The 70,346-nt window shown below is 45.8% G+C and overlaps 2 protein-coding genes across 6 annotated transcripts; one reads left to right on the top strand and one right to left on the bottom strand.

Annotated features, from left to right (window-relative positions):
* Positions 1-15,052: 15,052 nt before the first annotated feature.
* Positions 15,053-65,042, top strand: PLS3 (plastin 3). Of its 5 annotated transcripts, none has more exons than XM_077185979.1 (17): positions 15,053-15,148; positions 44,525-44,611; positions 51,236-51,399; positions 53,650-53,779; positions 54,211-54,343; positions 55,648-55,729; positions 56,365-56,530; positions 57,621-57,763; positions 58,997-59,023; positions 59,136-59,231; positions 59,770-59,965; positions 60,608-60,686; positions 60,858-60,972; positions 61,092-61,225; positions 62,046-62,169; positions 62,759-62,883; positions 63,726-65,042. In XM_077185979.1, the coding sequence occupies exons 2-17, from the start codon at positions 44,545-44,547 to the stop codon at positions 63,856-63,858; spliced, it is 1,914 nt and encodes a 637-aa protein (XP_077042094.1). In that variant the 5' UTR covers positions 15,053-15,148; positions 44,525-44,544; the 3' UTR covers positions 63,859-65,042. The 5 variants fall into 5 exon arrangements, with proteins under 5 accessions (XP_077042094.1, XP_077042098.1, XP_077042097.1 ...); XM_077185982.1 differs by lacking the exon at positions 15,053-15,148 and adding an exon at positions 21,527-21,549; XM_077185980.1 differs by lacking the exon at positions 15,053-15,148 and adding an exon at positions 33,694-33,845.
* Positions 65,043-68,371: 3,329 nt separating this feature from the next.
* LOC129126044 (uncharacterized) lies at positions 68,372-69,637 on the bottom strand. Its single transcript, XM_054641768.2, has one exon. It carries the CDS (start codon positions 69,635-69,637, stop codon positions 68,372-68,374), a length of 1,266 nt encoding a protein of 421 aa, XP_054497743.2.
* Between the last annotated feature and the right edge of the window lie 709 nt (positions 69,638-70,346).

Below are 70,346 nucleotides of genomic sequence, written 5' to 3'. Positions count from 1 at the left end.
TGGCAAGCCGGGGCACCTTCGATGATCAAATTGTCGGGAAGAGATTTCTCCATTCAGAGCCAGAGTTCACTGACTTCTTTCAACATTTTGCCTCTCACCAGAATATTCCTGGCAGCAAACTTGTTTGTTTGGATATTTGTATAAGGTGAATCATAACAAAGGAATCACAGACACAGCTGAAACAGGCTGCTGCTCAGTCCTTGCTCTGCAGCTCATTTTTAAAGAATGTCACTGATTTACTGTTTGGATTGACATCCAAAATCCTACAGATGAATCAGGCCTTTGCTTCTCAGGTACACGAGTTTGATTTTTCTGGTTATGCTGAGTAATGGGAAGATTATTATTTAAATGGAAACAGTAAGTACAAAGTAAAGAAAAGAAAGAAAAGGGGAGAGAGCATAATGATTGCTGTGAGACCTTCAGCAGTGGCAGCATGAAAGTTGTGTGGCCTTTCCTCAGAGTATTAGGCCAAGCAGTGCTGCTGGACTTCCAGCTTTCTCTGTGGTGCTGTGGAAGACCTTTGCAGGGTTAGAGAGGAGAAGGCAGCACTCACCAGCTCTCACCTCCAGCCCAGGGTGGTCCCTGTTGGGCTGTAAGACTGATGGCTGGTGGTGATGCTCTGAGTGGGCTCTGTGCAGGTTCTTGGTGCTGTGGCCCGTGCCTGGGCTGTGTCACAGGTTTGTGCATGTCCTGGGTGTTGGGGCCAGCTGTCCTGCAGCAGTACAGGGGTGTTGGAACTCCCCCCTGCATGGGAGCTGACCCATGGGTTGTGCTCCAGGATTGCTGTGTCAGACAGGGAGGAGAGACAGAGGTGATTTCTCCTCTCTGTCACCTCACTCTGGTGTGCAGGAGTTTGCCCTCTCATGGGATGGTGTTGTTGAAACTGAAGGATAATGGTTCAAGGAACTTCAGGCATTTAGCACATGGTAACTTAAAATCTTATCAGGATCAAAACGCCTCTGACATAAAAAGCCATTACAAAGTTGTTTTTAAGGTTTGACTTCCTTTGCCCTGCAGTGGATATAGTCCAAGGTAAAGTCCAAATTGAGACTAGTTGAGGGACACATTTTTCCTGACACTGCTTTTCTGACACACCTGAAGCTTTGCTGTGGGGGTAGATGCTATCTCTGAAAGCTGCCAGTGCAGGGTGGGACACCTTTCCTGAGTGCTCCCCACTAGGCACCATGGTCCTTAGGATGAATGGCTATCAGGGGTGCTGCCCCTGGGAAGGGAAAGAGAAAAAGCCTGTTTGTACCAGGATCTGCTGTGCTGGAGCTCTGTACACACTCATGCTTGCCCTTCTCATCCATACTCCACGTAATCAACTCATGAACCTAAAACTGCTCTCCAAAACTCTTAATAACCAAAGATCCCTCTTAATTCAGTTTGCTTCAGGCTTTAGTTGATGAAAAAATTTTATATTTTTTCAGAACAGGGGGCAAAGTACTATACAATGAGTTCCAAGTGCTCCCAGCAAGGGATCTGAGACACATTTCTACAAAGTCTGCAGGCTGGGGGGTGTCCTGCAGGGAGAAGGGAAGGAAAGGTGCCACATGTCACACCCTTTGTCCCTCACCAGCTCCCTCAGGCTGAGCTGCCCCTCGCTTTGCAAGTGCTAAAGGGCAAGTCCCACCTAAACACTCAAAGGGAGATTAGGCCCCAGGTGTGTCTGGCACCATTCTACCCTAAAAAACACAGAAACTAAAAACCCCAGGCTCCCTTGCTTGGCACATCCTTGGCTCCTCCTGGTACCAGGAGCCTCTGAGCTGCTGAGTCTCTCTTGCTCCATGGCAGAGGCTCTGCTTTCTCATCAGTGCCTCCAGCACTGGAAAGTCCAAAAGCTAAGCCAGAGGAGGTTATTGGGTATGAGCCCTTGCCAGATGCATGGGTTAATGAACTCTGGCACCCACTGCTATTTGCAGGTAGGGTGATTATATGTTCATAATAAATATGCCATTAGTTCAGGGCAGTCAGGCACCTGTTTCATTGTGTGCACACTCAGGCACAGGTACAGGCTTGAGCTGCCTCCTTCCTTTTAAAATCTTTAATGATTTTTTTCTTCTCCTGGATAGTCTCAGAGCTGCTGCCCATGGGTAGTTCTCACATGTCCCCTTCACAAAATGAGTGCACAAAGGCATTTGGGGAGAACAAAAAGTACTCATGATTTTGACAACAACTAGAGCTGAAAAACATGTTTGATTCAACATCTTCTGTTTTCCCCTTTGTTTCACCTGAGGACCTCTGTAACTATTTGAATTTCCAATGAAAGATCTTAAAATGCATTTTTTCCATTACAAGTAACCTTAAATGTAAGAGGAGTTAAATATAGAGTTAGGAAACACAGGAATGTTCAGGTTGAATGAAATGGTTCTGATTGCTCAAGATTAAATATTTTTCTCCTCTCTGTCCTGTTAACCCAGACATGTTCTCCTTCTGGTTTGTTTTGACCTCTGAGCTGACAAATGCTCCCTCCCCCGTGCCTGCTCGAGGGTACAGTAGGTGCACCTTTAGTAAGATTCTTGTTTTTCCCCAGGCATTCTCATTTGCCTTGAGCTCTTTGAATTTAAAACCTTTATCTCTGCTTTCCAGCACATTTTCTCCCCTGCCAGCTGAGAAAAGGCATGCTCAGCACTGTGATGGTGGAGACAGCCACGCTGATGGAGCTGTGGAAACCCATGGTCTCCCTGAGTGCCAGCACTGATGTTTCTTTTAGGACAAAAGGAGCACACTCATACTTTCCCTTCATGGATTTTTTTTTCCTTGTAAAAGAGCCAATTTGACCTTAGCAGATCTTCTTGCACCTTGGGCAGAGCCAAGGCCACGGACCTGCATTACCCTTTACACCTTTCTTGTAAGTACTCCCATGGCAGATGGGGTCACAGTCCTCCCTTATCATGAGTTCTATATATATCACCTACTAATTTGCTAGGTCAGAGAACCTCTCCTGTCAGCCTGCCTGGGTGGGCAGCAGAGGGAGAGACCCCATCCCCATGGCAGCAGCTTGGGAGCATGTCCAGCTCTCATCCCCAGTGAGTGGGTGCTGCCTTGCTGCACCAGTGGGGCCTGGCTGCATGGGTGTCCCTTGCCACACTGCAGATCAGCTCTCACTCCTGAAAGCATCCTCACTTGGAAAGACATCAAGATTCAGAGGATTCCGAGTTCAGCAAAGCATTTTGGAGATACATTGTGACACAATAAGGTTCCTTGCTGTGTGGTTCCTTCACTTTCTGCCCTTTGATGGATTCCTGACACTCCAGAATGGGTGGTTATCATACACTTATAGCCTCTTTCCAGATCATCAGGGACAGCCAAAAGTGGCAGCATAAAGATACAGGCCAGCAGACTGATGTGTGGGAGTTTCAACATCTACATTGGTGGCTTGTCTAATTCTTCCTCTCAATCCCTCCTCATGGAGTATTGCCATGCCTGATCCTCCTGCCATCCCTGATCCTCCTGCAATGTCATGGAGGAGTCCTGGTTGACAAAAAACCATGGGCATAAACACGGGCAGTTTTACAGGAGAGCTGGTTATCATTACATTCAGCAGATAATTGTGCTGCTAGGACAGAGATAGCACAGGCAATAAAAAGTAAACAGAGAGTGCTTGCCCAGCAGCCTGTGGACTCACAGGAGGCTGCTGGAGGAAGCAGGGAGCAGCTCAGATCAACTGCTTCATGGTCAAGGCCAGAGAAGCAGTAAAGGAGATCCAGGGGAGGATCTGCTGACAGCTGGGTAGATCTGTGTTTGTGTTTGTGGTCCTTTACAGACAGCTGCAGCCTCTGGGCTCAACCATCCTGCTAAAACAGGCTGTGGTCTGACCACGTGGGACTTCTCCCACTGCCTGTTTTCTTCCACGCTGTGTGAGGAAAAGGGGAGAGAAGACAAGCAGTATTATGGTCTGTCCTCAGATGAATAATGATTTTCACACAGCAAGTGAGGAAGTACTACACTCCTGCATGAATAAATTATGCTTTTAATAATAAATGAAAAATCATTTTTGCATACATGTGGGTGTGCAAGAGGGCTGAGAGGAGCAGCACCCCATGCAACAGGTGATTCTGTAGCCACCCTGGCTGGCCACACCACAGGCAGCTGCCTGTACCCAGGGTCATCCCACCCAGCTGCTGTCCCAACAGTTGTGACATCCTAATCCAGTACCACGTGTCAGCATTCCCTTGGCATGCCCAGAACTGCCAGCCATGGCTGCAGCTCTGCTTGGCCAGAGCAGCTGCGGAGGGGTGGCCTCCAAGAAGTCTTTATTTTCATGTTGATAAAGATCAAAGTTTTTCTCTCCAGCGTTTCTCAGCAGTTCCCACTGTGGAGGAGGGCTCACTGGGGAACTGAGTGGTCTGTCCTGGGCTGGGGCAGTGGCCACACTGATAGAACAGAGCTGCAGGTGATGGCAAGGGCAAATCTCAAAGGGCGGCTTGGGACAGGGGCACTGTCAGCCCCTGGCAAATCTGTGGCCAGAAGGAAAAGCTGTCATTAAAGGCCACCCAGATCACAGCACACCTGTCACCCAGGGCTTGTCTGCAGAAAACGCGGATTTGTGTTGCCATGACCCTTTCACAGCCCATCACCCTCCTGTGATGCCACCACTGCCTCCATATTCATGGTTCTGAGCATCCTCCTGTGTGGCTCAGCACCCACCCTGCTAGATGGCACATGGCCAGGGGACAGGATCATCATTGTCCCAAATGAAGAGTGAAAGGTGGCAGGCAGACACACAGTGCTGCATTCAAGGAGATGGCACTGTTCAAGAAGAGTCCAAATTTCTAAAAATCATGCAAAATATTGCAAGTCTTAACAAAAAATGTTGGGCTGTGCCAAGAAGGATTTCCAACCCAGAGGCTGTAAGGACTAAGAAGCTGGGTGGCTTTAGCTAGGGTGGGACTTGATAAGAGCAGAATTAATAATTCTGTTTTGCTCACTTGAAGATTACCATCATGATGAGAAGAAAATGCCAGGGTCTCAAGCTGGCATTTAAACCTGAGGAGCTGGGAATGCACCAGAAAGCTGCATGGATGTGGAAAAACCTTCCTCCCAGCTGGGGATGTAAAACCATTACAGGCTTGTTTGAACTGCAGGGCAAAGGTTTTATTTAGTGTGTGCTACACAGCACATCTTTCAGCTCCCAGGTCTGTGAGGCTGGTCCCCAGTGGGGAAGTTAGATTCTTTTTCCCAGTTACAAAATGGGAAAATCACAGTTCGGCTGGCAAAAAAAACCCAAAAACAAAAACCACAAAACAACAAAGCCACCAAAAAAACCCCAACAACAACAACAAAAAAACCCAAACCAAAACAGGAGAAGGATAAGTTGTAGCTGGAGTGAAAATAAATAACTCATTTTGCATCAACTTGAAGGTTTTCAACACCTGTGGCCTCTTTTAAGTGTTGAACCTCACATTCCAAAAGAAGTGATTGTGTTTTGAAATATTGCACTTGAATCTGGGGTTAGAATTTGTATTCCCCAGGATTTGGGGTGATTTGCTGAGTTTGACCTGACTCCACACTTTCTGTCATTCACCTGGAGCAGCCTCTTCCTGAAGGACCGACCCCATGGAAGGGGCCCATGAAGGAGCAGGTTTTGATGAACTGCAATCCATCAGGACCTCTCATAACATGTGATTTCCACCTCTCTTTTCTTTCAAGACAATCCTGAAGTAATTGCATTAATACAGAATTAAATCCCCAGGGAACACAGACCTTTACAATCACTTGTAAACAAGGTCAGGTTTTTCGAGCTGCCTTTGTGGCTAAGGCTGGCCTGACAAAGCCATCAGACAGTATTGATGTCATCACTGCCAAAAATGGTGTGTTTCAAAAGATAAAGCAAATATCAGCCACTTAGCAGCTATGTGACAGAGAAATCTACCTCAGGTTTTCTTCCAGTACCAATTTGATGGACCATTAGCATATAATGATTGGAAAAAACTCTTTTCACAGGTCAGGAGGGGATATTTAGTGGCTGAAAAATGTTTTTGTGTGTTAATGCCTTTGGCAGTGCTTCATTCTCAGATTTCTTATGAGATACATGTGTGAACACAAAAACTAAGTCAATTGTAAAAGTGTTTGGGATAAAATCAAAACTAAAGCCAAATGTTGCTTGCCCTACTTCTAGAAGAAAGCTTTTTATTCATAGTTGTCACAGCAGTTGCTGTTGGTCTGGATGGAACATCCAAAATATGAAAAGTGAGGACAGATAATGCTAAAACAACAACAACAAAAAGCAGGAAGAAATCAAAACTCTTCCCACTGCCAAGCCAAAAATGAAATGAGATCTCTGTGGGACAGCTACATGTTACTTTGTCCATCAGAGGAGTGCCCTGCTCTCTCTGGGCACTTGGTGCTGGCAGCTCTTAACCCTGCTTGTGCCCATGTGCAGCACAGGAGGTGATGAGGTTGGAGCTGGGCTGCACATGGCCACCTCTCCTGCAATGTGGCCCTTGGAGAAGGCTTGGACCACACAGCCCTTGTCAAAAAGCTGCGTTTCTAAAGAAACAGAGCTTTGGGCTCTTCTGCTGGAGTGGCTGCTGAGGCAGGAACCCAAAGTGGTCCCCTTAAACACCGAGGTGATAAAATGCCTGGGGCAGAGGGTTTGGGGAATATCCTTGGCTTGGTGTGGCTCAGAGCAGGGGCACAGTGCCCTTCTAAGAACCAGTCTGTCCTTTCTCTGCAGGCCAGGGCCTGGTCATTTCAGGTATCCTCCCCAATGGGAGTCGAGGATGCTCTCATCTGCCACTCTTACAAAGACTGTCACTACCTGCTGCAGAAGCAGGAGGACGTGGAATGCCCTTGCCTGAGGACAACACAGCCTGTTTTCTAATTCTGCCTGTTCCCAGCCCACTAGAGAGCCTTTTTTCCCCACCAGAGTATTATTTTCTTCTGTTTTTAAGCCATGTCGCAGCTCTGAATTCCCTTTGATCCAGCACGTCCCTTTCAGCTCTAACAAAGTGAGCAGGAGAAAAAGCTCCTGGGAGGAATTCCTGTCTGCAGCTGGTGCTGAGAAACTCTTTTTATAAGCTGTTTACTGTCCTTTCTCAGTAAATTACTTTTTTTTATAGAACATGTTGGTCAAAACCTGTGGACTGTTGTTGGGCTGGAATGTGAAATGCCAGGACAGTGTCCACTTAAAAGTCCTGGGATGCAAATTATGTGAATGCAGAAGAAGAAGTTTGTTCTCACCCATCTCATTTGGCACAAATGTCCTTCAATGCTGTGAAAGCAAATATCCACGCAAAACACATTTTTTTCAACTTCAGAAAAAATTATGTCCAAGTGAATTTTTAACTTTATGCATCTTCTTCATTGCTGAGCTCTCTCCCCTCAGCCAGGATGAGGTACAATGCTGCTCTGGCCAAAGAGGATTTTTGGGACACAGAAGGTTTCTGTGAGCCCCTTTTACAGACAGTCCCAAAGCTTCACACTCCTCAAAGGGGCTGAAGCACTCCCTGCAGGGCTGGGCTTGCTTTCAGAGGTGGGGACTGCTTTTGGAGAAAGGTTTTATGTTTTCTACAGTTGTAGTCATCACAGTGGAGCTGTTGGTTTGTCCTCATCTCCTCCTGCCTAGGAGACATTAAACACAAGCTACAGACTACTGGCTGAAGTGGAGGCATATGGGAAAGGCTTTCTGCACTACTGGAAATAAATGTGGCAATGATTCCAGAATGCAGAGCAGAGGGAAATTGAGCTGGGCTCTTGACACATGGAGGCCAATCATTTTACAACATGGAATTGCATTTTCTTGTTCTCTTTGAATAAAACACTCCTTGTTTTTAAAATGAAGCTAGCAGTAGTTTTGATGCTGGTTAGTCTTCAAAGGTGGGCATTTAGTGGGTTACCAGCCCACAGCCCAATGGAAATTATTTCAGCAGCTGACAGTCACAGACTGCAGTGACCCAGCTATCTAATAACCTTGCCTAGAGTCAGGCATCAAGAGAAAAATTAATTTTAACACGTCTAGATAAGCAAAAACTAGAACAGCAAGAGCTAAGCACAGGGAGTACAGTGGTGGGGTCAGGAAGGCGAAAGCATTGCTGCCAGCTGGATGTAACACTCCCCATGCTGCTGCCTGGAGGAATGATCCATGCTCCTGTGCCAGGGGGATGGAGCTGAGCACCACTTATGGGGCTGGAAATGAGGTTAACTCCATTGTACACCCAGCCTGCAGCTGCTCCATGCACTGTGGCTGCACCCCCTCTGCTGCCTGGGATGCTGCACAGATGGATGGGAAAGGAAAGAAATCCCAGTGTGACTAGCACTAAAATTTGTTTTCCTGCAACAAACAGGAGTGGCAATAGCAAGAGATAAGGTTGGAAGTGCCTTGGAGAGGGTAACTAGCCATATCCTAGAGCAGTAGACATGAACCTGACCCACCCTAGGCTGACTTTTGTTTGCCCTGTCTCTGTAATTCCTTATGTTCTTCTTTTCTATCACAAGGAGTTCCTTTCCTTTCTGCCCCATCCCACACACAATTACCACAGAAGTCACATTACTTTCAAGCAGTTCTCTCTTTCCTGCTGTGTCTTTGGCAATAAAGTTTAGGGAATGCAAAGCACAGATATATAAATGTGAGCACCATTGGTACCCTCCAGAGCCTTCTGGTTTGGATCAGCAGGATCAGCCCTGCCCCACAGCACTCAGCTACCTGGAGATGCAACTCAGGGCAAAGCAGCTTCCTTGGATCTGCTCAGATCAGGGCACCTGGCCTGATCCCTGCTCTGCAGAGCACAGGAGAAACAAACAAAGCCTTGCAGCCGCTGGACCTGTTAAAGAGGCTGCTCCACTGAGTTTGTCCCAGCCACTGCATTGGGTTTGTCCTGGGCCCAAGTGGAGGACATGGGGTGTTTGTTTGGTTTGGCAGGTGTGGTGCAGCCTGGCCCCAGAGCTGGGAACAGCCACAGCCTGGGCTGTGGGACTGCAGAGGAGCTTCTGTGCTAGGCAGGGCGAGAGGGAGCGAGTGTGTCACAGCCACACCTCCACACAGGGTCCTGCTCCTGCCACACAGGCACAGCTCCTGCACAAACACGCACACGGATGGAGAGAGAGCATTGCTTTAAAGGAAAACTTTCCTTTTTTCCCTGGGTAAATATCCTTATCCAAAATCAGCGTAAGAGAGCTCTGTGAGTCTTATCTTGTTCTGCAATTTTCCTGCCTTACACAGTCACTAATAGTTCCCTATTTATTAGCACTGGCACACATCCACACCATCTCCCAGGCCCTGGGCTTGCAGGAATGTCGACAGCCCTGCTTCACTTCCGCTCACCATAGATTTTGGAAGCTGTGGGATGACTGATTTTTGTAGGAGCTGAAGGAACTCAGTGCTAGCATGAGTAAAAGGAAGGAGGAGGCAAAAGTTAGAGCAGCAAAACAGTAAGAAAAATCAAGGAGAAAGTCCAGAGGAAATGAGAACAAATATTCACAGATATGTTACAGACTAGAAGGATTAAAAGCCCAAATTAGTTAGAATCACAGAATAATTTAGGTTGTAAAGGACTTTTAAGATCATCAGTGTTAACCCAGAGCTGCCAAGCCCACAACTAAAGCATGTCCCTCAGTGCTACATCTACAAGACTTAAATCTCTCCAGGGATAGTGACTCAACCATTTCCCTGGCCAGCCTGTTTGAATGCTTGACACCTCTCTTGGCGAAGATCTGAACAAATTAGTAAATATTAGGAACATAAGAAAAAGTGTCCTTGAGCAGCAAGAACACTTCCTCAGTTACCAAGAACAGCCTCCAGCTCTCAGCCTGCAGGTGAATATAATCCATCAGCTGCCATGCAGTCTCTGTGTACCTCATTTTGACTTGAGCCAAAGGGAGGCAGAGTGGAGAGAAAAACGAAAGCAAGGCCATTGCTGCAAGCCTGACCAGCACGAAGGTCAGCACTGTGCACTCAGGACTCTTCCTTGGAGGGCCTGTCCATGTCCCTGTTCATCCCATCCCAAGCTCTCTGTACCATGCAGAATTGCCTGCATAAGCAGTGTTGTGCTTCCTGCCTCCAGTCTTGCCCCAGTGCAAAACCAACTGCATGAAGGTGTGACCCCCAGTATTGGCCTATCTTGCCAAACCACCAGGCTTTTCCCCCTTCAAGCCCCTCCCAAAAACTTCATTCCAGGGTAAAGTTGTCCAGCTCTGAGCACATTGCCAGGATTTAATAATAAGAAGCTGCATGCAAAACATCAGGCCCAGGTAACAACCAGGTTACTGCACACTAGAGTGTCACCTGAGATAAAAATGACCAGCAGTGGCTACATGGCAGAGACTGTATTTTCCAAAATTTGCAGGTAACTCTGCTTGGTTCTTCTGCCCTAAACTACCTGCATCTGACCTTCTGCATCTCATGTTCTCTGGAAACATGATTTTCTTTGTAAGCAGCTGCTTCTACCTTAGCTACAAGAAAGGAAATGTGGATTCAGTAACTCCTCGGGATCTGATCTTGATGATATAAAATCTGATCTAAATCAAGTAAAGAGAAAAGACAAAACCATTTTTTCATTGTCATGCTTTTTTTTTGGTTTTTGGTCCACAATGGTGAAGGAGGGGTGTTCACCCTGTTGATGTGAACTGCAAATAAAATCTTAAGTCACACATTCTCCCATGTGCTTCGAAGGTCAGTGAGTCCTCTATAAGCTCAGCCCACAAAAAGAACTGTAATTGAGGGCTGTACAAAGGCATCACATGTGTAACTGGCTTGCCACTGATGAGTTGGAACTGAAGAGCTCTTGTAATGCTTCATGGGCAATCCCTGAAAAACTCCCCTTGACAAGAAAGAATACAATTTTAAACAAATAAAACATGCACTGCTGGATAGAGACAACACGAGAGTCTGGAAAGCTCCTTTGCCAAAGCAAGAGCAGATTAAATATGAGGCACTGGTGGTTTCACAACACAATCTAGAATCCATGAGGTGATATGCTATCTGGCAGCCAGGACAGGGAGAGGGAAGGCAGCCTGCCCACAGCCTGGCAGGCTGTTAACTTTGCTGGGTAATCTGCACTCATGTGAGGAGTCTCAGAGACTTCTGCAGATTTTGAATATGGGTCCCCTGTGCTGGACAAACTTAATGGATAAACTTACTGATACTTATCTCACAAAAGTTGTTTTTAAGTAAAGAAGTGCCCAGAATTATTTGAATAAATGTTTCTAGTGGGAGGTAAATTCAATTTTCTGTAGTTCAAAATATTATGCAGATTCCCATCTGCTTTCTTGCAATGGAAAAAAATAGTTCCAGATTATTAATCTATTCACAGTACCACTCAGTTGTTCTCTTTGCTTGATGACAAGTGTTTTTGACATTAATATCCTAGTTCTTATATTCTGTTAATGTTGTGGGTAAGTATTTGTAGACAACAAAACAAAAGTCTAGTTGAGAACAGATGCCCTAATTCTAATGGAAGAATTTCACACCAACTCCTTAAAGGCCTCCTCTGAACCCACATGAACTCCTACAATGTGTTTTGCAGTTTCTCCCTCTCCCTGGCATACTGCACATCACAACACAAGTTTTTAGTTGCCCTGCCAGGCTTCCTTTCCCCCCTCCTGATTGCCACCACTCCTCACTTACAGCCTGTGATGATCTTTATCCTTAGGGCAGCTATCTTAGCCATGGCATATCTGCATTGTTCAATAACCAGCCAAGAGCAAGGAATTAACTTTTATACAATGGAAAAGCAGTACAGGAGAAGCATTGCTAAGCTGCCAGATAAGAAGCTTACATTTCAACAGAGATAGTAAAAATTCATTTCAGTTCTCCAAGCACGGAGTCACACTAACATTAACCTGGCAGTGGCAAATTCTCTTAAGGGCCCATCCAGCTTCCACTGGAATCAGTAACAAAGTCATACTGGACACAGGGCTAACCCTCCATCTGCCTTGCTGATGATTATGACAATAAATTGCATTTATAGAAATCTATATCCTTACAAATTAAAAAAATTCAACTGGCAGTCTCCTTCCATTGTGGCTCTGTAGCCAGGACATTTTCTAACACCTGTTAAATTCACTGTACTCTGCTGAAGAAGAGAATTAATGTTAAACTGTTGAACTGTTGAAACAGTTTAAACAAGACTTCCAAAAGTATGGCCTATTGCCTTCCTCCTAAGTTCCTATGTGTTAGTAGTTGGTGAAGTCAGAATCCTCTGTCTGCATATTTTCTACAAGAATATGTCACTATAACTTCATTTAAAAGTCATTATAAATAACACTAGTCCTGTTGTAAGTCAGGTTGGAAATACCTGTCTCCTTTCTGGCCCCAAGTCCTCTGTTCTCATGGCACTGTTTGGAAAGTCCCCCTGTGCAAACAGTGCTCTTTGTCATTGTCTAAATATTTAATTTTTATTTAAAATTTCTAACTCTTCAATTTTTAAAAATGTCCCAAATACAATTTTAGGAATTGGCCAACACCAATATTCCAGATCCACCTTGTGCTTCAGTCTCTGTTTAAAATCTCCATGGGACATTTCTTAAGGGGGCTGGTTTTCCCCTGTGACCTTTGGAAAAATTTCACCTTTCACCAGTTACATCACCTGTGGATGCAGTGAAATATGAATCCAATTCCCTGCTGTCAGGTGATCTTGAAAAAGTCTGTCCACTCTTTCACAAAGCCCTGAGAAAGGGAAACCAATATCTGTGTCAGAGTGTTTTTAACCAGAAATAATCACCCAAGAACAGTTGTGTGCTTTTGCAAACAAAGTGTTCACTAATTTTGTGTAAATGAAACTCCACATTTTGACATTTCACTCAGAATATGGTATTTACATTGAGTACATAATAAAAATATTAAACCAAGCTTGATGACTTTATCAGGGTACTTATCAGTGGTAGCTGAATGAATGGATGTGTCTACTATAGCTCAACTTTCTTGGTGCAAGGAGACATGGGGAAATCCTAATAAAGAGGCAACTTGTAAATGTTCAATATGTTTAATACTTCCTCATTTAGAGAACAAAGAGTTGCCTGTTTCACACTACTGGTTTGGACAAAAGCAGGGCATGGAAATGTGTAATCTGTATTTTCTGAATAGTCAAGATTCACAAAGATGATTTCATGCCTCCTGTTGTTTTATGTTGGCATGCTAGCAGAAGGGGACAAGAAGAAAACCAGTGTATATTTTTTTTGCTAAAATCCAGAGTCAGAATCAGAAATATTCCCAGCTCTGTTGTGTTTGAAATGCACTGTGAAGCACTGGTCTAATCTAAACACAGGACTACCACCACAGAGCGTAAAATTGAACTAATCTTTTAAATCAGTCTAAAATTACCACTCCTATCTCCAAGGCCCAGCCTAACAAACTGATGAATATGTAAGAGTTTCTGATATCCAATGAGAAATCCAACTGTATAAAAAGAAAAAAAAAAGATGGGAAGACAGTCTGATTTTTCTCAGGAAGCTGCTCCTGCTAATGTGATGAGGAAACTCCCACTGTGAGCCATGTAGCTTCTATCATGTGGGACAACTTTATGAGACCCTGTCACTTTGTAGCTTTGGAAAAAACACTGCAAAATGAATTTTCCTGGCAGTTTTGACAATAAAATGTGTTTTGCCTTATGTTATAATGATCAGACTGACAGCCTTTCTGTAAATAATTCATATAAAAATTCATAACATAGGACTAGGCAATACAGATCCAGAAATGTGCACCTGTAACATTGCCAACACAGAGAGCTAAGTACTCATTGCAATCAATTTCACTGGGCAGTTCTAGTTAAATATGTCCTACATTTATTTAAGTTTGAAAGAGAAGAGAAAAAAATGATCTAATGCTGGTGTGTGCCTTATCTATTAATAGTCTGTTAGGTAACTGTCACATTTTAGCAAGCTTAATTTTTCTGACACTGGTGGAAATAGTTAAACAGCAAAATATGAGATGTGCTTTTACATTATACAAGAACTGACATCTTCCATTAGTGTTCCTGGTTGTTATAGAATTTATTACTTTGTGTGCTGTTCTCACATCCAGGCATGGGAATGTCTCATCTTTCTGGCCAGGAAAGGGTTTTTTGTGCCTGAATGCATATTTATTTTTCTCCTAAAACGAGAAGAAGACATTAATATACAAATCCATGTTTTCTCCTGGTCCTGGTGGACGTGCCAGTGTCAGCCAAGAGTGTGGGGACACAACTTCCCCCTTTTCTGGCCCAGGTCTGAAGTGCAGGTCTGGCCCCATCTCCTTCTCCCTGCTCACCTCCCTCTTCCCACAGCAGGTGTTTGCCTTTTCTTTCTCTGTTCAAGGCCTATTTGGATTAACTTCTGTTCTCCACCACTTTTACGCAAAAGCGTCCCCAAGGCCCTTGATTTCCTGAACCCTTCTAGCAATGTTCAGTGTGAATATCTGTGTAGCAAATGTAGAAATTAGGACAGTTATGAGGTCACCTATCCCAAATTGGACAGCTGGAAGCTGCGTGGGGAAAGGCCATGGCAAGGCTGTCTGTCCAGGAGCACAGAATAACAGGGTGCAAGGGACAGGCACCTGCACTCCACTGAGCCCTGGCTCTGCTCTGGCTCTGCTCTGTGCGAAGCTCCTTGCCCGATGTGCCCACCAGCGCCAGCCCTCCCTGGACATCCTCAGCAGCATCAGCCCGCAGGGTTATCCCTGGGGGGACAAGGGGAATTTGCAAGAGAAGCCCAGAGCTGCTCTGTCTGCGTGGCAGGGCTGAGGCAGCCGGGGCTGCCTGTGCATGGGAGACAGGACACAGGGAGGAGGGACAGCACAGAGGGAGGGGATGCCTGTAGAGAAGAAAGGACTGCTTGGAGGAGAGTTGCACACAGGAGAAGAATGCGGGATGCTCGCCGGGCAGGAGTGAGGCGTGCGCGGGACTGGGGATACTCGCAGGGGATGAGGATGGATGGATGCAAGGGGGATGAAGGCAGGGAACGGCGAGGGGCAGACACGGCAGAACCGCCCGACGGCGGCAGGACGAGGACGGGGCGTGCCCTCGCCGGAGCTCAGCTCTGCCCGGCCCTGAGTGACTCCGCGGCCGCCCACTCGCAGCGCGGGGCCCGTGATGTGCGGGCGGGCGGCCCAATGGGGCCGGGGCGGCGGGGCCGGGGCGCGCCGAGCGCGGGCAGCGGGCGGGGCTGCAGCGGCGGGACGGCTCGGGGCGGCACGGCACGGCACGGCTTGGCTCGGCACGGCTCGGCACGGACGGTGAGTGCTCTCGGGCTCCTCCAGCGCGCCTCCAACTCGGGCAAACTTGCGGCGCTCGCCCCGCCGCTGGACGGGCGCCAGCCCGCGCGGAGCAGCATCCCACCCGCGGCGGCGAGGGGGGGACACCGACCGGCCCCGGCGGCTCCACCGGGCCCGGCCCGGCCCTGCTCTCCGCTGCAGGAGTGTCCCCGGGGCTCCCGGGGCCGTGGGGCGGCGGGGCGGGCGCGGAGCCGGGCGGGCGCGGAGCCCGGAGCGCTCGGTGCCGGCGGGACGCGGGGGACGTGTCCGCCGGGCGCGCTGCTGCCGCCGCTCCCAGCTCCCCGCGGCGATGAAAAGGCACTTGTCTGATTCATCCCCCTGGAAAAGTTCAGCCCCGGGCGGGCCCGGCCCGTGGGATGCGCTGGGATGGAGCCCCGGCTGCGGCAGACGCGGGGCTTTGTGCGAGTTGGTAGAAGCAGAACCCGGCCGAGGGGCGGGGAGGTGCCGCTTCCCGCTGTGGGTTCCCGCAGAGCGGCACTGAAAAGGGGTTCGGTTTGTATTTCACTTTTATCTTTTGTGCAGGGTAGTATTCCCAAAGCAGGGAGTGTGAGGAAATGGGAACGAATTCACTTTATTTCACCCCGCTTCAATTAGATGAGAAGTCGTGGGACAGCTGTGTGGGTTTATTTTTATACATCTCTAATTTGTACTGGGAGAGGAAGTGTCACCCTACTCCCCCTAACAATGGCTTCTTGTTGGGAGCCTGGGAAGGGAAAAGGAAGAGCAGGGAATTTTTCAGGACTTAAATCTTCAAAGTTTCCTTTGCTGGGGCACCCTGATGCTGTCTGGAAATATTGTAATGGATAACATCAAGTCCCAGTGCTCACAGAGGTAACAGCTCTGCAGGCATGACTGTGCTCCAGTTGTAAGTTTCTGAGTAGAAACAGTGGTGACACATGTGCATGGGAACCGAGCTCCAGTTAATGCTTGGCCTTGGGACAGGCCGCATGTGCCTGCTCTGTAAGAGCATCCGTGCCTTCAAGCAGGGCATCCCTTGGACTCGCTGATTTCTTAGGAGAGCTGCGGGTATAGATCTGAGCAAATGCCATTGAATCAGCCTTTGAGGTTGTTATTGCTGTTACACAATTCCAGTGGAATGTGAGAGCTGGGCTTCCTGTTTTTGGTCAATCTGTAGAAGCGACTATAAAAGATAATAGATATCTCAAGTAAATTGCTTTTGCATGACAGCTTGAAGCCATTGTTCAGCCGGTAGCACTTGTGACTTCTCCAGTGAGCATGGTAACCTGAGAAGCAAAACTCCTTAATGCTGGGAGACTCGCTCAGAGTAACTTTAAAGACAACAGCTGGAACCTGGATATAAAGAGGGAATAGTTACCGAGATCAGCATGTGCTAGTGCTGTGCATAATGATGTATAGAAATTCAATCTGTTTTGAAAAGAAATCTTGTGCAAAGAGGAGCTGCTGGTAGTTTGTGAGTGGAGAGCAGTGATTCAGGGGGATTAGTGGACACAAGGCAAGTCCCCTGGGTGCGATATTCTGCAGCTGATTCTGCCCTGGGGGTGTTTGATGGCCTTATGTGGAGTGTGTGCACACACAGAGACTTAAAATTCCAGATCTGTTTGTTTGCATCTAAATAACTCTTAAAAAAGAAACTAATAAAATAATTTGTTAAATGAAACCTTTCCCAAACGTTGTTGTTATCATAGCCTGTTAATCTTGCCAACAGTTTAACAATTTGAGGATGTTGCTTGGTTGTAACCAAGCTCCTTTGAAGGAATTTTCTGCTTGTGAAAGATGAATTACTCATTCTTTGTCTGAGCTAAGAGATCATTATGTGATTATTAAACTCAGTTATTCAGTGCTAGATGTAAAGAATTGTGTTTCATCAGGGTCTTTGTTCTCTTATCAAAGTTAATCTGATGAAGTTTCCCCTCCTGTAAAATACGCAAACGTCTCCCCAGGTTAAGAATGCCCCAAACTCCAGAAACCTATTTACCACTTTTGGCTAGATGAGCTTTACAGTGGACAGGGCTCTGGGGACTGATGACTTCATTAGGTATTTGGATAAATGCAGAGGAAGCCCTTCCCCTGGGGCTCTCTTGCTGACTTCTCTGCTCCGGGTTTCAATTGTTGTGAGATTAAGATGGTGAGTGAAGGAATTGCAGTCTGGTTAAATGAGTTTGTGCTGAATCCACTCATGCGGGATCTTCTAGTAACTCTAGTAACTCTTTCCTGTGTTTACTTGGCTTTCTAGTGCAGTGACTTCAGTGGCTTTGGAGAAATGGAAACACAACTTTTCTGACTCTGGGGAAGCAAAGGAGAGCACAGCTCAGTGATTGACTGGAAGGGATGCTAGGGACAGTTAAATCAGTAGCTGTGCTTAAGCAGCTGCTGGTGATCTGAGTGATCTGTGTGCCTTGTGAACCACTTTATCTGCACTTTTTGTGTGGTAAAACTGCAAATGCTCCACTTGGAGCTTCAGTATGGCAGTTGCATTATTGATAACATATAGTGCTTTGGGAGAAGATAAATACTTTTCTTTTACATGATTGGCAGTGCGTTTAGGGAGGGTGTGCCCGTCATAGATACTGTAATGTGCTTCCTTATCTAATTAGATGATGTGATCAGTAGCTCATTTCACACCTGAGGTTGTCTTGGTGGTGATATTTTAAGTAGTGCTAATTTATTTGGTGACGCGTCCCAACACACAGATAATGTTCTTGGTAATCTTATTTTACACAGCATTAAATAATAGGTGGTGAAACACAAAGGGGCCATGTTTTCAGCAGAGCCAAAGACCAAGTAAGTTCAGCTTTATATCGGTACGGGGTATTTCTTGTTTGTGGTTGGGGTTTGTTTGTTTTTTTTAAGCTACAATGTTTTGCATCTCTTTGCTTCATAAAACTGAGAGATGTGGATTGGAATTCTCTGAGGACATTAGTCCCTTTTTAGATACAGGCCTGTTAGCTTGATTTTCTTGAATTGCCTGTGGCAGAGGAGGTGATGGAAAAGCAGCACCAAGCCTGCCTGTGTTATTCCAGCACAGGATTTGTACAGATCCATCAGCGCCCTGCAAAGCACAGTCCTGGCTCTCCTAATGGTGCTCACAAGGGCAGCTCTTGACCTGCCACGTTGGGAGGCAGTTTAACCCTGTGCAGGGATATGGAGGTGCTTCTGATCACAGAGAGTGGGAAAGGAAGGAGGGAGATGCCAGCTGCTACAGTGTTGCTGTGCAGTTTGCAGAGGCTTGGGCAGGTGAAATTTATCCTGCTGCTACTTGGTTTTTATCTGTGTACTGCCAAGTACCACTAAGCAGCAAAAGAAACACGGTTTAAGTTGATGTTTTGTTCAGGCTTTGAATATTGCTCTGCTTCCACCTATATTAGAGCAGTAGTTCAGCATGAAAAAAGCAGATTCTAATCTCTTCAGGCCAGCTGTTTAAACATGTGGCTGATGAGCTATCAACCTGCCTGGTGCAATAACAGATATTAATTTTTAACTTTCTTTTAAGTTTCTTGTCAAATTGGGAATAGCCACAACATTTTATGTTAATATTTATCAACCAATTGCTGGTATTTGGATGCTCAGCACTTTTTGGACTAAATACTACCATGCATTTAATGATCTGTGTATCTTTTTGGACATTGAGCTCATGACGTAATTACAGTTGCTAATTATATCAAAAAAGCCAAACATGAATCCAGAAACCCCTACCTGCAGATGTGTGAAAGGTGGATATTGACTTTTGAAAGTTTACCAAATAGCCTTAATGCATACACAAAGCAAAACATTCCTGAATATCTTTTTTTTTTCAAGCATGTTGCAAAACTGAGACCAGCTCTTGTAATGAGGGTGATGCAAGGTTGAATCAAACCTTGAATTAATTTGTTGGGTTACTGTAACAAATGTCACAACACCACCTATCCCTGGCCCCCAAGCTTCTTGATAGGCATCTGTTGACATCTTTGCACACACATTCCTGTTGGCACTTGGGGAATTGGATTATTGCACAAGCAGCATTGGTTGTGTTTGTGGTGGGTGATGTCTTGGCAGAGCTCTGCCCTCCACTGCTGCTAGGGGAGGGCATGAAAGGACTGTTGACCCTGTGACCATCCCAGAGAGTTGCTCAGACTCCTGTGCAGAATCAGCTGTCCCTGCTTGCACCATTTGCACTCTTTTCTAACCCAGAAGTACCTGCTGCTCTTGCTGCTGGTGGGTGAGTAGGTGGGAAGTGTGAAAGCTGAAGGCAGTTGTGATGGTCCAGCAAATGGGCCCTGGGTGCTGTGGCTGGGAGAGATGATGCTCAGGGGGCATCCTGGGGGTCCCCTGAGCAGCAGCAGCTCAGCTGACAGGGACTGGGCTGCTGTAATCACTTCCAGCTGTGTGACTGCTGGTCAGGAATGAGCTACTGTTGTGTCCCCTGCTCTGTACACAGGGGTTTGGGTGTGCCTGTGGGTGTGCTGTCTCTCTTGGATTTATTGAATTAAAAATGGGTATCTCCAGTGTGCAGGGAGTAAGGATGAGGTGGGTGGTGTTTGGACACAGCAGCATTAGTTCAGCTTCAGTCTTAGCAGCTGCCTACTTTGTGCTCTTCAATGCTGAAGTTGTAGGTGATGGGTCAAGCCTGTCCTGTCCTTGCCAGTGTTTCCTGCCCTGGATATCCTTCCTGCTTCTAGGTGAAGTGTCTCTGAATGGGAGGCTTGGATAACCCCTTTCCATGTGTTGTGAGATCCACTTGGAGCACTACAGAATGCTCTGTGAAAAGTATTCTGGTTTGTGCAAGCACTTCCCAAGTGAAGGGCTGAAGGTGTAGATTTCCTCTGCTTTACCTGGGTGGCATTGCCAGGCTGTGCCATCAGCATGGGGACAGGGCATCCTGGCTGTCAGAAATCCTCCTTCCTCATCTCCCTGTGCTGCAGCCCCAGTCCAGCCCATCTCCACTGGCCAATGGCACCCCTGGGGTGGCTGTGCTGTGACACTGGGGGCATGCTGCCTAGGGAGGGTGATGGAGGCCCACTCTTGTAACTGTTGATTGAAGAGATGATTTGTTTATAGCCAAAAGATGGGACTTATGTGTTTGTGGCTGCAGAACCCAATGGGGGCAGCAGGCACTGGGTTTGGGATTGCAGGTGTTTGGCGTGTTCCTGTGAGATCTTGCCAGCCATGTAAAGAGGAACTGTACCAGCTAAACAAGAAAATGTGGTTAATTGGTGGAGCTGAAGACAGAAGTGCCCACCTGATAGGCCTGGAGAGTGAGGTGGGAGGAGAAGATGTGCACATCTGTACTCTGCTAGTGCCACACTGTTTAATTTGGAGGTGACAGAGCTTTTCCTTGAGGTGGGCACAGCTGACATCAGTGCTGACCACAACTGACATCAGTGCTGACCAGCAGCTGCCTTGTCACAGGACTGTTTGCTTGGCTGCTCTGCAGTTCTGTTCCCACCAGGGTGTGGACTTCCTTGGGCAGGGTGCTGAGGCGTGCTGGCCAGCCAGTCCACTCAGCTACTGTGGCATCCACTGGTCTCCTGAGAATCTAAAATCTGTTGGCTTTTTTTGGTAATAGATTAAAACTGCCAAGGATGATAATCAAGTCCTGTCTAGCCTGCTTGGAAGAATTATATCATGTGTGCTCCTCTAACAGCTAGGGTTTCCTGTCTGGGTTTGTGGGTTCATGCCTGGGCTGCTTAAAGCTAGTTTTGCATTGGGTTTGTGAGTGGAATCATGATGAAAAGGGGGCTTCCATGCCCTCAGGAGAGCTGCTATCAGCAGAGATGGAGCTACCCACATTCATTCTTTCCCTTTTGTTTGTTTTGCCAGCTGATTCCTGTTAGTTTGTCTCTACCTTTCAGCAGCTGGGTCATGAGGGTGACCATTGCCCATGAAATGCAGCATCCTTGCCCAGTGGGCTGCTTGCCTTAGGTCCCCTTCCTTGTGTCCCCTGTGCTGGCTGGGTGATGTGCACATCCCTGGGGGCAAACTCACTCCTCCTGCAACATCCAGGCTGTCCCTATGGGCTGTGGTGGCCTGTGCACCAGTAACATTTGGGATTGGTATGGAGGAAATAAAATAATGATTGATTTGACATGTGTCTGAGGATGTGGGGAGCAGGATAACTGTCTGAAATGGGAAGCTCTGGTTAGGGCTGCTGCAGATTGCTCATGCCAATCCATATGGGCCATATGCTTCTAACCAGTCTCCTTGTCTCATTTCCTTCTCTGAAATGCTTACAGCTGTTTTTCCTGCCGCTTCAGTAGGTTTTTTGTTCCTGTAAAAAGAGTGACAGCTCACAGATGCTGCTTGGAGTCCCCACTGAATAGCTGGGAAGAGAGAATATTACTGTGATCTTCAAGAGAAGATAAAGTGTAGTGTCTCTGCAGGAGGCCTAATTACTGATGTTTTAAGTAAGCTTTTTTTGTTTTTTCTTTTTAAAGTTGACAATAGACTTAACTGTCTCATTCACTGTTTCCTCATCACATACTGCCCTTAGTGTTGTCCATGAGAGAGGAGGGAGTTGATGAGGTTACTTATGTGTACAACAAGGAAGGATGAAGTGAAGTTGTCCATAATCATGTGTTGAGGTGTTCAACATCCAGTTTTGCTGCTATGCTTATAATGTTGGGGTTAAACTTCACAATGTTGCTTAGATGTTGGCTTTTTTCCTCAAGAAGTCTGTGACCAAAGTGATAGCAGTGCTTGAGGTTCATCATTGCTGGTCCTCCAGTTATCCCTGTGTGCATCTTTTCGTCCTGCCCTTCATGCATTCTGCTGAGAGAATTAATTGCAGACTCCTGTGCTTGGGTTAATGATGCAGCCCTGGCCAGGTGAAGAGATGCTGATGCCTATGCAAGTGTTTCACAGTTTATGGCTGGGTGCTAAAGGGGCACCTGAAGACAGTGAGAGAGGCTGTCTGTATCTGCTTTTAGACAAATGACCTGGGCACTGCAAAGAATGTGGGGCTGTGTTGAATGGCTTGAATGCCAAGTTAAGACAGGGTCTGTAGCAAATAAAACCTAGTGGGATGTTATGTCTGAAGTTTAGGTGCTGAGAATACAAAAAAAATCTCTGCTTTTAGTGGGTTGGTTGCCTGGTGGCCATAAGCCCTAAATAAGCAAAACTTGCCAGATTCCAATCCTCTGCTTTGCCTTTTTTGCAGTCCCAACTGTACAAAACAGTGAGGTGTCCCAACAGCTGTTGTACTGGTGTCTGGGATAGGAAACCCTGTATGGGATCCTGGTGGGATGTCTATGGCTGGTGATTGTTTTCCTGCCTTGTCTTCCCAAGGGTCTCACTGCTGTGGAAGGGGCCATGGATTGGCTTTTCCTCCTGTGAAAAATATACTGGGGCTGTACTCTCCTCAGCCCATGTTATAAATTATAAACTGCTGTGGGAAATGGAAAATAGAGTAATTCTGATTTGTGTTCTTTTAGAGCCCTGTTCTTTAGACCAAAATACACAGGATAAGTCTGGCCCTTCCCTCTATTCACTTTTCATAGCCTCCTTTGTTTTTAATTTATATATCTTTTTATTCTAAATTCCTCCCATCCCCAAAATAGAACAGACATCAGCCTGCAAGCAAAGATTGCCAGGCATTGGTCTTGTGGACTATAGTGGCTTTTTGGCCTGGTTGGAGACTGAGCCCCACCCTACGTAGGCTTGGATTAAAAATAGTCTCCCTTTTCATCAGGCTGAAAACTGTACACAACACATTTATGTCTTGGTTTCTGGGATATTGGCAGCCACAGGAAGCCTTTCAGCTATAAAATACTTCAGAAAATCTGTTTGCTGCTAATTAATGCAGAAGTGCTAAGGTGACCACTGTTGGAAAGGTGAAGAGCCAGATGTCTGACTGCCAGCCATGTACTTATCATAGATGTTGATCAAAGTTTAGCTGTGCTTCTCGAAGGACCTGAAACAATTGAAAACTCTATTCACAGCCTCTGCATTAGGCTGCCTCTTTAGGAATGTCTCAGCTCAGGTGCTGCAGGGATGTCCAGTGACCAGGACACTGCCCCACAGCCTCCAGCTCAGTCCTGTCTGTCTAGACCTGGGCTACACACGCCTCCCTCTTTGTGTAAAACAGAAAAAACATTGAGGGCAAGAGGCTGACCAGTATCTGGTGTGCTGATCTCACTCCCCACTGCCTCTTGGCAAAGCCAGGCCTCAAACCCAAGCTTAGGCAAGTCTGAGTGGTTGGCCATGGCACAGCAGAGGGAAGGTCTGAGTGTCTCCTTGCCCTGGGCATCTCTCCTCTGCCTCATGAACCTCAAATGTTGACTTCTTGTGTTGTTTCATGTGTTTTCCACTGTCCTTGGCCATGCTTGGTGGGGCAGTGAGTGCTTTTGCAGGGTGCTAGGAAATGCTGCTGGCAGTTCCAGGGCTGCTCCGTGGGGAAAGGCAGCATGCAGCTGAACCAGGATCTGGAAGCAGGCAGTGCTGCCTGGCAATTCCTCCAGCTCAGACCCAGCCTTTATGGCTGTTTAGGGCAGGGCTGGGAATAAATGAGCAGGGGAGTGATGGGAGGAGGGCAGGGAGGCTCTGCCCAGTGCCTGTTCCACGGCTGTTAATGACTGGCGTGCTCTGTGTGCCGGGTTTACGTGACCTTGGTGATCAAAGGTCTCTCTGTAATCAGAGAAAATGCTGCCTTCTCTTCAGTTTTTGTAGACTCTGCCTTGGCCTGTTCTGTTTCTGGTAATTCCATTCTAGAGTAGACTGTGAAAAAAACGTAAAAATGTGAAATATTGTATTGTCTCATAAAATCTTTGTAAACAGTCATGAAACTGTCTGTGGAAGGACACTAGAAGGATTTTATTTCTCCCAAAGCCTAGGGATGAGCTTTCAGCCTTTGTCTAGCTCAGTTGCATGCTTTTTACTTTGAGAGTCAAGGGGCTATTTATTTGTACCTCAAATTTTTAAAGTGGAAAAACTGACTCCTACAGTTAGGTCTTTACTGCAGATTTTTTTTCTTCTTTTATTATTTTTGCTAGAGGAAACCAATTTTTTTTTTCCCTGAAAATATGCTAGCCAGGCTGTTTTAAAAAATTGTATAAATACAGGAACTTACACAAGGCAAAGTGTGTTGCTGCCCACTGCAGGGTCAGGTCAAGGCAAGGAAAAACCTGCAAAACACCAACTTGGGGAAAAGCATAAAGAAGATCTGATAATCTGGTAGGTGAGACAGGCTGAGTAACATCAGAAATGCTGCTGGCTTCTATCAGTGTTTGCCATACCAGCTGCAGAGTGGGGCTGTGGCTCAGATGCTGTGGGTAATCCCGCCCCTGGCCTATGTCCTATTGGTTTTGTGCTTCTGCTGGAGTTTTGTGTGCTAGAACTGCTTCTCTTGTGCCCAAATGATGGGGAGACTGTCTTGCTAGGGGGAAAACAGAAAGAATTGATTGCACAGTTCTGGGGACATCCTCTTGGATTGCTCCTGAAATTGTTGTCTCTTTCAGGTGGTGGGAAAGGAAGCTATAGAAAAAATCCCCTTTGTTTTATCTTGCTTTTTTCCCCTGAAAGTTGACATATGAAAAGTATTTCTATACTTTAAAGCAAATAGGAAGGCATGTGGTTCTGCATTATATCTGTGTGGATTATTTTTTGCCAATATATTAGTGATTAAATTAGGGGCTCTCCAGAGCTGAACACACAAGATATTTGAAATTCAGATTGAAGACCTTGGATAAAAAAAGCTTGTATCCTGTTTGGGTTGGATGGAAGATGTGCAGTGGGTTGTTCCTGAAACACGTTTGCACAGTCACCTGGGTGCCATTTTAATATTCTTCCTTGCCTCTTGTGTTATTTGAAAACTATAGCTGAAATCCTTTTTTTCTATGTGTTTATTCCCTCAAAGTCCCCTTTTTGATCAGATTTGGGGTTTTTTGATGTTTGTATGGATCTGTGCCTCAGTGATGTTGCTGGTGCATGTGGTACTGTCCCAGCCCTGGTACCAGGACCTCTGCTCCATGGATTCTGCTCAAAATAACAGGGATGGGGAGGTGCTGATCTGCCTCTTGCCCTCTCTTCTGTACTACAAGGTAGAAAAGTGTCTTGCTCTACTTTCACAAACAGTAGGACTGACCTTGATGCCTTTGACTCTGCCCTGCTGGGAAGGTCAGGAACTGGAGGAGGTCCCGCGGGTTTTCACAGTTTCTGTCCCTGTTTTCATGGAAGATCTTGGTGCAGATGAAACTGCTGGGCAAGCACCAAAGTTCTCAGTCTGTCCAGTGCAGCACTAACCAAGTGGAAACTTGAATTCAAGCTACCCATTCCTGTAATTGGCATTCATATTTTGTGAAGCAGTGCTTCAGCTGGGTCTGAGAGATCATCAATTCTGGCTCCTTGTTTGTGCTGCCATCGCAACCTTGTGCTTCTTCCTGCTAATCAGCCAGGAGGGGTTTGTGGAGTGTTGTTTGGGTTTGGAACAGGGCTGTGGTTTTGAGATTCCAGGATGCTGAGTCTTGTCCCAGTGACTGGCTTGGATGCTCTCCTGCCTTGGAGCCTCTGCAGCGAGATGTTAGTGAGCAGGCTGATATTCCAGCCCATCCCTGTTTTCCTTGGGCTGAACCAGTGTTTGCCTTCTGCTATAACTGTTGAGCAGCTGCAGTGCTGTGGTGATATGTACACATATATATTGTGCTATAAATCCTGGAGTTAAACATTTCCTTGACCCAGCACAGAATAAGGTGCTTGTCTCCAGCTGGTAACAGAAATAAAGGAAGTGAGTTGTAAAACAATATTGCAATTAAGCTGTTTTTTCCTGAATTTTGCACAAAATGTTTTGCCTCCAAGAATGGATTGTGAGGAGTTTTATTTTAGGGAATACATAGGGTGTTGTGGGTGTATATAAAGTTGCCCTGTTGTGATTGGTGTTGGGCAGGCATTCAGGGAGAAAGTTTGCCCTTGCTTTTAAGAACTGTTTCTGAGATAGCAACATTCTGAAGGTCAGTAGAGAACAAATGGAAATAAATTTACAGAAACATTCATGTTTCTCAGTGCTCCTGGTAATAACAAGCAAGTTTCTGAATCCTCACTTAGGCAGAATTCACCTTTCCATACGGAGAGAGGGGAAACCAGGCCTTCTGAAGACTGAAAATACTTTGAATAAGCAGCCTTAATGTCTGATCTAAACTTTAGCCTGTTCCTTTCTGCACTGTTTGGCTGAGGCTGGGACTAAGCTTTCCTTGGGGACATGGATGGGAGGTTCCTGTGCAATCCTGCTCCTGCCCTTCTTTTGCCCACCCCTTTGCAATGTTCTCGTTGATCTGATTTCCAGCTGGGCTCTTGCCACTGTATTATATAAACCAAATGCTCAAGCAAAGGCAGCATAGTCAGACTTCTTGCTGAAAACTTGAAAAATTGACATTTCTTCTGCCCAGCTGAGAAGCTCACAGAAGTTCCTGTAGCTGTGCTGGATGGGTGGTAATGGCAGTGCCCAGCCTACATTAGTTAGATCCATCACTAATGGCAACAACTTTTATTCCTCTCTCCCTTCCTTCCCTTTCTCTAAGTAGCATAACCTTTTCAGGGTTATATAGGGTTGTTTTACTTGGTCTCTTTGCTCCCTGTGTTCTGAAGGTCTGTGTAAAAAGAGTTTTGAAAGGCATGAAATAGAGTAGGATTCTGCCCTGCACAGTCCTTGAAACCCTGTTATGCAAGAGCCTTTACAACCAGTACCAGTCAATGATTCACTTCAGCAATTAAAGCTCTGTGCATGGGTTTGATATCACCTTGGCACAAAGCAAGGCATTGCACTTTCTTTGGTGCATTGCCCTTCCACGTGTAACACTCACAGCTGATATTCTTGCTCAGCATTTGGACCTCTTTGGTGTGATCCAGGTTGAACCTTGTGGTGTCATTGCTCCCAGCTATAGATCTGCCTCTTCTGCCTGAGCTCTGGAGTTACTTCATGCCTTCTACCAAATATCATGCCTTGTTTGGCTTTATTTAGGATCTGTAGATGTTTGGTTTTTGGTTTTGCTTTGCTAACTTCTAGGATGAGAGTTTCTTTAGTACTAATTCTAAAATATTTTAATACCAAGCATTAAACATTTAATACTAAGCATTAAAGTGAACAGCAACAACAGACTAGAGAATAGGAGAAATCTGCTGTCAAAGCAAAGACTGGCTTCACAGCACAGAGATCAGTCTGCTACTAGTAGCTGTTTTTAATGATCTGGAAAATGGGAGATGGCTTCCTAATTAACAGTGAGCTGTGTGGTGAAGATTGTGCTCCAGGGACCTGAAAGCTATGGGTGACAATTTACAGCGTGCGTGTGAGTGGTAATCCAGCTCTACCCCACCTCTCTACATATTTGAGAAGAGTGCAGTAGTTGTGGGAGCCCCTGGAGTTACGCTGTCCAGCAGGTCCATCCTACAGGAGAATTTCTGTTGGGGTCTGAGATAAAAAAAGCAGTTGGAGAGAAGCCAACAACTGCATGAGCTAAATACCAGAAAAAGCTTCAACGTCCCTTGAGATGAGATTGTGGACTAGTTCAACACAGATGAATTTGTACAATATGAGCCAGTGCCCCTGGCAGGATGAGGTCCAGATGAGATACAATCCCTCCCTGCAGATCCTCCCTGCCTGGGCTGGGTGTGTGTGCTGCTGCCCAGGCTGGGCAGTACCTGGAACCTTTCTGACAGTGGGCGCTCACCTGCAGATGTTGATGGGTTGTGTGGGACTGAGGAGCCACCCAGTGGCAATCTCCCACTGGCCAGGAGTGGGTGCAGCAAACTGGTCTGCACAGTGGTCAGCAGTTGGCCAAGTGTCACTTGGTGGCTGGAGCAGGCTGTCACTGCAGAGGTGTAATCTCTTCTTGCATAAAGGTGGAAGGTATTAAGCACTTCCTGACCTCTGGTTCTGCATAATTGCCAGCCTTGCTACAGTCCATGAATCTATTTTTCAAACCACATCTTTTTAACTGTTGTGGTTTTATTTTGAAGATTACACGTATTTTATTAGTAATCTAATAGGGTGCTCCTATAGGCAAGTCCCTGTTGGCGTTCGGCTTTAGAAAGCTCTTGTTTCCAGTTTACTTTTTTAAGATGAAATGAGGTGTAGTGCTTGGCTTTGGTAGCAGTATTTATGTTCTATTTAGAAAGTTAATCTTCTCAGGGGCAAAATCTGGCTCAAGTAGCTGAAAACTTTGCAAAGGTGTTGCTGCTGCTCAGGCTGCAGAGTATTTATCACTGATAGAAAGTTAAAAGGCTTATGACAGACTTGTATGAAAATATGAACCTCTTCTAAACAAATCTGTGCTCCTGTAATTTGCATTGTGCAACCATTTGCATTATGATTGGTTTTTTGGTGCTTCTTAAAGCTTTCTTTAGTGTGTGTTAAAAGACCTTAATTCAAAGAACTACATTCCTATTAAATGGCAGCTTTCCCATATTAATACATTCCATGAGGATGCAGTCCACATGAATGCTGTATACATCTCAATTGTAGATGTGTCTAAATTGAATGTTGCTAAAAATGGATCAGAACGTTTTCCCTCTTCAGAAATATTGTGTGAACAGCCACTTGTGTTCTGCAGTAGTGCAGCTCTAGTGTAAAATTCTATTTCCTTCAGTAGTGACTGAGGAGCAGTCACATTACCTAGAGCATGTTCTCCAAGAGAGCAGAGGACTGCCTAAGTCATGTCAAGGACAGACTTGGGTGATGGACAGAGCTGGCAGCTGAGATGAAAGATGAAGAAGTATGTTTGTGCCTCCAAGACCCTCCTACCAGGCCCAGTGCCACTCTTTCTCCATGGGCCTGGTCTGTGGGTGCCTGAGCTGGCTCTAACTGGATGCTGTGCTAACAGTGGGCCCTCTGCCCACTGCCTCATCTTCCTTGTGCTGGTGTCCATTTAGCCCCACAGCCAGCCAGGGTGGGAGAACTGAAATGTTGAGGGGAAGGAAAGGGACAGGATGGCCTTTGGATGGTGTCAGCCCTGCCTGGGTGCAGTTTTAGTGTGCCAGGGCAGTTCCTCTTCCATGCCTCAGTAACAGCCATTAGGCTTCATCTGATGCTGCTGTAATCACCCCAAGTGCTTTCTTTGTGATTGTTGCAAGGTGCCCTTTGTGATTGGTTAGGTGGAGCTGCAAAACTGGCCTAAAAATATTCTCAACTCCAAGTTCCTTCCAGTGGCTTGTCCTTTGGCTCAAAGATGTGGCAGACAGGATGGGAAAATGCCTCAGAACTGGTGATGCTCTGCTCGGGCCTGCAGGACTGGCTGGAGCAATCCCAAAGGCACTGCAGACTCCTGCAGTGGTTTCAGTGCTGGCTTCTGCCCTGGGAATGCAGCTCATCTGGCAACTGCTTTCCCAGTGGATGTGCAGAAGGGGTTTCCAGGTAATCTCTTAATTTCTTTCTCCCTTTACAAAAAAACCTCCATCTAATGCTAGACTCCCCATGGCCCGTGATCTCCAGAGAATAACTTGTTCACTTTTTTCCACTTATCCCCTCTCCACACCCACCTTTTTTGTATTTTGAATTTAATAATACTGGGTGACTCAGTACTAAATATAAAGCCTCCTGCTTCCGGCATCATCTGCCTGGGGCTCATTTCCTGGAGCTGACATCAGTTGAAGCCTCCCAATTTCCTTATGAAATAGTAAGACATGAAATGTCCTTTGCACGGTGATCTGGGCATACTTGTGGACTTCTGTGGTGGCTGCTTGGCTCCCTGATCTAAGCTGTGAATAATTAGCTGGTTAATTGCTAAGCTGAGCACTGGTGGAGCACAGGGTAAATCGGGCAGGTCCTCAGATCTGTTTTGCACTGCAAAATCATACTCAAGTTTGCAGGCGATTTTTAAGTAAAGACCGACTTTCAGTCCCTCCTGCATATGCAAGGTTTTTATTAAATAAGCATGAGCCTGACTAATGTCTTGCTTTCTTCCAGATGACAGGCTTGCAGACAGAGCAGCTCAGGAAGCTTTTAAGGGGGGAAATCTAGCAAAGATGGATCTGTTTTTTCTTTAGAAAGACTGATAAACTGAGGAATTAGGGTCAAATGCTTGCTCCTCAGTTGTCACATCGTTCCACAGCTGTTTACATTGATGGGATATACACTGCCATTGGTTGGCACTAAGGGAGAAAGCAAAAAGTGGATAAACCCTCAATTTGTATCAAAAAGCACAGGTGAGAGTCTTTCTGTCTTTTCATAATTTCATTAAAATCCTTACATTTAAAAGAGATTGTGGACAGAACTGGAGAAGGGGAACATCTTGCCCATGGTAAATGGTCACTGATGTCAGTCCAAAACAGGCTGGTGCCTGGCCACTCAGCTTTGCTGTCTAAAGCCCTGGCTCATAGAGCATGGTGTGTTTTCTCTGGTGAAGCAGCCTATTTAAGTTAACTGGTTTTCTCTTTCATTTATGTACTCTTTTGAACTTCTCCCCCTTCTCTCTCTCTCTCATTTAATTTTTTTTTTTCCTAAGGAGAGGGTATGTTCCTGAAAACCCTTGATTTGCAGCACCAGCACAGGCAGGAGACTTAGCCACCTTTGCAGCTCCTGAAGGCTTGCCAAGGTCTGCTGATGCTCTGTTGTCTCTGGGATCTCCTGAGGATGCTGTGCCCCAGCCCTCTGCCCATGGAGGTTTCTCTACCATGAGGATGCTGGAGTGGACCAGCATGTCCTATACTCCTAAGGCTGGTTGACAGTGGAGCTGGCTGCATCCCAGCAAATAGATATTTTAGGCAGGAGCTAGAAGTGCCAGCAGTTAAAATCCATCCCAAAAATCACTGGGACAGATGTGGCATGCCCAGGGACTTGTTTGTCACTGTGATTTTATCAGCAGTTATCTTGAACAGCTTCCAACATCAGCGTGGTGTGTCTTGGTGTTAGTGAGGAGAGCACCACTTCTGGAGTGGGCAGGAAAACTTGGTGTCCAAAAGCAGATGGTTGTCCTCTTCTGGACTCACTGGGGAGACCAGTGGGGCTGCACAGCCCTCTGTAGGCAAAGGCCAGACACTGGATGAGCTCCCTTCCTCCCCCAGAACTTCACCAAAGGGTCTGAGCTCCCTTCCTCCCCCAGAACTTCACCAAAGGGTCTTTTCTTGAGGGTTTGTGGTGAAAGATGACTCCTGAATTTAACCCTTCTGCTCCCCTGTCACCTGGAAGGCAGCAGCTGCCACTCCCACAGCCATCACTGAGTACCTTCTGGAGGGCAAATATGTATTAGTGGCCTCCCAGTGAAACTTGGCAGCTGGAGCTGTGGAGGAGATGTGTCCCCTTGCACAATGATGTGCTGGGGGAATCCTGCCAGTGCTGGAAGTTCTCTTTGTGCATAAACCTACATCACAATGTTCCATGCAGGGGAGTGGATGTGTCACCTGAGCACCTCAGGCACCTTCTTCTTCCCTAAAAGGCTCTTTTTAAAGCAGGAAGAAGAGGAAAATACACTGCTATACTGGCTCTACCAAAAAAAAATTCCTATTTTGGAAGAGTGTGGGGAGTGGTGTGAGACCAGGCGTGTGAGGAAGTCTGCTGGGAGTGGAGTGCCCGGGGAACTGAGCGTTTGCTGCCTGCCACGCCACACCCTGGTGTGCTGAGTCTCGGGACATGACGTGGGGATGAGTGGTGCTGGCACCACCGAGCTGCTATTTTAGGTTTGACTGTAATTGCAGGTTGGACAGCCAGGACTGGATTTTGAGTATTCACAGAGCAGAGGGCTCTTAAAGCTCTGGAAAAACTGGCTATCTCTGATCCTTTGCAAATGTAGGAGATGGGTGTTTCACGTGCGCTGTGTGTGAATTGAACTCCTTGTGGTGGAGCCACTGGGCACCTGTGCTGGCTGGTGATGGGGCAGGGATGTCCTCTCCCTCTCAGACAGAGGGAATGATTATACCTGATAGCCCTGTAGGATGCTTTCCACTTACCTGAAAAAGAAAAGTGAGTAAGCAGAGGTCTGAAGACCCATGGGTTGGTGGATTTTAGGCATCTCCCTCTGCAGTGCCAGTCTGCCACCTGCACACCTGCAGGTGCTGCCTTGCTGTTCCAGCAACACAGATGACAGACATTGAGCAGACATTGCTTGTGCAATGTCTCTGCCACTGACAGAAATTCACAACCTAGTTTGGGAGCTGGTCTCTGGCATGCTCTCCCCCACAGCTGTCAAGCCCCAAAGCCTCACTAACCCTTACAGGATGGATTTATGCTGTGCAATGTACTCACATGTAGGATGGAAAGTGGAGACACTAAACTTCATGAGATGAGTTTTTTCATTTTTTGTTGCATGATTGCCCCTAGACTTCAGAGGCTGGATGCAGTCCCTGGTTTTGGTCAGAGCAGCCAGGTGGGCTCCCTGCACCCAGATGTGGTGTGATGCTGAAGCTGGCTGCTGGTACAAGTCAGAGCAGAGCTCAAGTTGCTCTTCCCTAAACCCTGTCTGATGTGCACGCAGCCTGGTCTCCGTGGACTGCAGAAGTGTTTTTCCAATCCAGCTTCTTTCTTTTTAAGTTGCAGCTGCAGTTCTGGGCATAAAACCCTCTATTTTGGTTTCCATGATGTTTACCATCCTGAGGAAGCTGGCAGGCTGTGGGTTTGGGTTTAGGTTTTTTGTTTTGTTTTGTTTTCTGGGGTGTGTTTTATACCTCTTTTGAAACTTTACAGCTGGAAGCTAAATTTTCAGGTGATACCCAAGAAATGGTACCAGGCAGTGACTCATTTCCCTGGCTGATGTAATTTTTAAAGAGAAACAACAAAAAAACCACCCGTGACCATAATTTTTAGAACAGTCATGAGTTCTTCAGATTTTTTACTAATTCAAATATTGTGTTTATTAGTAAATGACATATTTTCCTTTTAGCTATGGAAATGCTCAAACGTTATGGAATTAACAGGAACAGAAATCTCTGAAATATATGATTATACTTTGGAAAGCCAACTTAACCTTTCTGGTGATTGATTCTGCTCCTGTTCATTGCATCAGCAGCACACAGTACATGATGTTTCTGTTGCTTGTGTCTTCCTGGCTAGCAGCAGATGTCTGTTCCTGTTTCATCTAGAGCAGACAAGGATTAATTGCTGAGGTAATGCAATATATTACAGTATGGGCCAGCTCTGAACTCTGTATTTCATTTAATCTAATCTGTTCAGACCATTTTAAAATTTTTTTATTAGTTTTTGTTTTTGAGGAACTATGAGGTGAGATAGCAGGCAGCATCCTCCTTCAGTGTCGACTAAGGCCAGATAGGTCTGGATCCTGAGTATTCTGTGAGCTTCTGGTTGTTTCAAAGACATCCATAAAATAAGTACATAAAGCCAAATACAAGCTCTGCGTTGCTCTTTGACTGGACACGCTGAGAACGAGCAAATCAAAATCAAATTTGTTTTAAAAGAGTAAAGAGTGGAAGAGGGATTTTTTGTTCAGTTTTTTGGGGGGGAGCTTGTGGTTCGTTTTTTATTAATTAAAAAAAAAATAGTTTGCTTACCTAAAAACTCTGTATCTTACCGCTTCCTGATCCCAAGTGCCAAGCAATAAAGGAGCACGAGCTGTTTTTTGGGGAGAATCCCCGCGCTCAGGGGATGCTCGGGCCGCTGTCGCGCATCTCCCGCGGCGTGACCGCATCCCTGGGAAGCGACCTCCCCTCGCTGGGCGGGGAGGGAGGAGGAAGGAAGGAATGCTGGCTGCCCAGCGCCGGGCCGGGGGCGTGGGAGACGCTTCGGGCCGGCCGAGGGAGCGATTCGGCGTCCCTGGGAGGAGAGAGGAGGGTAAGGAGAGCCGGGAGGGTGTCCCGGGGCTGGGCTGGGCTGGGCTGGCCGTGCGCGCTGCTGCGGGTGCGGGCCCGTGCCGGAGATCGTCCTGCAACGACTTGCCCTGCTGTGCTTTTCTCTGCTCAAAGTCTTGTGATTCCTCCTGCTGGAGTGGATGGAGGAAAACAGCTGAGGGCAGAGCGAGTTTCAGGTCTTGGTGTGTGTGAGTTGGGAATTTATCAGCGCACCTGATAAACGCGTGCAAGCAGCAGCAGCAGCGGGGGCTGCCCCGGCTGGGCATCAGCGAGGGATTCGTGTTTAGGGCTCAGGGCGTGTCTTCCCAGCTCGGGTTTGTTCCATCTCAGTCTGCTGCAGGCTTTTACAAAGCAGAACTGCCTAAACTTGCATGTTAAAGTGCTAAATATTTAAACCTCTGCCTTGCAGAAAGCGCGAGGAGCTCTGAGTGCTTTTAGGAAGGGGCTGTAGGCTGCTGGCTGTGTGGCCGCTGAACTTTCTGGGGTCTTTCACCTGGAGAAGTTGGGCTCTGAATGCTGCCCTGCCATTGCAGCTGGAATGGCATGAGGCATTACAGGCTGGCAGGATTTCATCTCCTAACAGAGGAGTTTATCTTGCTTGCTATGGTTTCTGGCTGTACCTGATGCTGGAAGCCAATGTTGACCCTCTCTAAACACTTTAGTACTCACTACTAGCTTAAAGCACTTGCATACCAGTACTTTTAAGTATTGAACTGAAATGCTGAATTTTTTGTTCTAAAAACTTTATTTGTCTGCAAACCTGTAAAACACTTCTAGTATAGCTTTTTCACATCCTAATTTTGTTTGTACTGAATGTATTGCTCTGAGGTTTTGCTAAGTTATGTTTTATTAAACTGATGCTGTATTATCTCTTAGCCAAAAGGCTAAGAAAAGATATTTCGCTCTGCATTTATTCTGCAAAGCATCTGTCTCTAAAGAATGATTTCCACAGCTGGAGGACTCACACACCCTCGTGAAATTCAAAGTAGTGGTGAGGTTGCATGCTGTTTACAGGGCATACATCTCTTTAACCACAACATCTGTCCTAGGGGTATTGGGCACTGGCTGAGCTGGGAAACGGAGGGAGAAAGGAGGAGGAGGAAGCAAAGCAGCTTGAAGGGACCTAAGAAGAAGCTGGTGCTCATCTCCAGGAGTGCCTGATGCATTTTCCCAGCCTTGATGCTGGATGCATTTACCTAACCTTGAAACTTGCTAATGAGAGTGCATTTTGTGGAGGTTTTTAATGCTTCTCCAAAGTCCAAGAGTCACGAACCAGAGCTTGCCTGATCCTGACCTGGTGGCTGCTGTCTTTGGCTCCCTATCACTCCTCCCCATATTAAGTTAAATTATAGAGAAGTGTGGGGAACACCCTGCAGTTAGACTAAATGTGATTTCACTGTCATTGCAACCTCCTGGGAGGCAAAGCCAGCAGCTTTCCTTCACTTCTGGCCATTTTGCATTAATTTTTGAGATTAATGTTTCTGATTTTGTGAAGAGTAGATAGGATCTACACCATCTATTCTACAGTAAATGAGTGGTGAATTTACAGAGATTTTTCCTACTTCATAAGCCACTAGGACAGCTATGTAGTGACACTGATTTATTGCAGTCTGATGTTGCTTTCTTGCTCTGAAACAAATTAATTTGACTTCTTACCCTTTTTCCCAAGTGCTTTCTAAACAAGATCACAGACAACAGGGGAAGGATGGAAAATGGTTTTTCTTTTTTCATAGCTTTTTCTAGTGAGAGATCTGTTACTGGAATTCCTGGGGTTTAAGACACTTTTGAAACATAATTACAACACTTAGGGTACGGTTTGTAGTTTCTAGTGTTTTGTTTCTTATTTAAGAAAACATTAATTGACACATTTCTCTGAACGTTTATCATCTGAGCAGCCAGAATTTCAGCCTTGGCTGTCTCTTTCTGGACAGCTCTGTTTACCTTCAGCTGACAGAGCGGTTTGCAAACTGCTTGACCACAGCTCTACCTTCTGAAGGGCTGCACAGAACCCACCCTCCCAAAATGAACAGCTGAAACTCTCTGTTGTCCAGCTTGCCAGGGATCAGCACCGTCATGCTGGCTGTTTGGCTTGCAGGAGCCTGTTTGCTGCTGTTGTTCATTGCTGTTGAATAAGCAATGACTGTACTGTGATTTAATTTAGGGATCTGGTTGATTCCCCCACCTGGGTGGAGGGGAAGTTTAACAGACTGAGTAATGCTTCTTGCTGCTTTATCGTGGCACGCTGGCTATCAGTTCCTTTACCTGCCAAAGGTGCTGCCTGAGAGCAGAGCTGGAGCTGCTGGGGGGAGGGAGAGTGTTCTGGCCTTTGCAGGGCTTTATCCAGCTGCTCCTGAGCCAGGCTGCAGGCTCAGCTCTGCAGCCCACCTTGTAAGGAACTGGGCTCCTTTGGGGCTGAATATTGGGAAATGGAGGGACACATGCTTAAAGCATGTTGAGGGTAACCTGCAGGTCTCAACAAGCAGCTCCCATTCGCTTCTGGGGAAGAAAATTTGCACGGATTCAGCCTTGTGAACCTCATTCCTCCTTGCTTATGCTGGCAGGGAACCCACTGTCTTTTACACTATTGCTCTGAGAGTCCCCTCATAAATAAAGGCATTCTGGGTTTTTGCAGTGGAGGGTAAGAGATTGGTCCTTTCTTTAAGACATTTATGGTTAAGGTACAGAATAAGCAGAAGGAAGTGTTAATGCTGGTCTTTTTTTTTTTGGGAACTACGCAAGAATAAGAATTACTATCAACATAAGAATTTCCTGAGAGGCTTGCATGACTTTTCTGTGTTTGAGCCAGGAATTTAAATGAAGCCTTCTGAGTTTCAGTCCATTAGCGACACCTGACCTCAGCCCCTCTCTCTTTTACCTTCTTGCACTTAAGTTTAAAGAATCTCTGAATGTTGTTTGCTTTTGCAAGTTCCAGGTAGATGAGTGTTCAGCTCTTCTTTTCCTGAGACGTCTTGAAAGGATCACCTGTTCCATGTTGTGCTAGCTAGGTAATGACAATATTGCTCTTCTGTTTCCACTGACATGAACAAACTATTTCAAAAGTTAGTTAAACCAATCTAGTGGGTTATGATTTCAAATGTTCTCTAACCCTGGAGCAGCTGCTGTACTAAAACTGAAGGTGTGTCAAAATGCAACACTTAGTAGGAGTATTTGTTGAAGAGGCTTTTAAGGATTGATTCAGCAGTGCCTTGAGCAGTATTTTATCTATTTTCTACTGTGCCCTGTAGATTATAAGTGCTCTGTAGAGATGTGCAATACATTTTGTGTGAGGTCTGTGGGCTGTAGCTGTGAGCCTGCAGCTTGATGGGGGTGTGTGAGTGCATTTGGTCTCCTCTGTGACCATCCGTCCATCCATCCATCCATCCATCCATCCATCCATCCATCCATCCATCCATCCATCCATCCATCCATCCATCCATCCATCCATCGCACTTGGCCCTGGTCTTGCATGACAGGAGCCTTCAAAGATTGTAAGGTCTGCAGAAAGCTTTTAGTGCTGCTCCCTTCCATTTGAGTCCCAAAGCAGTTTTGTGTTCCTGTTCAGCCTTCTTCTGGTAGATGAGAGTAACCAAGCATCCATCCTCTGCTCCAGGATTGCATCTTACCCTTAGTGTGCATCAGAGGCAGCTCTGGCTCAGAGGACAGGGATGTGTTGGGGGAAATTTCTTTGAGGGCTGGGGAAGCTTTATTTTTTCCTTTCCATGGGCAATTGGAGTGGAAGCATTTGTGTTCTTCTGACTTGTGCTTCCTTCCAGCCTCTGGGCAATTTGGTATCATGTGACCAGGCATCCTCAGCTGCTTGCTCTCTGTCTGTTTTCTCATATTTGTGAGACAGAGGGATGAGTGTACTTGAATCCCTTGAATTTCTGTTCATATCCCCAGCTTTCAGTAATTTGGATGCTGCTGTGGAAGACATGGCTCTCCTGGGCTTTTTATCAAGGGGCTGATTCCTATTTGATGCTGTGAGCAAGTTTGATGCTGATTTTGGGTTTTCTCTAGGTGCTGGCTGCAGTTCAGTTCTGATCATGCTGATCATTATCCAGGCCTGACCACACCCCAGAGAGCTTCCTTGGCTGTGCAGGGCTGTCAAAGGCATGTAAATTGGCTGATGGCTCAGCAGTTGCTTTTACTAAGGATTTAAGATGATTGAAGCTTGTGAATCTGGTTCTGTCATGAAGGGAGAGAAAACACTTGGACCAGCATGCAAAAGGGGAAGGATCAGGTTGTCCAGGCTGCCAGTGGATGTTGGGGTGCTTGTTAAAATCTGTGCAGAAGGCATGGGAAAAGTGATTTGCTGCATTTGTTCCCATACTGTTGGAGTGGCCCTGTCTCTTTACAGCTCAGATCCCTGCTGGGCATCTACCCAAGTTCTGCTCAGAAAAATACCTGGCATCACTCTATGCACGTCTAGCTGGGAGAAACTGAGCTTCTAACCTGGACTTGCTGGAGGAACATACTTGTCCAGAGGTGGCTACCCCATTGAGACATGCCTCCAGATCTGGAGAGAACCTCTGGCAAGCCAAGAGCAGTGACTAATTCCAACATGTGTGTCTGCTCCTGATGGATTTGGCAGATTTTTCCCCTGAAGCAGTGGTGGGTTGTGCAACAACTGGAGCAAAGTTTCACAGTCCACTCCCAGGTGATCATAAGCATAGCAGGGAGCTTGCCTCTCCCAGCATGAGTTTCAGGAGTCTGAAAGAATATAGAGCAAAGCCTGCTGGTGGGACTTCTGCTGCTTTAGAGGTGCTTCAGAAACAGCAGCTGGAGGTAATCTCAGTATGGAATTGGGACGAAGTGACCTGGAGGGTGCCTGTGCAGTGGGAATCTCTATCTGCAGCCCTGTGTCCTTTCCTTGTGATGCAGCTGGTGGACTACACAGCCAGCATGGATCAGTCAGGAGGTGTTCTGTGTGTAAAGGCAGGGAGCTGGAGAGCTGGCTGGTGTAAGGTGGTCAATTCAAATGGCCAGGCAAGCTTAGAGTAATTCAGAATTAAAGTTGAATTTATGTAGTTGGTCTTGGCTGTTGAGGTGAGTTTTTTGGTGCTTTGCATGGCCAAGAAAAGCTGAACTAAGAGAAATAAAGCTAGATTTGGGTAATGGCTTTGCAGGTGTTAAGTACAGTGGTGTTCCACAATTCAAGCACTGCAGACCTGACAGCAAAGGTGTAGATTCACTGCTGTTGAGCCTGATGTGTTTGGGGCTGGGAAAACTTTACTGAAAGGGAGATCCACAGATGAGAGATGCAGCCACTCAGCCAAATGTGGCACCACAAAGCAAAGCCTGCTCAAAGCATTGTGTGCCCCTTTCTTCCTGAGGCAGGGAAATCAGCTCCCTGAGTGGACAGGAGCACCACAGTGTTTGTGAGCACAAGAGCCACAATTGTGCAAAGCAACACCAAACTGATTTCAGAATCTGCATCAGCGTGCTGATGGTAAGGGGTTAGGCACCACCATGGTGGAGCCTCTTTGGATGGGGCAGCATCTCCTGATCCCTGCTCCTGACAGGATGACAACTCTCAACAAAGTGTGACGGTGAAGGTCTGGTTTCAGCCAGTACCTCTGACCAGTGGCTGAATGGAAGGTAATTGCCAATTAAAAGTTTATGTGCTTCCATCAGCTTGGTGTTTTCTAACAACCACATCCAGGGTGTGGGTGCTGTCTTGTAGGAATTTGATGAGCAAAACACTGTGGTGAGCATTTGACGAGCACACAAACTGATTATGAGCAGGAGAGGATGGATTTTATGATAGGTTTTCATTTACAGGCCATCAATCCCTCAGCCTTCCTGTCTCCCTCCCAAGCATTGGAAACTATTTACCTCAGAGGACTCATCAGACCAAGTCTGTGCACCATCATGTCCTCCTGTCAGTGTCAGTTTTGGGACTGTTGTCTGTAAAACCCCAAAGGCTTTGCTTGGACTGGACCAGTAAAAGCAGCCATCAGAGCTGAGGATGGAGATGGGAGTGGATGTGTCTGTGCCCTCTCCTGCCTGCAAACATTTCCAAAAGCATCATGGGCCCAGGCCTGACTGCTCTGACAATCTCAGCATCCTCTGCAGCTTCCACTCACCTGGGAAGGGATGCAAAGAGAACTCAAGCTTGTATCCCTTGCCAGTGACTCTTCCCTCACTGTCCTGAGGGTGGCTGCTCTGGGCTGTCCTGGCACTCTGGAGCTTGCAGAGCCCTTTTGGGATGGGCAGGTGCTGCTGGCTGCTTTCAGAGGGTGCTGGGGAGGGTGAAGAGGGGAGAGCACACAGCCACCCCACTCTGCTATGCCGCTCCTTCTTGGCAGGGAGCAGCCCTACCTGCAGAACAGGGAGGAAGAGGAGGGTTAGGTGACCACAGGAGGCCTGGGGGCTGGATCCTGTGGCAGCTGAATCACTGAGTTTCCTCCACACTGGCCAGGCAGCCCCAGGGCTCTGGCACTTGCTGTGGTTGTGAGGGGACCCAGTGCCTGGCTGTCCCATTGCTTATTCCAAAAGATGTGTGCTGGCTTAGTGGTCACAGGTCTGTGGGGTTTGAGTATTTTTAATTAGCTACTGCTAACTGACTTGTCTTCTGATGTCAGGAGCTTTTGTCATGAAAAGGGAGCAAAACCACAGGTTCCTCCTCAGAAACTGAGTCACTGCTCCAGACTAGGTCTAGCTCACTTGTTGTGTTGGATTTTCTTTTTTTCTTTTTTTTTTTTTAGATTGGGTGGAAATAGGACATACTAATACCTTTTTGTTGACTCTTTAATGTGTGTCTGCACTGGCCTGTTTGAGTAAACAAGTTGATATTGTTAATCAGTCATTGTAGAGATATTAAAGTAAGGCAGGCCTGGAAGGGATGAAGCACTCAGTTTTTGGAGTAACACTGAGCTGCTAAGAAAGTAAATTCTTCCATTTCTTCCATTTGGATCAGCAGCAAATTCCAGCTCTGTTTCTGTTGGAAGTGTTCAAGTGGCTCTCAGGAAATATTTGGTTGTCATGTGCTTTCAAATTTGAATTAATCTGCCAACTTTCAAGACGTACAAATGTCTGAATATCCCCCCTTCATCAGTTTTCTACTAGTCCTCTGTGTAATGGAGCTTCCAGGATGCAGCTTCCAGGGCTTCCCCTCTTGGGGAAGAGTCTTGAGAACATTTTTCTCTGTGCTTGAGTGTTTTTAAGTTGCTGTCTGAGCAGTTAATCCACCCAAATATCCTGGTTAGCTTCTGGCACTAGTGCTGGAAGTGCTGAGTGCCTGAGCAGAGGCATGCCTCCAGTGACAGCCCTGCAGTGGCCTGTCCCCAGGTGGCTCACAGCTGTCAAAACACACGCTGGGACAGCTTTCCCTGACCTGCCCCTGTGGCAGTTCTGCAAATAAACTAACCCCAGTTCGGTGACTGCAGTGTGTTTAGGACCTGTAAAATTTGTTTGCACAGGAACTTTATACAGCCAATCTCATGAAGGAGTTGATATTCCACAACCTTGTACTTCAGCAGCTCTGCTCTGTGTCCCAGGTGGTGTTCAGACGACAGGAACAGGCTGCAGTGTCTGCCAGCCATGCTCTTCTGGGCAGGTTCCTTTGTGCATCCATGTGTGACAGAGCTGCCCTTGCTTTTCTTCTGTGGGGTGAGGGATGAAGGCAGGATGAGGGATCTGGAGCAGGGATTGCTTCCTGGTACACTTTGTTTATTTATGCATTGACCCATGGGCTGTCAGCCACCAGACTAAAACTTCTCTTGTTCTGAGATGGGTGTTTAAATGTCTCTGCCTGTCCTACCCTGGTGGAGGCTTTCTTGCAGTGTGAGTGTGACCTGGCCCGGCGTGAGCAGCATGGAGAGTCCCCACAGGGCTTCCAGGGAGGCAGCTGATGTGTGATCCCTGTGCCAGTGTGATAAAAGGGCCTTTTATGTCCCACAAGACAAAGCCTCTTGTTTAAAAATGCAACTGAATGAAAAACACGATTCTGAATGCCCTAGACTCAGCTATTAAAAACAAACAAACATAAAAACCCCCACATAACAAGAAAAAGAAAAGCTCCCCTGCCCCCCAGGCCAGTGTCCCAATGATGGTGTAATACCTCTTCACTGCAGAAAAGCTCTGTACAACTGGGAGCTGTTAACTCTGGGGCTCACTAACCTCTCCATGGACTGTTTTGTTATAACACCCTTTCCCTTCACAGACAGCTCTGACAAGGTCAGGTGTCTGCTTTTTCTCTGCTGGTTTGAATTCTCCCTCCTTCCTCTCAAGCAGCGAAACAGAAGGAAGACATGATATTATAAAAACTGAGAGTGAAACCTGTTTTATGGACTGAGCTGGATAGTCTAGGAAATGGAAGATTTTTTTTTTTAAGTCAAGACCCATACAAACAACCGTAGGGCATATCCAGAGCATAATATTTACCTGATAAAGTCAAACAGAGGAACATTTTTAAAAGCTCTTGCTTTATGGTGGTGTTTGCTGCTTCTTTTGGTGATAAAGATGTTAGAGATAGTCAGCAGCAAATTAAATTCCAATTAAGTGGTTAGGTAATGATGCTTTGGGAAATCCCTTTTTAAGGGAAATCCTCATGGTTTGAAAATGAATTGGTGCAAATGAGAATTAGGAAGAAGGCAGAACTGGTGGAGGAGCTTTGGCTGAATTTTCATCTCTAGCTCAGCCTCTCCTGCCTGGCAGCTCATGCCACCTGCCTGCATAGCCAAATCTGGCTGTGTTCTTGGTAGCATTCTCCAAGTGTTTCTGCCAGTTGTGAAATCCATCTCTTGTATCATGCAACAAGCTTGCTCAGAGCTGATTTTCTTGCTAAGCAACTCCTTTATCCCCTGGAAATATCCAGGTTTTGGTGGCGCTGAGGCTTGGCTGAGACACCCATGGGAGTGCTACAGGGAAGGGGCTGCTCCAGGAATGGAGACAGATCCTGCACTGGAGATCAAGCAAGACAGTCAGTGCTGCACACAGCATTCCTGCATCTTGCAGGGGCCTGCATGGTAGCATTGCCTTGGTCAATTAGCCTTTTTACTGTGAAACAGTAAAAAAAATTACTTTTATAAAGATTTCTTTTTTAGATCTGTCAGTCTGATGCACCTTTGCTGTGATTCCTCCCTCTGCCCCATTTTTCAACTTGAGCTCAATGAAATTTGTTGTCTTGCTGTTGGTGGCTTTTACTGACTGTTCAACATCTTGTGCCTGCTAATGCTGGGAGGTGGGGTCTGAAGTGCTTTCCTTCATGTCTCTGCAGTGATGCAACTCTTGTTGAGTTTCTCTGCTGCGAGCACCTGTCTGAGCTGCTTTCCCAGGCTGCCACACCTGCCCATTGCTCTCATCTCTAACAACTTCATTCTTTCCAGACTGAGCGAAGTGTTACAGAAAATGAATATTTACAGCTACAGGCAAACTTGTGTGAGTGCTTGTGAAGGCAGCTGGGAGTCTCAGACAAAAGAAGGTTGCTAATCAGAGCACAGGCATTTGTTAAACTGAGCCTCCTGTTGCTTGAGCCTTGAGCCAGAGCCAGCCTGTTCAGGATCCTGCCTTCTGACAGTCTGTAAACCTCAATCCACCCCTCATCCTTTTGCTTACAAAGGAGGAGGCAGCTGTGTCTGTTCCCACAGGCAGAGGAGGAACCTTTTATTTCTCAGCTTCAGGATTGTAGTGAACAATGTGGGAGCTGGAAAATCTCGGGATGCAAATCTCATTTGAAGTCGCACCAAGCCTGCCTAAATCCCCATTACAGACCCTGAGCTAGAGCTAGCAGAGGTGATAGAATGTGCTTATCAGTGCCTGTGTTTGTGTTCCTTGTTGCATCAGTCACTGCTCTCTCGTGGTCAGAGGGCCACCAGGGCACCTGATGCCCTTTCACAGATGTCTGGCATGGGGTTGTGTGTAGGTGTCTGACTTGCTCCCATCCCTGTGGTGATACCTCCTGTCCAGGCTGGCTGGGTGGCACCTCATCAGTGCTTGGAAAGCAGCATGATGGCAGATGGGTGGAGGAACTCTGTGCTCCATCCTCTCTGTTTCTTAAACACCAAGCAGATCTTATCCAAGGGAGTTTCTGTGAACTCGGGGTCTCGCTGTTTCTCAAGCTCTTCTGTGCTTGCTCATGGTGCTTCTGCCATTCATGAAAACAGGGGCCATGCAAGCAGCCTGTTCCTTGCATTTTTTTGGGAGTCTGACTCTGGGGAAACAAGTAGGTGTTGATTCAAACAGTTTTCTTGCAGAAGAGCAAAGTAGTTCCTTTTTGCAAACAGTACTGGGTTTACTACTTTGTGCCAAAATACCCTCTCCATATAATGTTCAGAATCTTTTATTTGGGTTTGGTAGCTGTGTGCTCGCCATTAATATTTTGACACTGGATTCTGATTTTGTTCAAAGTTGTGGAAAATCTCTGGAGATGTGAGTTATGACCTACAGAATACACTGACAGCAGGTACCTTAATATGTTCAGAACACCATAATCATAAAATAACATACAGAGCTAAATATTGACAAGGCTAATGGGCTTTTTGACTTATTAAAGAGTGTATTTCCCATCTCTGAGTTTGACACATCTGTTTTCTTAGTGGAAAGATAAACATAGTCCCAGGAAGTGTGGTGACACTGATACTGATTGTTGCTATGCTGCTGTTGGAAACTGTGTTGTTGAATGCAGCCTGGTTTCATACAGTGTTCTTTTTCTCTCTTTAGGTACTCCCTAAATTCATGAGATGGCCAACACCATGCAAATCTCCAAAGATGAGCTGGAGGAACTCAAGGAGGCTTTTGCTAAAGTTGGTAAGTCACACTGAGGAGAGCACCTTGCTCCTGTCTGCTGCACATTTGAATTGGATTTATCCCACCCCTGTGATGAGCAGCAGTGCCAGCAGGATGTGGGCATTCTGCTGGTCTCATGATTGTCTCTGTGCCAAGGAGTCCCTTGGCAGCTTTGTTGCTTCTGGCTTGTCCCTTTGGCCAAGGAGCACAAAGGCAGGAACAAGGCAGTCTGGCTATCAGGGAGCACTGGCAGACAGCCCTGCGCTCTTGCTCCAGGGTGGGCTTTGTTGCTTCCTGATGGCAGAAGAAATATCCAAACAGGTTTTGCATTGCTTTGGCCTTGGCAGCACTTCAGGGCTTGCAGAGTTCTTGGTTCTGCTGGTGTTGGTTTGGCAGATTGGCTGAGCTGTGTGCATGGTCAGTGTGGGTGCTGCATTTCTGCCTTGTGCAGGTGCATTTTGGGGCTTGTAAGCAAAACTGAATTTGTTCACCTGGCCTCGATGGAGCAGCTTGTGGTGATGATCAATGCCTTGTGCTGAGCACACCTCCATTGCCCTCTGCTGGCTCCATCTCTGCTGATCTCCCTCAAACTGCTGTGCTCCAGGGGCTGCACAGCCTCCGCCAGGGACTGCTCCTCCTGCCTCTCAGCTTTCCTCCTGCCCTGGCATCACAGAAGCCTCTGGCAGGCTGCTTCAGGAAGCTGAAATGGGCAAAAGAACTGACATAATGGAAAACATGTTTTTCTGTTGGTTTAGTTCCTTGCTATGGCTTACTGAAGGGTCAGAGAACCAGCAGGGAGGGGTGGGATGGGCGCTGGAGCACAGCCCTGGGAGACTGAGGTCAGTGTGTTCAGCTGGGGAACCACACCCGGGACTGGCACTGGCCAGGATCAAGTTGCACAAGCAGTGAGAGCCAGCATTTTGTTTTTCTAACTGGACATGGGCATCACTTGAGCACTGGTTATAGATATAGAATCATAGTTGCCTCTTATCTGTATTGGGTGGTACCACCATCTAGGACAGGGTGGCTGTGAAAACTCTCACTTGCTCAGAATTTCCCATCTGCAGAGAAAAATGTGAATTTCAGAGGCAACTGATTCTCATGGAGCAGTAACCCCTGTTGGAACTTGAAGGAAGTTGCATTTTAAGGAGTTCCCTCTCCTCTCTTGCTCTCAGGACTTTTGCAGCAGGTAGAAGTGACCTGCCACAGAGGGAGATGTTCCATGGGAGGAAGCATAGTGTTTCTCTCTGTCTAATGTGCCTCTTAGTGCAGTCTCATTAAGGCTGAGATGTAAGCAGCCTGTTCTGTCCTTGGATACATTTAAAATTATTAACCTCTCTGGAATGTGGTGGCTTTTTGTGATTAGTGTGGGGGAAATGATCAAGATTAGGTTGGAAACACGGAGAAATACAAGTCCAATCCTGATTTCTTGTAGGAAACGAGCTCACCCTGCTCAGGATGTGGGTCCCTGTTTGGTTTTAAATTATAAAGGCAATGTCAGAACTTTAATATTAATGAGGAATGTGCTAATTATCCTGGACATACCCACAAATGAGATAAGATCTGCTAGTTCTTTTCAGCTGCCTTGTTTTGTGTGCTTTAGGCATGGTAGAGCCCCAAGCATGTGGGACACACCTGTCAGGAGTGTTTCTAATGCTCTCATTCCCTTTATTCTTGCCTGAAGGAGCCATGTTTGCCCTGGGATATAGGGCTGGTCCCTGGCTGGGTGACTGCCTTTCACTGAACTTCTAATAGCATCTCCAGTGAATGTGAACAGAAGCTGGACTAAGGCTGCTATGTAAAATGAACCCTGTTTTTCATCTCCCAGCTATCTGGAAGATTTGGAACACAGCTGAGAACCATGGTTATAGCAAAACTCAGCTTGTTGGCTTCTAGGATGTCATGAAGGAGATGTGGGGAGGAGGAAACATTTCACAGGGTGCTCACCAAGGTGTGCCCTGCTCCAATGCACAGCTGGTTGGGCTTCCTGGAGACCTGCTTTAACTCCAGCATGGGGCAAGCTGCTGCTCTGCATGGGTAGGTTGATGGGGCTTTAAAGGTGTGTGTTTGACCAGCTTTTCTGTCTGCAGCTGGACTGGATTGAGACATCTGGGGATGCTGGGAGGCAGTGAGGTGATTTACTGTGTGCTCTGTCACCACTTGGCCTTCCATGCCACTTGAAGGTATTTCCTCTCTCCCGTGTAACTGATGTGCTGTTCTCTGACAGCCAGCAAAAGGCATGAGCCCCATAGACATCCTACTGCTTATTAGAACAGTCCACAGGTGAGAAACCACTGCTGAAGGTTATCTCTAAAGCCAGCTATAGCACAGACAAGCAGCTCCCACCATCCTACAGGCAGTTAATTGTCTTGGGACTGGTCCAAGGGGTAAAGAGCAGTGGGGGAAAAAAAGCTTTGTTATGTTTGAAAACAGTAATTAGTGGGGCATTGGAACTGTCTAGGTTTGGAGTGACCCACAGGTTAGTGGGAGAAGAACAGGTTGCTCCAGATCTCATTGGATCTCTGCATTTGTTCTGTGGAACAGGTGCCTGTGTGTGTACTTGGCCAAACAGGGGCATTTCAGAGGGGAGGTGTGGCAGAAAAAAATCCACAGACTTGCTCTGTTTATTTGTCTTCATTCTCTCTCCTTCTAAGATAAGCAGAGATAAGCATCTTTTCTGGAAACATGAAGTACTCAAAAATCATAACTGGGCTGAACACTTTGTTCAGCGCTCCAAGGTGGTAAAACAATGCTCCACAACGTTTGCTTAGGGCAAGTAGGGATCTGTGATCCTATGCTCCTGCTGAGCATATGTCCTTAAAAGGAAACGTGTGGGTTACTTTCCCCCTCTAGCATCCTGTTATTTAAGCTATTTTAAGTGCTTGTCCTCAGGAGGAAGCTGAGCTGGAGCTTGAAGCAGCTTTTGGGATTCGTCGCGGCTTTGCTGCGCCACCTGCACATGGCAGAGGTGCCGTGCCTGCTGCCATGACCTTTCCCAGGTTTAGCACGCTGGCATGCATGCATCTTTCAGTAGAAATAGGAAACTTCAGATGTGCTGTAGTTTCCTTTCCATCAGGCAGACTATAATGAATCCAGGCTGTAGCTTGTCTGTTAAAACAATTTTGCTTTCTTCCATTAGTAATCCTGGGCAGGCCGCCGAACCGTTTCGTTTGGGATGGCTTCTATTCTGACTGCCTCTTGAGCTGCTGAACACCAGCTCAGATTTTGTTAGAGAGTTCTGTCTGAAGTCAGGGCCTGTTGCAGGACATCTAGCAAAGCACCATATGGTGGGTCTGCAGTGATGCTGGAAATAGTTTTGGAACTGGCTGGTATTGCAGAGGTAGAGTTTTTTGGTGTTTAACTTTTTTATTGAATGCTGCTTCTTTGTACATTTGATGCCAGAAGGGGAACAGAGAGAGTAGGAAGGGAAGCAGCTGCCCTGTGGAATAGGGGTTGCAGGTCTATTTGTCATGTCAGGCTGATTGACATGTTAAGAACTGGTCCCTTTTCCATCTCATAGTCAATCACTACTTGATTCTGCTACCAAGCCAGAACCACAGGCCAGCACCACTTTATGGTAAAACCAGCAGTTTTAACACTCAAACCTGCCCTTCTGTGGCCAAGAAGCTAAAACTTGAAATGAGAGCATCTTCAGTGCAAAACCAGTAACTTGGTGTGTGGTCTTAAAGTTAAACTAACAGACCTGATTTACTTGTAATTCCCACTCCCGAGTGTCTGGCACATGAATGCCCTTTTACTCTGTGAAATAAACCAGTGATTGATTTTTTTCCCAGAATACTATGGCTGAGTAGCTCATACAAGTGGGTGTTTGGGATATTGTTAAGGGTTGCAAGAGCTTAGCTGAGTCCTGAGGATCAAAGGTTATGAGTGAGTTAAGGTTGTCCTTCACACTTGATTTTGTGCTGTTTGTTTGAGCCCAGTGCAGCCTTTCCTGATGGGCAAAATCTTTCTTTGTGCCATGCTGCTGACCTATGTGATCTCTCTTGTGAGTGTGCATTTCAGTGGCTCTTTGTGTGGCAAAGCTCCTATTTATTGATTTTAATTTTTTTTTTTTTTTTAGTGAGCAAGGGTAGATCTCTGAGCTAAGCACACCTAGAGGACTGGGAAGATGCTGATTGCAGGAGTGAATGAAACCAAACTGGGCAGATGTTGACCCAGCTTGGAGTAGATTCCTCATACCTGACCTGCAGGGCTTCATATGTAGAACCAAGGTATTACTAGGTTTCAGCATCCTTTTATCCATGTGTCCCTTATTGGAGTTGCAGACTTTGGAGCTCAGTTTCCTGCTGTCTCACCTAAGAGGCTTCTGCCCCATTAAATACCATGTAAGGTTTTATCCCTTCTGCATCTGAATAGGCTCAGACATAGCACATGCAAGCCTGAATCAGAAACACTTCTGAATGCTTGACCTAGACACTTAAAGAGGAAAACCTTTACAAATCTGAACCAAAATTGGATCCCATCAAGGATACAATTTATATTTTGAAGTCTTATTTTGCTCTGTCATTTGCCTGCTGTTTACATCTACTCGTAACATTTGGGTAGCTGTAAAACTGAGGTGGTGGATTGACTGGAGGAAGTGATAAACAGATGATTTTGGATTTACCTGCTTAATTTGGCAGCATGCTGAGGAATTTTGGTTGGTTCAGTCAAGCACAGGCAAAAGCCAGGGAGTTGGCTGCAGGCTGAGGGTGAAAGTAAAGTTTTGTTTTAGGTTCATAGGCCCTGGAGATTAGGAAATCCCTTCTTGATTTATTTTCCTCACTGGCTGTAAGGAGGGGAAAAGATGCATATTGTAAAGTTAGATTCAGTAATAAAAATACTGTAATAGAAGAAGCTGTGATTTATCTAGAGGGGAAATAGTTTGCTCATGACATCTCAGGCTGGACTGTTAATAAATCTTGCCTTTGTAAGCTTGTATTATTTCAGAATAAAATTCTAAAATTGAGGGCCAGAGAGCAGCCTATTGTTATCATTAATCATTGCCCCAAACCACTTTATTTCCTCAGCACTATTGTAAACACTGACTTTTCATGAAGTAGTTTAGTGTATTTATTATTCCACTGGAATTGATGCTCTTCCTTAGTCTGAGACACAGAGACTGGGGTGTAGGAAGGAGTACAAGTTTGCTCTGGTTACCTCAGGTATTTGCCACTGTGCAGTTTCACTTTCTTGCTAACTGATAAAAACAATTTTAAAATCCCATATTCCCCTGTGGATCTGGAAAATGAGGACTGGTGGTGCAAACGTGCTGCTTGCTGGAACACTGCTGTGAAACAAAATCTAAAAACCACAGAATGCTCATTAAAAGTAAATTGACCTCCACAATTTGGTTAAAAAAAAAAAAAAAAACAAAAAACCCTGGACCTTAGAGCTATCCCCATTGTTTTCTTTATTCTTGAAAGTATACCTCACTTCAAGCATAAATACTATCCCCAGTGGCTGAGGTGAGATTCCCTCTTGAAGAAAACCAAATTCTGGGGCTTGTGCAGCTCTTCAGGCACTAAATTAACTCCCCTGGGCTGTCTGTAGCACTTGCCTACAGCAAAGGGATTTTAGCATCCTGTTACTGAGCCAGTAACAGCACAACATGCCCCGAATCCCTGCCTCCCCAAAGATGGGGCTGGAGGGTCATACTTATGTCTTGAGGTGTGAATCTGGGCTGTGCAACTACTTCAAATGCTCTGTCTGCTTGGGGACCCAACTCTGCTGAAATCTGGGTGCCAGCTCTGCTGTGAGCAGACTCTGCTCATCCTGGGGAAGGAGGCACCCAGCCCCTGCCTGTCCATAGTGGCTGGAAAACCTCACTTGCCTGAAGAAGGTCTGGGGATGCTGGATTTGCCATGTGTGGTCAGTAGATGTGGTGATGTCCCCAAAGAGGGTGGGATCTGTGATGTGCAAAGCTCCAGTGTGACACTAGATTCTTGTTTTCTTCCTCAGGGAGGTGACACTATCCCACTAAACACACGGTGATAGACTGTGAAAGCCAATGTCCTGGTAGAGCATTCTTGGGCAGCAATAAAATATCTGCAATTTGCTGTCAGTGTTAAATGGAGAATATCATTGACAACATGATAAAAATGCAACTGCAGAGCTGACTTGGTGTTTTTAGTTCAGAATATAAGAGGTGCTGTGTTTCATGACCATCTATTTTTAACATGCAAGGGCTCTGTGGTATTTAGGCATAAAAAGAGACATTCTGGAGATTGTTTATGAAAATACAGATGTTCTGTTGTGAAACTTTAACACCAGACTGGTCACATGTGCCCAGAGTCATCGTGGGCAGTCCTGCTTCAAAGCTGCTGTTGCCAGAGCTGGAGGGCTCCCAGGACTTGTGCTGGGGCACTCTCTGAGGATGTGCTGTGTGTATTTACTGTGTGTATTTACTGTGTGCCTTTGGTCCCTATGGGTGTCCTTTGAACAATGTACTCCTTGATATTTTCTTTTTGATGTGGCCATTCTGCTGTGTGCCCATGGATTCAGCAGGTGCCCAGTGTGCAGGTTGCTCTCCATGAAGCTCTTGGACACGGTGGGGGGGTCACATTTTTGCCCCTCTGTTGGGGGTCAGTTCTGTCAGGTACAGGAGCATTTCTAAAACCTTCTGCTGCCTCTTCTCTTCCTCAGACCTCAACAGCAATGGGTTCATCTGTGACTACGAGTTGCACGAGCTGTTCAAGGAGGCCAGCCTGCCTCTCCCTGGCTACAAAGTGAGAGAGATCATCCAGAAGCTCATGATTGATGGTGACAAGAACAAAGATGGGAAGATTAGTTTTGAAGAGTTCGTCTATGTAAGTGATATTTCTGAATTGCCTGCAGCCTGGGGGGCCCCTTTTAGACAAAGCTAAGGAGAGGAGATCAAACCTGACTTCTCAGCCACTTACCCTAATCCTAATTTTCTTTTGACAAACTCATCGTTCTTGCCATGTAAAAATCAGTTCTTTGTACGGGTATCTGTATATGATCAGTCTTTTGTGCTGTTATTGACAGCCTTTAGATTTGGACAGAGGAGAAATATTGGTTGGTTTTTGAACAAAAGCCAACAAACCAACCAAAAGGAATCCATGTGGTTTTACTGTGTGGTAGCTTCATTGGAGGCCAAAATACTGTTTCCACATGATGTGACAACTGGAAAGAAGGGCTTGCAATGATCCAAGCTTACAGTATTTACTGGAAGCTATTCAGTTTTTCCAGGCACACAGATGAATGCTTGTTTTCCCTGTGTATCAGTATAATTTCCTTTCTCGGTTTAATGGGACTGCAAGTATTTGCTAAAGAGTTGAAAGGGCATCTCAAGACACACTTGGATTTGTGTTAGGTGCTAATTTAGGAAAATTCAAATCTCTTGCCTGGAAAAGGAAAAACAGGAATAAGGTGATGGGTACAAGCTGGAAGATCAGTCTTTTTTAGTAGAAATAGGCCAGAATTTAAACATTTATTAATTTTTACAAAAGTGCAAGACTTCTTCAATGTATGTTTTTCATCCTTTTGATGCTCTGATGACTGAATGCTGAAGGAGTAATTAAAGTATTAGCAGTACATTGAGGGAGCTGTTTTCATGTCAATTAGTTTTCTTGATATTTCTTAATTTATCTTCACTTTCTGTTCCTTAATTGTTTTCAGACCCTCTGAACTTTTTGAGTTCGGAGCCAACTAGTAAGTTGGAGTTTGCAGTTTGTAAACACTTGCATGCTGGGTGCATGTTTCAGCTGTTGGTTTGAGCTGGTCCATAACTCTTAACTTTGCACTAGGAAGGAGGAAATAAATCTCTTCTGTCTCATTTGAAAGGTACCAAAGATTGAGTAAAGACAAAATGTCTTAGGGCAGCTGAGGTGTACATGAGCAATGCTTAGCTGGATGATTTTTACAAACTGAACTCTTGCTCTGAGCATTTTTACTGGAGTTTATGATACAAAGAATGACATGAACTGTCTTTACATTGGGACCAAGTGATTTAGAGCACATATTCTCAAGAAGATAGTAGTTAATCCAGGAAATTTTAAAATAAATAGATCTAAAACAAAATCCTTGTGGTTAAAGCCAACCAACCAGAAATCCCCCAACTTTTGGGCTCTCAGATCTTCAGTCAGCTTTACCTGATCAACCTCTGCATGCCATCAGGAGATGATTTAACTGTGCTGTATCATCATTTTGACTTGCCACCTTCCCTGTGTTTAAGGGACAGGGAAGGTGAGGTGTGACAACCAGCAGCCTGGCCCTGTAATTTCATTGTCCTTTTCTGGGTAGTGTTTAGAAAACCTCTACACATTTCATTTGTGTTTTCAGCTTGGTTGAAACTAATTTAGTTTAGTTTTGAGGGAGTTACAGTAGGCTTTCCAGCCACTGAATGTGTTTTTTACTAATAGCTGCTCAGTTCTCTAGGGCCTTGGGGCCACTAACAGTGGCATCCAACCTGTGCAAATGGCATGTGCAGTCATCTGTGCTAGAGCATCTCTTCTGCTCTCCAACAAGAGGGTGTTTCACCAGTTAGGTGAAGCCTGCTGTTGAGGAAGGGGGAATCTTTACTTGGAGCACTCATTGTTACACTTTATTGCAGATTTGACTGTTATATGCTTAAAGAGAGTTGTTGTTGGGTTGTGGATGAAGTCTTTTGTGTGAACTAAAGTCACAGTCACATGAGCATCTGGCTTACACAGAAAGGTTAAAATTGCACCACAGCTTTCTCAAGTTTGGCCCTGCAGGACCTGCTGCATGTGTTACCCGTGCTCAGACTGCAAAGGTTTCATGGTTTTTTCTTGTGGTCTCTTGAAATCCACTTGTAAAGGTAAATCTATGCAAGGTGCTTCATGCCTGATGCTTCTGTTTCAATAGGCACTGGCAGTGTGTGTTTGAGAAAGTGGGATGACTCTGCCCACTGTCCATATCAGATTTAATACCACTACACCCTTGCTGGGCCCTTCACATTTGCTGATTTTACTGTGAAGTTTGCTTTAAAGCTGAGAAGAAATAGCTCCTTCTGTGGTCCTTTTTAGTTTATGAAGATGAATTTTTCCTGCCTAACAGAGCACTTTCAATTGTAGATTTTCCAAGAGGTGAAAAGCAGCGATATTGCTAAAACGTTCCGGAGAGCCATTAACAGGAAGGAAGGAATCTGTGCCATTGGGGGCACCTCAGAGCTCTCCAGCGAGGGCACCCAGCACTCCTACTCAGGTACCACTCTGATTCTCACTCTTCTCTTGGGTTTTTGGAGGTCCTATGCCAAAACCAGCCCATTTCTACCACACCATGCCATGTGTTGTGCTCTAGCTCTCTTAGAGCGGAGTGATCTCACGTCAGGGTGAAAGCAGGACAGAATTTATGTGCTGCAAATTTAACAGTGTATAAGTTAAATGTGTTCTTATTTGCTTGCTGATGAAGTCCTTGTGTCACACTTGAGTGTGATAAAGTTGTTAAGTAACAAGTAAATAATAGAAATATTCTGATAGTTGTGAACATCTTCTTTCTTTATACTTCATGTGGCCAAACAAATGTATGGTAATGATAGAGGGGCTGTTATTTCCCTGGGCTATTGTACTCTGCTTCTTTTGGGAAAATCTTAGTTATGAAAAAACCTGTATTAAATTTATGATTGGTTATCTTAGAGGAGGAGAAATATGCCTTTGTAAACTGGATAAACAAAGCCCTGGAAAATGATCCCGACTGTCGGCACGTTATCCCAATGAACCCAAATACAGATGACCTGTTCAACGCTGTGGGAGATGGGATTGTGCTATGGTAAGTAATGATGGCTCTTGAATTAAAGACGTTAAAAATCAGCAAAATAACTTCCTGAAAATGCAGTTTGGGGAATTTTCATCCTATTCTGGGCTGGTTTTGTGACTGGTGTGTATGCATAACGTTTTGCACATATGAAAAGAGGCTCAGTCTCTCAGGCTTTCATTGCCATTGTGTGATGCCTCAGCTTTGGTGCCAGCTGATATTTTCATCCAGTGCTTTTGTTTGGGCTTGAGACTGAGTTTGCTGAGGGGGCAGAAGGTGCTCTGTGGGAACAGGAGTTGTCCTGGTGCAAACTCAGCTGGGTGCTGGGTAGCTTGAGGAGAGGCACATGTGATAAATGACCCATTCTCTTGGATGTTTAAGCAGACAGTGTTCTCCATGGGAATGTTAGTGACCTTATTGTGCATTAACTCAAAAATGGATTTTCTGGGAGTCTTCTTGTTCTTTTTAATAACTGCACTAAGTAGGTTTGGTGACTTATTCTGTTACATGCTGAGAACAGAAGGCTTCCAGGGCTGCTAAATACCAGCAGCCTTCTGTGTATGAGATTTTTGTTGGTTTTATGGGTTGGGTTCATTTGTTTTATTGTAAGTGAATTAATATAGTGGAGAACTGGATCAATCAAGAATTTCAGGATCTCTGTATCAATACACAAAGTAAGTTTAAGTGAGTTACCTCTTCTCTTTAACTGCTTTTATTTTTTAACTTTAGCTTGTGATGGATATTTTTAGTTTATTTATTTCCCAAGTTTCAAGTAATTAATGGCTTTAGGCAAAGACTGAACTGAGTAGGAAGTAGTTCATACTCTAAAGTTTAAATTTGCCATTTTTGGTGTTGATTAAAAATTCATTGTACTCACATGCTCCCCACTGAGCTCTCCAAGTGTTTGTTCTTTTTTGGGGCAGGTTTTCCTGCCAGCAGTAGTAAACCTTTACAATAGGAGGAAGTTTGTTTTCTTACTAGAATGTGCAGTGGATGTCAGCAGAGCAATGAGTCTTCACTAGTTCAGGAACTACACTGTGAATAATTCATGTGCTCTTTTTGCTCCAGCAGCTGAGATCAGTAGTGGCTGGGAACATGTTTAAAGTTTCAGGCTTAGCTATTAGTTACAAATACATTCTTGATAATGTAAATATTAACTTCTGATTTATGCAGTCTTGATTTTTATGTTAAAAAAATACACAAAAACAGCCTGCTGGCTACAGGAAATGTGCTGTGGTGAGTATTGTCACAGTGCATTGAGTTTTGTTCAGATTAAATACTAAGTGTTTTTCAAATATCACTGGTTTTCTTCCTAACAGCAAAATGATCAATCTTTCTGTTCCTGACACAATTGATGAAAGAGCAATTAATAAGAAGAAACTCACACCATTCATAATTCAGGTATAAAGCTTTTCTGTATTTTATTTTCTGAAATTCATATTAATATAGAAGTAATGAATGTTGCATGGTAGCTCAAGACATTTTGTGGAATGTTGGAAAGGAGCAAATTTTATAGCTTCTGTTTAATTATTAATGCAGTTTTGTACCATGCATAATTGACAGTTCTGTGGCCATGGTTAAAAAATGCTGAATTAATGACAAAGTGGGTAAAGTGGCTGAAATGTTGTGGACACGTGATATTGCTGTGGTGATTAGGTACAGCACTGTCTTTTTTAAACAGTGTGATATTGGTGTTAACCATGAATCATTTCATACTGGGGCAGGTTGTTTTTGTGAGGATGCCTCTTTGTGTGTGCAAATTAGCACTTCTCTAGCCTTATTCTTGTCGATGCCACTAGGTGCAACTAACTCAGAGGCTGAAACTCAATACCAGAGGCTGAAATTAAACCCTGGTGCTTAGTTCAGTTCTTATTGATTCAGCCTGCTGCCACCACAGCTCCCTTAAAACTTCAGCTGGGAGGGTTTCCTCTGAGCTGGAGCAAGGGCAAGGGGGGAACCTGCACTCTGCTGGTGCTGGATGACAGGGAAGGCAGCATCTCCCTGGGCTGTGTGTGACTGGGCTCTGCTGTTTGCAGGAGAACCTGAACCTGGCCTTGAATTCTGCGTCTGCCATCGGCTGCCATGTCGTCAACATTGGCGCGGAGGACTTGAGGGAAGGGAAGCCCCACCTGGTGCTGGGGCTGCTCTGGCAGGTCATCAAGATCGGCTTGTTTGCTGACATAGAGCTCAGCAGAAATGAAGGTAATGAAATCCTGAGTGATTCCTCTACAGCATGGGCACAGCCTGGCTTGTGCTGTCAGCCCCAGCCCTGCCTCTTCCCTCCCTCCTCTGTGCTGGAAGGAGGATCATCAGGGTGTGTGCCAAGCTGAATGTTCTCCAGCCTGTTGGGAGCTGTGCAGCAGGGTCATGCAGGGGGGCTCTGCCAGCCTGGTGATGTGTATCAGCCTTGCAGAGCTGGCTGAACCCCAGCCTGTAAGTCAGGATGCAGCTTGGCTTCAGCCTGGGCACACTCTGCTTGGTGATGCCCTAGGCTGCTCCAGCTGCAGGCTCCTATGGTGTTGGGATGTGGCAAAAGCTGCTTGGATCCTTTTAGGATTATAGACAACTGCATAGCTTTATTAAAAAAAAAAAAAAAATTAAAAAGGGGGCTTCAGCTCTATGGTAGTTATTTGGTTCTAAAATCCTCCTTGCTACTGTCAGTGGAGCAGCTTGGGCTCTCACTTTGTCCTTGGTGGTGAGAGACTGATGCTGCAGATCTCTCCCTGTGCTCACTTGGTCCTGCATGACAGCCTCCAAAATTTAAAGTTTTTCAAATCATCTGAAGAGCTCTGATATTCCTGCATGTACTATCAGAGCATCCAGATGGATGGAAGGGCTTCAGTGTCTTTTATTTAAGCTTCCCCATCATGAAGTGTTGACATTGTTTGGTTTAGATTGAAAATTCATGGCAGAGGAAGCACTGGCCAGCTGAAAGGGTGCTTATCTTGGCTCCTTTGAGTTTTTTTAATGGTGCTTATGAAACTGCTTGGAAGCATTTTTCATTGACATAGAAGTGCATTTGAATTTAGCTTCCTGTCATCAGCTTAAAAGGCTGCACATAAAGTCCAGAGAATTTTGTTACACAAGAAAAGGGAAAATACTCTTTTTTACACATATATTTCTAGATCATTTATACTCCTCTCTGTGTAACAACCAACTCAGGAAAGCTCTGCTAATACCCAGAATATTTTGACATAATCAGTAGTTGGTATTGTACCCCCCTGAAATCTTGCTGCAGCTCAAATTCTGGCATGCAGGTTTGACTCTTCCCTCACAATCCTTTTTCTTGTAGCACTGGCTGCCTTACTTCGTGATGGTGAAAATCTGGAGGACCTTATGAAACTATCCCCAGAAGAGCTGCTCCTAAGATGGGCCAACTTCCACCTGGAAAACGCAGGCTGGCACAAAATCAGTAACTTCAGCTCAGATATCAAGGTACCAGAGCTCTCCTGGTTTGCAGTGCCTGGGAAAAGACTGGGAGCTGGACAGGGATGTGTTTGCATGTGAAAATGAGGCCTTTCCTCCTCAGGCAGGACCTTTCTTGACCCAGACACACTGAGTGCTTTTACCAGGGGGGTTTGGATGTTGTATTTGAGGTCCTGCAGTGCTGTTCTCTCTTGCCATGAGGGTGAGCCCAGTGTTGAACTCTGTTTCCTCCAGTGCTGCTGTTGTGTGTTTTAATCAGTCAGTTTTTAAACTGACATTGCTTATATGTTTTCAAATGTCCTTAATCCATATTTTGGTGGAGATAACAGGGGAAATGCTTCACTGGAGAGTGAGACTTCCACATACTCTTAGCAGGTGATGACATTTCATCTAAAATGTCATGGGGCTGGAGAGAGGAAGGGAAACAAAAGCTCTTATTCTTCACCCTGGGCTTAGTAGGAATGGGAGTGGGGACTCCTAAAGCTGCTTTTCACATGTGAGTGGGGACACTGGTGGGAAATGGAGGAAGGTGACTCTGGGTCAGTGTGGGGCATCTGGACACTGGTCTCAGCAGTTTTCTGGAGCTTATTCACATGGCCAGCAGTTTCAAGTAGGAGAAAGAAGATTGAGATAGAAAAAGAAATTGATAATTGAGGTGTATGAAGATCATAGATCTGACCTGTTGTGTGCATGGGCACTCTTATTTCCAATTTCAAAATTACTTACAGTTTTGCTGATAGCTGTTGGCTTCTCTGGTGCATCCCCTAGGCTGCCATGATATGCTGAGGTCCTCCTTAGTGCTGAGGACTAAAAGGACATGTAGTTGATAAATAATCACTACAGCTATTGGCTCCTCCTGCTTTGTGACCATCCCTGGCCTCTCTCCTCTAAGCTACTCTAGCTAATGGGCAGGCACAGAAGAAAACATTCAGACATCTTATAATCAGATTTTTGCTTGGAATTTGTCTTCACGGAGCCATTTTCATCATTGCTGTGGCAGTAGGAATGGCTGCCTTGTTTAGAGGTTAGGGCTGCCTTGGGGCATCTGGGGGCCATGAGTGAGAGCAGCATGGGGTCATTGCCTCCTCCAGCCACTGCAGAGGTGGCTGTGACACCAGAGCTTGTAGCAAAGGCAGCTTTCAAACAGTCAAACCACATAATTGTCTTCTTAAATATTTCTAACCTTTTCCCTTTGTTTCCTTTCCTGCGGCCTGGATTTCTACCATTGTGCTCTCTTTTAAGCTTACAGATTTTGGCAATTCAGTAAAGGTACATAAGCCAGTTATGCATGGTGACTTGTAAAAAATGAGCTTGAAATGAATTGTTATGGTGTATTCATTGCTGTGCAGGAGAGCTGAATTTTCTTTTTCATTCATTTCAGGATTCGAGAGCCTATTTCCACCTCCTCAATCAAATTGCCCCCAAAGGGCAGAAAGAAGGAGAGCCTCAGATTGATATTAACATGTCAGGTTTCAATGTAAGTATTCAGGCTGTCGTGTCCTCATCCCCTAGAATCCTGAGCTCCCTGTACCCTGTCATTGCCCCATGACATCTGGGTAACCTGGTATCTTAATTTCTAGAGCGTGTACAGTGTCAGTGACCATGTGCACACCTCAGGTGTGTGCTCAATGAGTGCTTGCTGCCAGCCTGGTCACTACCGTCCAATTAACAGAGACAATTGAGAAATCCTCTGTGGCCTTGCTCCATTTGGGAGCATATTGACTTCTTTTGAGCCACTAGGCTCCAAAAGCATTAAAATTTGACAGCATGTGAGCTTGGAAAGAAAAGAATGCTAAGAAAATGCTAAGAAAATGCTAAGAAAAAAGGCAAGACAAGGCATGACAATGGCACAGCAGCAGGGGTTGGTGTGTGGGCCTCATCCCTTCACCCGTTAGTGACTGATGCCAAACATGGACTTGTGACATGGCTCCAGACAGTGGTCAGGAGCTTCCCATCTGCTGTGCAGTGTGGCCCAGGGTGTTCCATGACAGCTGCTGTCCGTTGCATCCCTGCAGGAGAAGGATGACTTGCGCAGGGCAGAGTTCATGCTGCAGCAGGCGGATCGGCTGGGCTGCCGCCAGTTCGTCACGCCGGCTGACGTGGTCAGTGGCAACCCCAAACTGAACCTGGCCTTCGTGGCCAACCTGTTCAACAAGTACCCAGCACTTACCAAGCCTGAAAACCAGGACATCGACTGGACCCTCTTGGAAGGTGATGGCCCTTATCAGTCACCAAATTAGCAGGGGGGGACTGTCTAAAGTAAACAATTGTGTCATTGGAGGCTGTGCCCTGCAGAGGTATCTCTGTTGAAGTAACACCTATGATTTGAGGCTTCAGTGCTGCAGTGGGTGTTTACTCATTTGGGGCAGATGAGAAGGGCACCTGGCAGCCTGCTCAGCTGCTCTGACCCTGTTGTGGAGCCTGAACCTGTAGGCACTCTGCAAGCACCCCATCATTCACCATGCTGGGGAATTTGGTTTTGCCGTTTCCTGTGATGGGCAAGAAAACCTCAGAAATGCAGTGAGATGTCCATGGGAATGCTAATTGTTGGCACAACTGGGACTGGGCTGTGACAGCAGTTAGCTAACACCCATGTGAAAGACCTTTCTGCTCCTTTTTCTTGCAGAAAGTGCAAAAGGCTCTTCTGAGGCCTGAGGAAATCAAAATGACATCCAAGACTAGATAGCAGGGTCACCCTCTTCCTTTGGAAAAAATTATAAAAAAATTACTCTTTTTCTGCTTAAAACCTCCTGGTGAGCTCTGCAGCTCAAAGCTCCCTGCCTTGCAGGGTGGAAATCCCTGCTCAGCTTTGAAATTGCAGAATTTGCACTGAACCTGTTTTCCATCGTGTAGGAGAGACGCGTGAGGAACGGACCTTCCGCAACTGGATGAACTCCCTGGGTGTGAACCCCCACGTAAATCACCTCTATGGGTAAGCTTCAGGCTTATGGCAGACACAGCTTTTTTTTTTTCTTTCTTTTTATTATTGTTGTTGAAATATTCTTTACTATTCTGTAAAGAATAGTAATTATTCATGATGTGACAAAGTCAGAGTGCACTCAAATCTCAAAGCATTAGACTTAATCCGTGTTTTCCACTTTAGAGATCTCCAAGATGCACTGGTAATACTACAATTATATGAGAAGATCAAAGTTCCTGTTGACTGGAATAAGGTTAACAAGCCTCCATACCCTAAACTTGGAGCAAATATGAAAAAGGTAAACATGTCAAAAGATTTTAAAGGAAGTCATGGACACTAAAACTTTCTGTTTGAGACTTCCAGTCAAGTGTGTGTGTTTGTGAGTGATTTTGCTGTTTAAACTCTTGTCCTGTGTAGCTGGAAAACTGTAACTACGCTGTAGACTTGGGAAAGCATCCAGCTAAATTCTCCCTGGTTGGCATTGGAGGGCAAGATCTGAATGATGGAAACCCAACGCTGACACTGGCCTTGGTCTGGCAGTTGATGAGAAGGTAGGACCCCTCTCAAACATGTGAAACTTATGAGTGTACAGAATTTGGAAAAATTCTTCCATGAGAGCATTGCAGGAATAGGTCACCATGATTGTAAAACCTCTGTGGGGTGTCTGAGACACACCTGGACAAAACTGTGATAGAGCTGCATATGAGAGTCTGGAGCAGACACCTATGGACAGCTTGTGGGTGGACCTGTGATCATCCTGTGACAAGGATCACCTCTCTTACCTGCTCAAGTCTGGTCCACAAGCAGAAACCCTGAGCAGCAACATTACACAACTTCTATGTTCTGATTTTTAATTGGAAATTGAGAGGGAAACATTCTAGGGCTGCTTCATAGATCTCTTGCATTGTGGGGGAAAGAAGAAACATAATAGCAGATAAAATTGATCTTCCTGTTACCTAGTTCTGAAGAATTGTAAGATTATGCAAATATATGTCTGGAAAAAAGGTGCATGGTAGCTCCTAATTTGGTATTAGAGATCTGAATGCCAGCTCCTGAGGTAATCCACACCTTTTAGGTAATAGAGCAAATGCTCAATGATAGAACAGTTTAACAAGTGTCCTGAGCCCAGGCAATTTTGTGAGCTCCTATTAAAGGACATGAAATGCTAGAAAGACTAATGCTTTAACAGAAATCACACTTCAGATAAGATACATCATTCTTTCTTTTTGCTAAAGGATTTTTAAAAATACCCCAAACCCAGAGCTGAGACTATGTAAAGACTTTTCAAGCTGCCATGGCTCATGTTGCATCCTGGCTGCATGGCTTTGTCCTGGCTCTGTGCCTAATCTTGTTCTCTCTGCTGGTTCTCAGGTACACGCTGAATGTCCTCGAGGACCTGGGTGATGGTCAGAAAGCCAACGATGACATTATAGTCAGCTGGGTAAACCAGACCCTGAAAGAAGCTGGCAAGACCACCTCTATCCAGAACTTCAAGGTACAGGTTTCCTTCTTGCCTACAAAAGGAGACAAGTGCCCAAAATTTTTTTCCTCAGCTGGAGGAACAGCAGGGGCATCTTAGAAAGGAGTTTAAACAGGATAGGATTCAGACTGTGCTGGAACTGAGTGGCTTCAGGCTGTAAGACAGGAGAATGTTTAGGACTGCCCATAGTGGGTAGTCATAGTGGGTAGACCTCCCAATAGTGCCTGAGGAGGGAGGGTGGGCAGGATCTGGGGCAGAGATGGGAGGTGAGATGCTGGCAAGCAAAGGGGCTGGAGCTGGTGTGCATTTGGAGGTGAGCATTGTGCCTTGGGCTGTGCTCAGCAGGGCAGAGCTGCTGCCTGCACAATGATTGCTTCTTTGGATTTCCAGAGCACTTGCAGTAAATTGGAGTAAGAGTATTGTATTATCACCAAAGCTGAGGCAGCAGTTTGGCTTTCCCTCTGGTCCACCTGGGAATAGTCACTAACACAGCTGCTTTGAAAAAGCTCGTTTAAAACTTCTCTGGTTGCATGTAGCAGAGCAGCTGAATTGAGGTGAGAATTATGGACACTCATCTTTACTTCCCTGTCTCTGTATTCTCTAGGACAAGACCATCAGCACAAGCTTGGCAGTTGTGGATTTAATTGATGCCATCCAGCCTGGTTGTATCAACTATGACCTTGTAAAGACTGGTCACCTATCGGAAGATGACAAGCAAAATAATGCTAAGTGAGTTTGCTCTCTCAAAAGCTGTTTGGCATTGAAAGGGTGCACATTCAATGTGCTGGCTTGAGGTTTTTTGCAATAAACTGCAAAAAACCAGCAGTTTATTGCTGCAGGTGTTTTGACCAGTTTATTGCTGTGGTTTTCAGTCTCTTTTAGCACAGTACTTTTTACACAGGCAGCACCTATGAAATCGAGTTGCTGTCCTTGCCCGTGACACTGGAGGGAGCAGTTGGCTGAGCTCTGGCTTGCTGAGAGAAATGCAGAGCAGCTCCAGCAGTTCTTACCAGTGACACTCCATTTCTCACCTGTTTGTTCAGGCATTTAAAGTGTTCAGCTGATGGCTTGGAGTTTTGAAATTGAACCCTTGTATGTCTTATGTCTTGTTGAATCATCACAGATTGTCAAGTTTAAAGTATGCATATTAAAGCATGCCTTTGAAATGTGTGTTCTGTGACTGTTCTGCAGTGGCAGAATGACAGCAAAATTTCTGGCAGATAATAGTTATTCATAAGGAGCAAACAGAAAAGGAAGTGTTACATGATTAATCCTTCATTATAGATGCTATTAGCCCTAACAAATATTAATTAAGATTCTTTAACTGTCAGTAAAGTGGACTTGACATTCAAAGGTCAATTTGCACATTAAAAATACTTTACTGTGGAAAAGGAAAGCAGCAAAAAATGAGAAAAACTTGTAAAACAGAAGGATGTGGTGTGAATAAACTGTCCCATGTGTTGAATCTTATTAAAGAATAGGTGAAATGGTGTTGCATGGGGCAGGATTTGACTTGCCGTTTACTGATAGCAGTCTCAGTGCTGACCACCTTATCTTTCCATGGTGAATAGGTATGCTGTGTCCATGGCAAGAAGAATTGGTGCCAGAGTTTATGCTCTTCCAGAGGATCTTGTGGAGGTGAAGCCAAAGATGGTCATGACCGTGTTCGCCTGCTTGATGGGCAGAGGAATGAAGCGAGTATAAAAGGGATGATCCATGTAAAGAAAAAAAAACCAAAATGCAACAAAAACCCAACCTGCCACCCTGGGTGCATGAGTAGCAGATGGGCTGTGACCACGTTGAAATGCTGTTGGCCTTGGAACTGTTGAAGTTCAAAGGACTTTGTTTTGCTTTGCAAGACAAATTTATTAAAATTCTCAGGGGGAGGAGTTATAACCAACAGATGTGCTCTTTTCCCAAAGGAAAGTTTAACTTATCAAGAGCTCACAGAAATGCATTCATAGCAGACCTGCATCTTGCAATATTGCTCTGGAGCTGTTTTCACTCCATTATTTCTCAAATACTTGATGTGTGGTTTTATACCCTTGAGGGCTATAAGGTGGTTGGTATAAGTTGTAATGGAAACAAATCTAATTTCTATCTGCAGTCCACTTTAATTTCTATCATACAGTCCAAGCATATTTTAGGTTTGACCACATCCTTAATTTTGCAAATAAATCTACAGTACAAGTTGGGACCTGCAGGCCAGCTCGCAATGCTAAATGAGAAATGTGTAATTAGGAAGATGTACTTCCTCTGGTATTCTTTGTACATGGTGCTTTTTTGTACATCTAACTATTTTGATTACTTTACAAATAAAGCATGGCAGTTTTTTCTCTTGCTGCTTATAAAAAGGGGTTTTTTTTTGTTTGTTTGTTTGTTTGTTTTTTAAGGTTATACTGCATATGATAATACCACCATCCTTGGACCTCTTGCAGTAACATATGATCATGTTGCTGATGGCACGGTTACACCTGAGAATGGAAGTGAATGCATTTTTGTATGCATCTTGGTTCAGTTCTGTGCACCTAGAAAATAATTTTTACAAAAATCTGCATGAAAACTATAACTTTTTTATTTAAAATGCTGTTAGATACAAAACCATACTACATTGTGGAGAGGTTTTGTGCAGGGAAGAGGCAAATGGTATAAACAGCAGGGTTCAATAAAGTGAACAGCAAATGTGCTGGAATATAAAATTATTTTTAGAGATAAATGGAAGGAAGCATTGTCGCCAAAGAAGGAAGATGCTGTATCCATAGGATTTCATATTCTCTTGCTTTGGCAAGCTGTTTGCTATATTTTGAGATCATATTGCTATTCCAAGCTATTCAAAGTGATGTAATATGGTGGCAAAGCATCAGTTGAAATAAAAACATTTAAATACACGCTTCTCTCCTTATTTGCACTGACCCAGCATGGCAGCCTGTCTTCAGTTCCAGCTGGTGCCACACACAATCTTCATCTTTATTGACCTGATGTAAATCTGATGCCAGGTACTGGTCCTTCAGAGCATGGTGAGGGGTTGGTGCTGCTGGCAGCACAGCAGGGAAAGGTCCCTGAAAAGCAAAGTTTGTTTGAAGCAGCAGCTTCTGTGGTGTTGTGCCTTGGGGGTTTCAGAGGTTAGCATTTGTATGACTATTTGTATCACTAATTTAGTGAAAGGGAATTAATTTTCCTGTGTGTAGGAGATGAAAAAAGGGCAGGTGAAGAGGGGGAGATGAGCAGGAGCCCTGCCATCTGCATGGGTGGCACTGGCTGGGAGTGCTCCCTGCTCTGGGTGTGGGGTGTCAGAAAACCACCCCAGTGATTCCCTGCATGAAGCCTCGTGCAGAGCTGGCTGGAAACTTTCCACTGGTAGAATTTTTTCACAAGAGAAGTATGTTAACAAAGCTTCCCACAGGAAATTGCATGTTTTCACTCAAGATGGAGTGATATACCGTAAGTAGAGGCACAGCCATCCCACTGAAACTGTTCTGCTGATTTATGGCACTGGCTGGGGGCGTGGTGTGATTAAGGTCAAAATTCTTGGACTTTGGAAGTGGCCATGTGCATCTGTCCTGTCTTGCTTCTTTTGCCTCTGGTACCAGGTTAAAGGGGGAGAAATGGGTACTTTGACAATTACAGGATGGCAAAGTGTCTCCTTGTGCTGGATGTATTTAAGAAAGAAAAGTTTGGGGTCCAAGCAAAGTGGATGTCTCACACTGAAGGTCCAGTGCAGGGCAATCAGGACAAACCCTGTGCTTTCTCTCTACTGAGCTCTCTTAACAAGCAGGTTTTCAAATAGTTTGTTTTGTTAAACACACCTAAAATTTTCAACAGGAGATGTAAACTTCAGCACATTTCCTTCTTCCTGCAACTCTTCTTGCTCTTTAATATTAAATTATTTTTTTGTATTTATACTTTGTTTTGCTTCTTCAGTTACATGCTTTTGTGTTTGCAAGGTTTTTTTTAACCTTGCAAAAACAAAGTGTCAGTTTTACCAAAGTGTCAGCTTTGTTCATACTGATTTTTTTAAAAATAGTTGGACTTGCTGCTGCCCTTGTTGGGTGCATGTTGTTCTTATCCTGCATCTTAAGGTCCTCCTTCAAATGTCTTTGCCAGCCCAGACTGCCTCCTCAGGGTCTGTGTTTTCTGGCCTTCTTCTTGTATTCCTTGCAAGTTTCATTTTTTTGTGGATTAAAAATGGGGCCACATGTTCTCCCTGAGCATACTGTGTATAACTTGTTAAATATTTCTATGATTTTTTATCATAGCACAGTGGAAGCAATTTAGTTGTGTTCCTGTTACTCTTTAATGAGGTGGTTGTGTAAAAGTGGAAGGAATGTTTTCTCAAAATGTTCAGAGAAGGCAAAGTTCTTGTCCATATAAATTTTTCACCAATTTGTATTATTCAATGGAAAAATGGAATCTTTTAGGGACATAAGAATTGCTGAGGTGGACTTTGCTTGCTTTTTTGCTTCTGCCTTTTTTGATTGAAGCTTAACAGAGAGTAATTCAAAAGCAAGAAACCAGCTGGAGTATTTTTCCACCACTTCTCAAAGTATGTGAAGCTGAGGGAAGTGAAGATGATGAAACAGCACAGACAATGTAAGCAAAAATTTATTGTATTGACTGTTAAATGCTTTGCACAAACGTAACCACAAATACAATGAGGTGCAGCATGTGTGGTTTTGTTGTGGAGCCCTACTTTGTCCCTTCCCTGGTGTAACAGCAAAGGTTGGTCCTGCTCTGCACTCCATGGCAGGTTTCCCATGTCAAATTGTGCAGGTTTGTGTGTTTTCAGCCCTAAACAAGAGTTTATTTCTCTCTTATCAGCTTGGGGTAATTCCTTTGAGGACAGGGACAAGTGTGGTGTGTCTGGCACACATTCCTTTGCTTCCTTCTGTAAGCACGCAGCAAACATTGGATAAGGGCTTTTAATATACCTGCACAAATGGAAAATTCCATTTGGGAGGACAGAGAAGGCTGATCTGTGTCTCCCAGCAGCTGAAGGGAGGCAGACTGGGGAGGCGGCACTGGAATTGTGCTGGGACAGCGGTCCTTAACAGCATGCAGGGAAACACAACTTGTACAGCCCATCCCTGAGACAAATGACCTCCTTACAGGGGTAAATGCAGAGCTACATTAGCTGAGGTTCAGTGCTGGCAGAAACACCTGAGTGATAAAATGTTTTACATGGTGGTGGTTTTGCGCACACCTCCCACATTGTCTTGCATTCCAGCAGCAGAGATCCCCATGTTCCTGCTGTGGGAAGGTACCACGTGCTCACAGTGATGCTGATGGACTGGGCCTTTTCTCAGGACTCCAGATGTCCCGGAGCACATGCAATTTATTCCTATTTCAGCAGTACTCATTGACAATATGCCCAGTATGGGCTGGGCACAGAAGGCAGCTCCTCCCAGGGAGGTCACACCTGGCTGTGGTCAGTTGGGAATGGGGAGGGCAGAGGAGAACATGCTTCTAGCCCCACATCACCAGCACAAGCCCCAGACCTGAACTTGCCAATGTGAGCATTTGCATTGAATTTTGATGTTAGCATTTCAGATTAGAGTATTGCCCATAAAGGAAATAATATATTCCTATATATTGAAATTTCTTTATTTGCATATAAAATCCAAATGCCAGCAAAACCATTGTTCATAAACAAATTTCAAGAAAACAAATAATCAGCCTCCACTTTATTACTGAAATGTCCTGGCCTCCTGCTGGGCAGGTTTGCCCCTGAGCAGGCAGCACGGGCCGGATAGCTCGGATAGCTCAGTCCTTTGGGGGCAGAGTGCCCAAGCTGCTCTTAGCTGCAGGCAACCTTAGCAAGCTTAAGGGATATCAGCTCTTTTTAGTGATTATCAGCTCTCTCATGATTCCAGCTCTTTGCTTGCTAAGGCACTGTTGCAGGCCGACCGAAAGGCAGACGCGAGAGAGGAGAAGGCAGCTGGAGTTCCACAGCGATGGTTTTATTGGGGTCTGTGAAGGGTTCTTCTAACCAGAATGGGCTAAAACAGCCCATTATATAGGGTAGAGGGGGATCCAAAATTGTCCAAGAGCAGGGGTTAAGGGAAAGTGGCCTATGGGGTTACAGAGAGATGAGCTGGGGTCCGAAAGGCAGAAGAGAGGGCCTTCTTGCTTTTTCACCGGGACACGGCATTTCCTATCTTTGAGCCTCTTCCCTCCATGGAGCCCTGGCAGGCCCGGAGCCTGCTACACTCAAACACCATTAAAAGGTGGCCAGCAGGGTGCCCCATCCCCACGTGTGGCAGGCAAGGGCCAGCAGGATGAGCTGGCCGGGCAGGGCGGGGGGCCTGGGGGCCACGCTGGTGCCAGCCACCCTGCACCTGTCCTCGGTGGCCGTCCCCAGGGGCACGGGGCAGTCCCTCAGGAGCCCAGGGAGGGGCTGCTGGGCTGCCGTGGTGTTGGCAGGGCCCGGGAAGGCGCAGTCCAGCCCCTGGATGAGCGCGGCCTTCCAGCGCCGGAGCCAGAGCGCGCTGCAGTCGCAGCTCCAGGGGTTGTGGGACAGGAGCACGTACCTCAGCTTGGGCAGGGAGGAGAAGAGGTGCACCGGCAGTGAGCTGAGGTTGTTTCTGCTCAGGTGAAGGAAGTGCAGCTTGTTTAGGTGCAAAAAAGCAGAGTCTGAGATGGAGGAGATCTGGTTGTTGTTCAGGTACAAGTTTCTCAAGTTGAGCAGCTGCCTGAAGGTGCAGTCCACAGCAGTGATTCTGTTGGCTTCAAGGTGCATGGTCTTGAGCTGGATCAATCCTTCAAAAAGCTGATTAGGCAAATCAGTGATGAAGTTGTGGCCTAAATTTAACATGTCCAGTCTGAGAAGCTTTGAGAAAGCTCCATTTTGGATGATCCATATCCGATTCTTCCTGAGATTGAGATCGTTCAGGGTTTCCAGGTCCTTCAGGGAATCTCTGCCGATGGCCTCTATGTGATTGCCCTCCAGGGACAGCCTCGTGAGGCTGGAGAGGTTCCTAAAGGCTTGTGGGACATACCTCATGTTATTGGAGGCTAAATCAAGCTTTTCTAAAGAAGGCAAGTGTGAAAATAGAAGTGGGTGGATTTCGAAGATGTTGCAGTGGGACAAATCCAGGCTGATGAGGTTTAATAGTCCTCTGAAGGTGTTTGCGTGCAGGTAGGTGAGGCGTGAGTTCCTGCTGAGGTGCAGCTCTTGCAGCCTGCTGAGAGCATGGAAAGTTCCTGGGGTCAGGAAAGTCAGATTGTTCCCATCTAGCCAGAGGCTGTGAAGGAAAGTCAGGTTTCTGAAGGTGTTGGTGTTGAGAATCCGCAAATAATTGTTGGAGAGGTTTAGGGAGATGGTGGATGGTGCTATTTCTCCAGGTAGGGTTTTCAGTCCAGCTCTGTTGCAGAGGATGGTCTCTTCAGGTGTACATTTGCACATGCTTGGGCATGAATTGGAGACATTCAGACTCAACCCAGCCTTTGCTGCACAAGTAAATATAAATACAACGAGAAAGAACATGACCAGCCACACATCAGCCACAGCATCTAATACCGATGGACAGTAGAGGAGGAGGCAAGAAAAAGAGCATGTACCTTTTGGGCAGGTGAACCACAGGCAGGGCAGGGTTGGTTGGACTGTGCACAGTGAAAATAAATCAGCTGGTTCCTCCTGCTGCAGCCCCGTGGGGATTAAGTGTTTAGGCACGTCAGAGCTGATTAAGTGCTGCCCTGAGAGGCAGGGAGACTTCTCAGCCCAGGGTCATGCTCTGATAGTGGTTTTTCTCACCTCCTGCCCTCTGCAAACAGCAACAGGTAACAGACTTCCCCTGGCAGCTGTCTGGGAGAGGCTCCTGCTCATGGGTTATCACCATTCTCAGAGTCTGCTTGGAAGTTGCCTCAAAAAAACTGTTCTGGAATTTTTGTGATTTTTCTCCAGCTAGAGCTTCAGCAAAGGCAGTGCAAGTGGCTGTGCCATCCAGGTGTGAGGTGAGGGCTCTCAGCCTGACAGAGGCTGCACACACTGACAGATGCCCCAGGCTCAGGGATTTCTCTGACATGAGAGACATTTCTCTGACATTTTTCTCTGGGAAAGCACAGGGGAGTGCTGTGTCCTGGCAGTGCCTCTTCTTGGGATGAGCCCTGAGCCATCTATGAGGGGTGAAAAATGACCCCTGTGGTTGAAACGTGGAGCACCCCAAGGACACACTGTCCTTCCCAGGGCACTGCTT

Source organism: Agelaius phoeniceus, chromosome 14 (genome assembly GCF_051311805.1).
Source record: "Agelaius phoeniceus isolate bAgePho1 chromosome 14, bAgePho1.hap1, whole genome shotgun sequence".
NCBI lineage: Eukaryota > Metazoa > Chordata > Aves > Passeriformes > Icteridae > Agelaius > Agelaius phoeniceus.
This window is presented reverse-complemented; position numbering and strand designations above follow the sequence as displayed.

What these genes read in the sequence shown, in the direction of transcription:
- PLS3 (XM_077185979.1), top strand. Translation starts at nt 44,545, where the DNA reads ATGGCCAACACCATGCAAATCTCCAAAGATGAGCTGGAGGAACTCAAG. An exon ending in GGAGGCTTTTGCTAAAGTTG is followed by an intron (nt 44,612 to 51,235) that starts GTAAGTCACACT and finishes TCTCTTCCTCAG; the next exon opens with ACCTCAACAGCAATGGGTTC. An exon ending in AGAGCTCAGCAGAAATGAAG is followed by an intron (nt 56,531 to 57,620) that starts GTAATGAAATCC and finishes TTTTTCTTGTAG; the next exon opens with CACTGGCTGCCTTACTTCGT.
- LOC129126044 (XM_054641768.2), bottom strand. Translation starts at nt 69,637, where the DNA reads ATGTTCTTTCTCGTTGTATTTATATTTACTTGTGCAGCAAAGGCTGGG.